Below are 72,089 nucleotides of genomic sequence, written 5' to 3'. Positions count from 1 at the left end.
CAAACGTGCGGATCCAACTCTCAAGAACTTCCGGATCCTCCTGGCCCAAGTAACACGGTGGATTGCGCCCCGTGATCTTCCTCGACACATCACCGCCATTGTTATTCCCATTGAGTACGGCAGCTCCTATGGTCTGGGTCAACTGAGGGAGCTGGCGCAGGCTCTCGGTCAAGTCTGTAGATGATGATGCTCCAGGTCCTGAGGAGCGATGAGATTTCTCTCTAACTCTTCGCGGCGGCATCGCGATGTCCTTTGAACATGACCAGAAAAGATCATTCTTATTAGCACAACTAAAGGTTAGCTGATTCTAACTTCTCTATTCTTAAGACAAAGCTTGTAATAAGCAAGGCACACAAAGCAAACAAAGGCATCTTTTCTCATCTATTTAACAACTTAACAAAGACAACTCTTCTTCTATGCTTTAACTTTCAAACTCTTGGTTTTTCTCTTTCAACTACTCACTTTACTTTCTCTACTTGGCTCACAACAGATAACAAAAGCATAACAAGCACATAGGTAAATCACATAAGCAATTAACAACAAGGCAAGGAAAACTCACGACCTCGCCGCGCCCCTATTTGGTACCTAAAGTTTTCTGATTACCGATTCTCACACTTAACCACTGAACTCGAAGCTTTCTCTTCTTAATTCATCACTTAGGGCTCTCTCCGATCCCTAATCTTATCCTTCCTAGGATTTCACTCAAGTTCATCTTCTTAACTCATCCTACTTAGGATTTCAACTTAGAGATCATTTCGTATTCGGTCTTTCCTAGGCTTTCCACTTAGAGTTCTCATACTTAATCCTAGGAGTCAAACTTAAGTCTCCCGCGGTTCGTACCGATCTGATACCAATTTGTAACACCCCACTTTTCTAACCCCTTAAACACCAATCTAAACCACAATTATCATAAACTAAGCAGCGGAATTAATAACAAAAAAGATAACTAGTGGGAATGCCACTGCCACAACCACCACTCCGTGGTGATTGCACATGCTAAGAGGTAGAACTAGAAATAAAATAAATAACTAACATCCATAATAAATACTGAAAATCATAAGGGGGAAAAAGGTCACCCCAAAAGTCTACATCATCATCGTCTAAATTCATCATAAGTCTAAAACATGAATAACAAGGTCATCAACATAATCATAAGAGTTTAGACATCTCAAACTACGAGACTAATCTAACTCGATCACTTCTCACTCCTGGGCCCACCTGAAAGGGGTTTTGCAAGCAACACATAGACAAATAGGAAAACACCCGTTAGCACGAAGCTAAGTATAACCACACTCAACCTTGTAAAGTACTATAGATATACTTTGAAAACATTTGATTACTCTTATAAACAACGAACTCATCTCATATACATCTTTAGAGCTATCATATACTTTCTAGATGCTTGCAAACTATAATATCAACAAACATGCTTCAAAACATATAAGACTTAACAACCTAGATACTTCAACATGTAAACTTCACAATAAACTTAACAAGTAACTCATGCTTACAAGTAGTAACATGCTAATAAACTACATAATAGGTATTCTCATGCTCTCAACTTCTTATCACATAACTGAACATACAAGGCTTCAAATATAACTATACGGTCATGCTTGATGAACAATCTTAAATCAACATTTTCACTATACAAACACATACGATATTCTACTCAAATGCAATCTTGTGCAATTCTATAATCACATGCAATCTCGTGCAATACTATACTCATACTCATATGCAATCTCGTTCAATACTATAAACATACTCATATGCAATCTCGTGCAATACTATAGATATATATACTCATGACCACTCGTTGTAAAAATAGAGTATGTTTTGTGAAGGTATCTTAAAGTCATAAATGACTTGCTTTCTTATCTCTTGAGTCTCTCTTGACTCACTTTCTTTTCTCTTGAGTCTCTCTTGACTCACTTTCATTTCTCTTGAGTCTCTCTTGACTCACTTTCTTTTCTCTTCGCTCGTAGACGGCTCAGGGTTTCACCATTGCGTGAATTGCCCCATCGGGAACAGCGTAAATCTGACCCAATATCTCCTACCGTCCATGGAACCAATCTCGTGGTTCACGCGTTGTGGAATCAGATATCGAACTATCAGTGTGCACACCCCCTTACCAGGATTCCAAGCCTGGCGGGCAGTTTCCAACCTCGTAACGTGGGAATACGCCGCGTTACATATACTGGGACCGCAATGTCCATAAATATCTCCCGAGAGGACATAGTCCAAAATGTATCCTCCAAAACCTCACCAATAGATAATACATAGATATATATCTCGTGCATCAAACTCACGCATGCAACAACTTCTCAACTTCTCAATGCATCATATAATGATGTACCACATGCTTATGGATTTTTGAAAGTAATACTTGGGCTCACGTTGGCCCCTTTATGCATTTTTGAAATATGACATATGGGAGATGCAAAATACTCTATAACATGCTTCTAAACCATGTATATAAACCATAAAGTACTCAAGGATATAATATCATGCTCGGTTTGCAACATAGCAAATTCTATACATTTCTATTAACAAATATGCTTCAATTCTCATTAATCAAATATCACATTTTAGTCATGCTTTCATAATAAATCATACTCTCAAAGAATCAAGCTTCTCTACTCAACACAAAAATATCAACAGATCACATTATCAAGCATTTCTTATACACAGTGAACTTAGCCAAAATATGTACTGTGTAGCAAATCCTTCACAAATCCTTCATAACTTACTCATTTTTTTTATCCAAATTCCACGAAATCAAGGCCAAAATGTGCGTCGAGACGATCCCGAGGTACGAGCCACAAGGGCCCGTAACACCTGGCCCGAAACGACACGTAGCTGAGCCACAAGGGCCCGGCCACTGCACAAATTCTCACAGATTAATACTCAGGGGCCTGGGGCGGGACTCCTCATGTGCCGCCCTATGTGCCCCGTTGCAATACCGGGACTAGGCGGCGGTACTCCTCATGGGCCGTGCCCTAGTCCCGTGTATCTCCGGCTCTAGCCGGCGGCCCTCCTGATGGGCCGCGGCTAGGGCCGCTGGTCTGGTCTGGTGCACACTGTGTGTGTACCAGATGATATTTTCATCTGCAAATTCAATCCAAACAAGTCCAAGACATTCTCAACAACTTGAAGACAAATACTAGATCACTTCCAAGCATAAACACAACAAAATCTCATAATTTTTACTCATCTCTACTCAATATCAAGGCTTCGCAGAGCCAAAGTTAAAGAAGGAATCCATGGGGTTATACCTCTTGTAGCTTCTTCTTCTTGTATGGATTCCCCCTCTTCCCAAGCTAGCTACACCCTCCTTCACCTCCTAGATACTGTGTCGTCTTGCAAAGCTGATAAATGGGAAGCAAGGAGTGGAATCAAAGAGGCAAATGGCTAATAAGGGTTCTATTTATAGAAGCACAAAACCCTCGGTTGATCCCATATGATTGGTTGATGGCAAACATGTAATTTCCATTGGCTAGAAATTGAATCAGGCAAGGGTTTTGGATATCTAGTGGTCCACCATGCTCCATGGACCAAGGCTAAAAATGCTATTTTAAATACTTTGGGGTTAAAAATGAATTTTCTCAAAAAGTTATCTAGATGAACCTTGTTTAAAGTCTTTTTGGATTCTCTCGGTTTCACCCAGATTGATTTCTTGATTTAAAATTTGGTACGCGAAGTACCCGAAAATTTAGGAAATTTCAAATAAAATAAGTTTTGGTGTCGAATTAATTTAAAATGTGACAAAAATAATTTATTCAAGCACCAATTGATCGCAAAAATTTTTAATGGAGTGAAAATGACTATTTTGGAATTTCTTAAAATTGGATTTATAAAATAAAATTTTGGGTTGTTACAAATCCGGTGAATCTCCACTGATTAGGATTGTTATGAAAGGATAATTTGACTTCAATATGATTAGTGGAATAGCTTTTGATAGAAAGTGAGATATTATCTGCCCACAGGAGAGTAAGACCACCACCTTGACCAACACACTTCACACCAAAAGAACTAGAGAAACCCAATTTGGATTTTAGGGCTTGAACTTAAAGAGTCTCCATAAGAAAAATAAAGATGGGCTTTTTGTTGTGGATTAAATCCACGAGGAATTGAACTGTCGCCGAGTTGCCAAACCCGCGACAGTTCCTAGCTAAAAGACTCATTGATTTAGGCGGGCCTGTGAAACAGGACCCGCCTCTAACAAGTTTTTTTTTTTTTTTGACCCAGTTGACGATTGGATACCTTCATGCTAAGTGGTAAAAGTAGCAACATGGACAGGCCCAAAATTAGTTTTCTTCTTCTTGAGCCCAATAGTGTTTTTGTTGGTAACTAAAAGTGACCAGAAGACAAGCCCATTGCTTATGCTCTCATTACGCGTGTCCACAACGTCACTGTCAACTTGCATTAAATTTTGCTCATGCGGTGGTAGGGATTCATACTATGCGTACTCTCAAATTCTACTCCTTACTTATACTCCATGAGGTGGCAAATTAGAATTGGTCATTTTCATTATATGAATCTACAAAAAAATGTCTGCATCAAAAACATGTGGGAGGGAATAAAAGTAGGTAGTATTAAAAGGGAGTACACCAAGTATTTTCCGATTCATAAATGCCTTGCGCGGCTCTAGGTTGTGTGACTGAAAACTGAAAACTAGCCTGATCCTTCTGCATTGTGGTTTCATCCTAGGGAATGTCTGTGTGCTTAGTACTGTCACCAGAGGCAAAAGTTGGCTTTTGTGTTTCTTCATTCGTCTTCCGGTGAGGTAACTCGGCTAGCAACCACCGTTGCCCCTACACTTGGTTGAGACCTCCATCTGATTGCCCTCAGTTCTGGGCCGTAGTTCCTCTCAAGACTTCCCAGACTGGACTCGAATAGTTTATCACATGTTTTGTCATTGTGTCCGATTAATCCACAAAGAAAACAGAAAGTTGTTAATCTCTCGTATTTGAAATCGATATAGAAATAGTCACCTTTAGGAGGTTTAACCCTCATTTTTCTTTTGAGAGACTTAGAGATATCCATTTGAACTCTAACCCTCATGAAATATTTCTAGAGACCATCTAGGCTTTCGAAATCTGCCATTATGAAGGAACCGAGGAAAGCACCGATCATTTCTATTATTTTCTTGGTTTGCATGCTCGTGGAAAAATATTGTACGCTTAAACCCAAAAGTTAGTGTGGGTAAGATTAACTTCATGAGGGGAGACATTTGAATCAATCGTTATGCGTTGGACCCGTGTCCAGCAAGCCGTTAGGCACTGTTATCTCCTTTTTTTTTTTTTTTATTAATTTCATACCGCTTCGTTATAGGAGTATATGTTCATAATTTTATTACTATATGTTAATAACTGTACATTCATAACTCCATAACTGTACATTCATAACTCTATAACTGTACATTCATAACTCCATAACTGTACATTCATAACTCCATAACTGTACATTCATAACTCCATAATTGTACATTCATAATTTTCGAAGCTCTATGTTCACAATTTTAGAGCTCTATGTTCATAATTTTATCACTATATGTTCATAATTGTAAGTTCATAATGTTAGAGCTCTTTGTTCATAATTCGATCAATAACTGTACATTCAAAATTCCATACTGTTGATTCATAATCTCATAACTGTAGATTCATAACTCTATAACTGTACATTCATAACTCCATAAGTGTACATTCATAATCTTCGAAGCTCTATATTCACAATTTTAAAGCTCCATGGTCATAATTTTATCACTATATATGTTCATAATTGTAAGTTCATAATGTTAGAGCTCTGTGTTCATAATTTCATAATTGCATAACTGTACATTCATAACGGCATAACTGTACATTCATAATCCAAAAAAAAAAAATAATAACGCCGTTAACGCCGTTAATGGCAAAACGCGCGCGATTTTTTTTTTTTTAAACTAAATGACGCGTTTTTTTTTTAAAACGACATCGTTTTGGGCCCGTGTCCACAATTCATTGTAGACACGGGTCCAGGGCATAATTTGCCCATTTGAATCAATCTATTTGAATTTTGAGGAGGAGAAGGCTCTGTTCATAGGACCAAGGACCATCATTTAGAACCATCCTAAGATCAACTTCATGGACGAAATAGAAGAGGAAAAGATTTGTCGAGACTTCTCTTGCCATCCTTCCTTTCTTGGGTCTCCAGATAGAAGCCATGGTGTCTTTCAAAAAGCTGAAACGTGTTGTTTTCTCCGTGAGAAGCTTTCCAACAAGGATGTAGGGGGTTTCAACTTGGGTGTCGTTGTTGTTGCCATCGTCAATAGGGAACTCGAATTCCTCTTCATCTCTTAACGACATAGCCGAATATACTTCCGCTAGGTCCATGGGCTGTTTGCTGCTAAATGCCATAGTGGGATGATAGTGTTTGGGGAGGGTTGTGAGGGAGTTTGTAGTGAGATAAGGGTAATGGTTTTGTGACGGGAGCATGCTTCATTTATGGTACGATATTGGTGAAAATGAATAATATTGGTGGAGACTGTAAATAGAGTGCAATTAATGTTATGATGAAAGATCATAAATAGAGAAGATTTGGAAAATCTAATAGGATGAAGGGGAATAAAGGCTCATCACTCAGAATGAGATGGAGAACTCATCACCAGGATGAGAGAAAAACTATACAATAATGGCCCTCATATTAGTTCTAACACATATATGATATATTATGTGCACAAAATACAATTTTTTTTTAATTAGATACAATTTTAATGTATAAAATTTACAAATGTATTGTGATTATACATCATGCAAAAATATAATAATGTGTATATATTTTTTTAGAAACTAGGGAGGGCCACGCCTAGTGCCTTAAGAGAGACACACCCTTTTGTAAGAACCCTGTCGCAAGAAAGTTCATCAAAATAACGTGTATGTTAAATAAAGATCAGGAGGGCTAGATATGTCATCAGCCTATGATATGAGATTTTCTTGCTGGCATCACCACCTAAGGAGAAAAAAAAAAAAAGGGTCTTCACCCTCGACATATTAAATTCCTCGTCCTCTACAATCTAAGAGTTGTCATCCTTAATAGACTAAGGGACCTTATCCTTGACCTTGTCCAATCAAGGGACTTTGTCCTCAACAAACTAGAGGTCATCTTCCTATATAGGCTAAGGGACATCATCATCAACCAACTAAGGATCTTCGTCTGCGGCATATCCTTAATGAAGGTTAATTCTCAAAGTGAACTGGTCGTTGACTACGGTGTTCATCCTTAATCTATCGAACTTCTTCGTATGTTGCTTGCATTAAATGAAAATGTTTGTAACTGCTTATTCAATCATTGATTAGCTGTTAAGGAGTAATGGTCAATGACAATTAATATATATATATATATATATATATATATATATATTATTCAATGTTGTATAAAAACTCCATAAAAATAAATAAAGTAAGTAGGAGGACACTCCCATATGAAAAATACACAAAAAATTTAGTCTAATTTAGTCACACAAGTGTGATTATTTTTAACCAAAGGTTATCATCCATCGTCATCCAAAGGTTAAAGGTTCGATCATTGGCTTTGGGTATGGAGCAGCCTTAAATCTCCAGGTCAGTTGTTCCACTTAAAAGAGGTACTACAATTCAGCAAGGGAATTAATCACAATCACTGTATCCAACAGTGAAAATCCTTTAAAAAAAGCATGATTGTTTTTACTATTATTCACTTCAATCAAAATGAAGGCCAAATATACTTATACTTTCTCAGCCTACTGAAGCCCAACGAATCAATACCACCTCTATTGAAGATCGAACCCATAACCTCCTACTTAAAAGAGTCACTTCATGCTGCTTGACCATAATGTCTTTGGTTAATTATATATTATTTAAATGAATTATCAATTCATTTAAAGCATCTCTTGACTTCTAATAGGAGTCAAGTGCATTATCTTTGTCTAAAAAAGATTTATCAAAGTTTATTTTCACATCTACATCTACAACTACAAACCCAATAAAAGTCAATAAAATTAGGCCCCTAACGGTAACTAAAAAATGTTGGTGTAATTGTTTATTGAAATGAATGGTTCATATTATTTTGATTTTAGTATGGAGTATTTTTTTTCTACTTTACCCTATATTATATCATTTAATTTTCCTAAATACCCCTGCATTCCATCAGTGTAGACTTTAGTAACGGAATATTCCGTAAACTATTTATTATTCTTAACTTACTCATTGATTTTTCATAAGGAAGGTCGTAGATTTGAACCTGATCCCAATCAAAATTGACATAATTGTTAAACATATACTATGAATATGTTAAAGTGTATTAAAAAAAATACAATATAACAGTCATTGTGATTGCTCACTCTTTGGCCAGAGCTTTCGCTTTGATGGTTGTTTTCAAAAAAAAAAAAAGTACAATATAAAATTTAACAAGATGTCGCCTGGCCTGGCGATGTCCCAATAAAGGCTCTTGAAGGCAGATGAACTTTGGTCAATTAATTATAATTACGCATTGGACATTGATGAAGCGGTACACCTAATTTACAATATATAATCAACACAAATGAGAAACTATGCCTATTATCATTGTCTTTTTTTAGGAAGGAGAGTTTGGTTATGTTTTTGAAGGTGCATTGCGCAAAGGCACTAAAATTGCAGTGAAGCACACCAGAATACTAGATCAAATCAATAATTCATTTTTGGCGGAACTGGCAACAAGAGGAAGTATGGATCATGTCAATTAATAGAGTTTTGTGTTGCAAAAACTATGCTTAGGGTACTATCCGTGAGAGTGCTTCCCTCTAAAACTGTTATTACACTAGTTAATCCAACATTTCTACCACAAGTCATAATTATGCATTCTTGCAATATTTACTTTTATGAAAAAATTGATAATCTTGCATTGATATATGACAGAATTATACCGAATGATACTTTGATAAATTTTGAAACACTAATTAAAAAAATACACATTGACATTGGACTATTCACACAATGCTCGTGTGGTAACTAGTTTAATATAATATGGTCAAAATATTATGCACTTTTTAAAAATAAATAAATAAAGATTACAAATATTTGTTTTTCTAATATCTAATAATATAATATAAATTCATCATCTCAATCACCATCATCTACTATCTACTAATCTAAAAAGAGCTAATAAAGTTAGGCCTATAACGTGAACTAAAAAAATTTCAGTCTACCTATTTGTTGAAATGAATGGTTCATATCCTTTTGATTTTAGTTTTTTTTTTATTGTTTTTCCTACTTTACCCTCTATGATATGATTTTATCATTATGTATCACTTCTTTTAATATATTTTCAGCATTCAATTTGTGCAAGTAATGCATACTCACATCCTTATGACGATATTCATGTTTGCAATTGATATAATGAAGCCATCACACACACACACACACACACACACACACACACATATATATAAAATGTTATTACCTTAAATAAATAAATTATTATACTTTCCTTTTGAATTAGTATTTTTCATCTATAAATACAAATTTATAATTCTTTTAAATCCCTAGCCTCCCCCATCATTTCCTTCTCCACATCGGTAAGGCTTCTCAGACTCATCTCTTTGCTTTCTTTTCGTATGAATTTTCTACCTTTTTCTAACTATATTTCTCGTACTTCAGTATGTTTTGCAGTTTATATCATCTGGTATGAGCTTGAAGATACTTAAGGATGCTCTGCTTCAACAAAAGGAAATTGAGGAGGAAGAGCCTTGGTAACAGAACTCTAATGGTTTAATTTTTATGGAAGATTGTAGAGATGCGATTAAGGATAATAACGATGGTAATTTTGCAGGGTTGTAAAAATCGGTCTAGGCGCCCGCCTAGGCGCTAGGCGCCACTAGACCGTGGCGATTTCCCCCCTAGGCGCCCGCCTAGGTTACTGGACGCCTAGGTGTCCGCCTAGCGCCTAACTCGGCCGATTTGGCCGCCTAGCGTCTAAGTTAGTCGAGTTAACTCGTCCATTTCGGTCGAGTTAACCCGATCGGCTCGGTCTATTTTTTTATTTTATATATATATATATATATATATATATATATATATATATATATATATATATATATATATATATATGTGTGTGTGTGTGTGTGTGTGTGTGTGTGTGTGTGTGTGTGTGTGTGTGTGTGTGCGCACGCGCGCATACATATATATAATATGACATATATACACTCGTAGACTAGTTTGATACTTTGCATCTTTGAATGATTGAAGTATTTGAGTATTTCATATTTGAGTATTTTTAATTTTTAATATTGTTTTAATGTTTTTTTTTTTTTTGAAAACCATTGTTTTGATGTTATGACTTATGAATTATCATTAATTCATTTATTTGGATGTGTTATTTGATTAAATGTTGAAAACAACTCATTAAAATTGTCAAACTGCAAGTCTACCATTGTTTTTTTTGGCGCACGCCTAGTGCCGCCTAGATTCCGCCTAGGCGCGGCCTAGACCGCCTAGGCGCTAGGCGCTGTCCGGGCGCCCGACTAGCGCCTAGCGCCTATTGCAACCATGTAATTTTGTTAATTCTGTAAGATTTTCTGAAACTTAGAGTTAGTATGTTAACTTCGAGATTTGTACATGCCATTCAAGTTTCTATATTTTTTTTAACAAGCATCATTAAGGGTTTACGTGGTTCGTTCGGCAAAACAGCAATCAAGCAAAAGCTAAATCGAACTGAGGAGATTTGTGCATGCCATTCAAGTTTTTATGTTTTTTTTTAACAAGCAGCGTTAAGGATTTACGTGGTTCGCTAGGGAAAACAGCAATCAAGCAAAAACTAAATCAAATTGAGGGGTGAGGACATTGTAGATGAAGGCCTTTTCTCATCCTACTTTGCCTTTTTTTCTAGAGAAAGTGGGAATGTGATGGTGAAGAAAGAGAAAAAGGAAATAGAGAGAATTTTTTTTTAAACCAGAAGTTTCTATGTTTTTCTTATACAAATTTATAATTGTAAATTTATATTAATAAATAATTATTAAAACAAGTATAATTTATTTTATATTGAGGACACATTATTTTTAATAAATTTGATTTAATAATATTATACATTAATTATAAAAATTCCACCTAATAATTTTAGTATTAAATATCATACAATAATTACCATAAACAATGTTTAATAATTGACAAATTTTATTAGGCAATAAAAATTACTATTATAAAATCTTTGGTAATATGTACACATTATTTTTAATTATTTCATTTTAATAATATTATATCTTATTTATAAACATTTGAAATAATACTTTTAGTACTATTAAATATTGATTGACTAAAAATTATCTTAATTATTAAGACAATTAGTATTTAGCTTTAAAAAGTTTTCAAATATATGAATTATACATAGTAGCATGGAATCAATTAGTAGAACAATTATATTAGGCAATCTAATTAATAATTTACTTTTAAATTATATCCCCTTTTTAATAATGTATATTTTCTTAAAATAAATACATAGACTATGCTTATCAAAATAGAATTAAAAAGTATATATATATATATATATATATATATATATATATATATATATATATATATATATATATATATATATATATATATATATATATATATATATACACACACTGACACACACACACACACACACACATTTAATGTATAATATTATTGTGTCAAAAAAATGTATAATATTATTAGTACAAAATCAATTATACTTGTCTTAATAATTAATTATTAATATTATTGTCTAATAATTATGTATTGTCATCTTTTTTGGTATAATTATTATGGTAATTTATATACATACATACATACATATATATATATATATATATATATATATATATATATATATATATATATATATATATTTATTTATTTATTTATTTATTTATTTATCTTTAATGTATAATATTATTGGCACAAAATAAATTATACTTACATTAATATATAATTAATTTTTAATATAATTTCCTAATTTTTATTAAAGGTAATTTTTCTTTCTTTTGTGTAATTATTATGGTAATTTTATGATAATGTATTTAAATATTGGAAGAGAACAAATATCATAAAATTAATATAATTAATGAAATAGTTATTGTAATTGCCACAATATTTGATAATTATAATTAATATAATTAATGAAATTGAGAAATATAAGATTTCTTCCGTAAAAATATTTGTGACAATTTCATCAAATTATAATTAATAAAATATGAAATATAATTAAAGAAATGAAATTATAAAATTAACAAAACATGAATATTTATAATTTGTTTAAATACACATACATACAGTTATGCACTATAATAATCATACAAAATTTAAATGCTACTTTTTAAATTTCTAAATATAATTTTTAATTATAAATCTATCAATATAAATTATAATTAATGAAATTATATTATAGAATTTTCCTATATACATATTAATAAATATTGTGTGTATATACAATGTATTATACAATCATATAAGGAAATGCGTCCGATTAGAGTTTAAATTTATTAATATAAAATTTAGAATTTACATTTTTTATGTAATGGTACCCGGGTTGGACTTCCATTTTAAAGGTTGTAAGTTCGAGCCTCAGTGGAGGCGTTATTAGCTCTTTGTGTTTCAGTAGGTTGAGAAAGTATATGAACAGATACTACAATGTAATAGAGCTAGTAACTTTCAAAAAAATAGAATTTACATTTTTTATTGATTTCTAAGTACAATTCTCTTAGCTATTATTATTATTCATATTTTAGAATTATAATATATATGAAATGCAATTTGGAATAAATCAATTTAATTATATGAATTTTTTAAATAATTCAAATATGTGAACTTATGATTTCAAAATGAAATTAATATACAGTTACAAATAAATATAGTATGATTAGATTTACTTTAATTAGTTTTATTTCCTTAATAAAATGACTTTTCTTTATCAGTTTGTTATGGGAGACTAAGGGAGTGTTTGGATTTCTAGAAAATATTTTAAAATAAAAATACATACTAATAAAAAATAATTTTAAAATATTTTTTAACCCCTCATAACATGTGTAAATCTTATATTTTAAAAAAATACAATTTGATAAATATCATAATTTCTATTTATAATAATTAAAGAAAAAATAAATTATTCAAATATGTGAACCAATGATTTCAAAATGAAATTAATATAAAGTTACAAATAAATATAGCATGATTAGATTTACTTTAATTAGTTTTAATTTTCTTAATGAAATGACTTTTCTTTATCAGTTTTTGATTAGAGACTAAGGGAGTGTTTGAGTTGCTGGAAAATATTTTAAAAATAAAAATACTTACTAATAAAAAATAATTTTAAAATATTTTTTAATCCCTAAACTTGAGAAAAATTTATATTTAAAAAAATACAATTTGATAAATATCATAAATTAATTATTGCAATATCATTTATGTTTACAATGAGAATAATTAAAGAAAAATAAATAATTCAAATATGTGAACCACTGATTTCAAAATGAAATTAATATATAGTTACAAATAAATATAGCATGATTAGATTTAATTTAATTAGTTTTAATTTCCTTAGTGAAATGACTTTTCTTATCAATTTTTTATGCGAGACGAATGGGGTGTTTGAGTTGCTGGAAAATATTTTTAAAATAAAAATAATTTTAAAATATTTGTTTAACCCCTAAACATGCGAAAATTTTATATTTTAAAAAAGATACAATTTGTTAATATAAATATCATAAATTAATTATTGCAATATCATTTATGTTTACAATGAGAATAATTAAAGAAACAATAAATAATTGAAATATGTGAACCAATGATTTCAAAATGAAATTAATCTATCTATAATCTATAATCTATAATATTAATAAAAGTAAAATCCTCCTTTACAACATTCTAGCCCAAATTAATATGAATATTAATTAATTAGTACAAAATTAATAAAGCTTAATTGGTAACAAAATTTTATATGAAAATTAACTAATATCTAATGAATTGTTACCACAGATTAAAATCAATATGTACATAAAATAGAAAATGGTTACCAAATTCTGAGAATAATTAAAGTATTATAATTGTAAAAATAATGGACACAAATTCTACGTAATAAATGAGAAAATTTGTTTGAAATTCTGCGTAATTTTATAAAGAAATAATAATTTATTAATTATTACTTACATCAATTTATACTATTAATAAAAGTAAAATCATCCTCTTTCACATTACCGCCCAAATTAATATCTATATCTAATGAATTGTTACCACAGATTAAAGTCAATATGTACTTAAAATGGAAAATGGTTATCAAATTCTGAGAATAATTAAACCATTATAATTGTGAGAATAACGGAAACAAATTCTGTGTAATAAATGGAAAAATCCAATCCATGCATATCAGAAATGAATAATATCATATGCAATGGAATTTCTCTAGGAAACGCTCTCGGAATCACTATCGGACAATCCCTCAACTACAGCGACCAATCGATCGTCGGAGGATCAAGACCTACTGGAGAGAAACACTAAGAAATCCAAAAGGGATCGAGATCAGATGGAACTCATGAATCAACCCCAGGCACAGTCATTTTTTCAAGAAACCCCTATGGGTGAAGCAGGGACTAACACCCCAAACTCGAGCCAGTGGAGGACGCCGGCGGCAACCCCTAGCCGAGCTTGGAATCCGAGGGTTCTTACCCAACCTCAGGAAGATGAAGCGGTATTTGATGATGATATGGAACAAGATGGCGTATCATACGATTATCCAGTCATTCGGGTAACAAAGGAAGAGAAGGAAAGGTTTTGTCGCCCTTGGCGTAGATCTCTAATCCTCCATCTCTTGGGTCGGACGGTAAGCTATTCTTATTTGCTCCAAAGACTTCAACGCATGTGGAACCCCGAGTCGAGCTTTCAATTGATAGCACTAGATCAAGATTATTTCTTGGCAAAATTCAACGCTCTATCCGACTATGAGACAGCGAAATTTGGGGGACCATGGATGGTCTTGGACCACTACTTGATAGCTCAAGAATGGAGACCCAATTTCAATCCAAGAAAGAATAAAACTGATTCAATTCTGGCGTGGGTAAGGTTCCCGTCGTTGCCGATAGAATATTTTGACGACGATTTCCTAAAGAAGATTGGGAAAACAATTGGCCGACCAATAAAGATCGACTATGTGACGAACCTCGTTTCAAAGGGTAAATTTGCAAGAGTCTGTATCGAACTTGATATCACCAAACCTGTGTTATCCAGATTTGTTTTGAATTTTGAGGAATGGCCAATTGAATACGAGGGCATCCATCAAATTTGTTTTAAGTGTGGAATTTATTGCCATCGAATTAAGATGTGTGGCAAGGACCAGACTGAGACGACAACCATCGAAACCACTACTGGAAGTACTGAACCCCAGCTGGGGATGGAGAGGCCTGTCCAAAAACCCAAGGAGAAATATGGGGCATGGATGCTAGTTACTAGAAAGGATAGAAGAAAACAGTAGAGGGTGCAGAGCCAGTCCGACGTGAATATGGGTAGAGGCAGGCAGAAGGATGCTCAGTCTAATGGGGAATCAGTCCAGGCGAATGTAGCAACGCATTCCCAGTTTGGAGCCTTGTATGATCTGGAAGAACCAGTAGGTGATCAGAACCAGCAAGAACATAACATTCTGTCTCCGCCTCAACAGCCTAATCTCCCGAGAATTAGGACCAACTATCGGGGTGCGAGGCAGAATATAGTGCAAAATATGGAGGTCGAACCAAGAACTGGGGGTCAACCACCACCCCCTAGGCAGCCACCGCCACCTGGTCGTGGAGCCTATAGAGGCCGTGGTGGGAGGGGCTTCCAACCCAATCGAGCGGCAGCTGCAGCAGAACACACTGTCGTCCGTGGATCCAGAAGGGGAGAGATTATTGAGAGTACCACAGTCCATCATACTAATGTGCATCCAGATTCCCCAATGCTTACTGCTTTCGAAAATACCTTTAAAGAAGTTCCACCTGATATGGCACGGGCACCCTCCAACCAACCTGTAGTGCAATCCAATTCTCCAACAGTTGTCTTTGGGAACAACTTCAAAGAAGTGCCACCCGACTTGACACGGGCACCTGAGCTGTTGGCCGATCCTCCCGATTTGGTGATGTGTGTTGACAATCGTTCTGATGACCATATTGGTCCAGCTGTGGATTCTCGCATGCGCCAATAGGCGCCTTCCTTACTCTCTTCCTGTTTTTTAATGATTTTTCTTGTTTGGAATTTCCAGGGTGCGACCTCTAAATCATTTAAGTGCACCCTAAAACATTACCTGTGTGTTCACAAACCATCTTTTGTCTGTCTCCTTGAGCCCAAAGTCTCGGGCTTTCAAGCCAACGAGATTTGCTTCAGTTTGGGCTTTGACGATTGGGTTAAGGTTGAAGCCATTGGCTTTTCTGGGGGTATTTGGATACTATGGAAGTCTTCCGTGTCCATTGATGTTTTATATACTCACCCTCAATTTATTTCTTTACAGGTACAAGAAAGCGGTTCAGAACCTTGGCTGCTATGAGTAGTTTATGGAAGCCCCAACAAAAGTCTAAGAAGGCGTCTTTTCTCAGACCTTTCAAGGCAGTTGTTTGATCCCCTGGGATCTTGGCTAGTTGTGGGTGATTTCAACGCGGTAACCTGTCACGAAGAAGTCAACAACCAAGAGATTTTCTCTCTGGCAAGATGTGCCGATTTCAACCAATGGATCTTCAGAGAAGGGCTAATCGACATAGGCTTTATAAGTTCGGAGTTTACGTGGATGAGGGGGATTGACTCCTCTTCGTTCAAAGGAGGCCGTCTAGATCGGGCCATGAGCAACACCGAGTGTAGGTGTCTTTTCCCAAATGCGGTAGTCCACCATCTTCCAATCGTCCAGTCAGACCATTCGCCCCTCCTTGTTAATACTTGCGAATCTCCACAGGTGACGGAAAATAGAAGCTTCCGGTTCAATATGGCTTGGGCGAATCATGCTACTTTCTAAGGCCTAGTCAAATATTGCTGGGCAACTGACCAGAATCTGGACTACAACAAGGCTGAAATGGCAAAGCTCTTCTCGTCATGGAACAAAAACACTTTTGGAAACATATTCCATAGGAAAAAACGCCTTCTGGCCAGACTAGGTGGCATTCAACGTAGCCTACCCCTAGGGGCCAGATCGGATCTCATCAGACTAGAACGACGCCTGCGGAAAGAGCTTGAGGAAACTTTGTACCAAGAAGAACTTGTCTGGTTTCAACGGTGTTGAGAGCAATGGATTACCTCTTGGATCTCAATACTCGTTTCTATCATACAGCTACCTCCATAAAGGGTAACAATCGAAAAGTCATGTCTTTGAGGGATGAAGATGGGAATATTTTCACGGATGAGGAGTCAATTAAATCCCTGGTTCGAAAATATTATATGAACCTCTTCGCAGCAGAGATCAACGTAGTAAAGAGCTATCTACCTCGTGGTCGGTTTCCTCTAATCGACAGTCTGGATTGGCAAATCATTAACCTACCTATCAGCTATGGGAATGTAAAAACTGCTCTGTTCGAGATTGCTCCCTGTAAATCTCCAGTTCCCGACGGGTTTACAACGAGGTTTTATCAGAAAACGTGGGAAACAACAGGTGAAAGTCTGGTGAAGTTTGCCAAGACATTCTTTGAAGAAGGTTCTCTCCCTCCCGGCAGTAACGATACCTTACTATCCCTCATCCCTAAGGTTCCAAGTCCTACCAGTGTCAATCAATTCCGACCTATTGGATTGTGTAATATGACGTACAAACTAATCACGAAGATTATGGCCTTACGTCTCAAAAATATTGTGAGAAAGATCGTAGGCCTCCACCAAATAAGCTTTGTTCCGGGGAGGCAAATATCTGATAATATACTGGCCTATCAAGAGATCCTTAGCTCGTTGAGAACCAAGAAAGGCAGAATCGGTTGGGTAGTAATGAAGGTGGACTTAGAGAAGGCCTATGATAGGCTATCTTTGGAGTTTCTCGATGACACTCTACAGGACATTGGCTTCAACAATAAATGGAGAAGAAATATCCTCGAATGTGTAACATCCTCGAGACTTGTTGTATTGTGGAATGGTCAACAGACTGACTGGTTTGAGCCCGAAAGGGGTTTGAGACAGGGAGACCCAATATCCCCCTTACTTTTTGTTTTATGTGTTGAAAGGCTTAGTCACATTATAGAAGAATCAGTTGTTAGTGGTCGTTGGAAGGGGATCAAGATTAATAAACTTGCTCCTAATATGACTCATCTTTTTTTTTTTTTTTTTTTTTTTTTTTTTTTTTTTTTTTTTTTGCAGACGATCTCATCTTCTTTGGCGAAGCAATGGTCCATCAAGCACTAGAGATGAAGGGCTGTATCGATCTATTCTGCTCAGCTTCAGGCCAGAAGATTAGCATCCAAAAGTCCTCCCTATTTTTCTCAAAAAATACGACAATGGCTCAACAGCAGTCCATCCTAGAAGCATTGGGCATTCCAAGCGTTACTAATATGGGTTGATATTTGGGTGTTCCATCAATTCATGGGAGAGTGAAAAGCGATACCTTTACTGGAATTCTAGAGAAGTGCAATCTCGACTCGCTAGCTGGAAATCAAGATCACTTTCACTGGCTGGACGTCACGCCCTTGCTCAGTCAGTCCTAACGTCGATCCCATACTTTACTATGCAAACCATGCTGATTCCAGCTGGAGTTATCTCTACCTTAGAAAAGCTAATCAGAGACTTCCTCTGGAGCAGTACAGAAGAGGCAAGAAAATGTCACCTTGTCAATTGGGAAACCATCACGCGCAGCAAATCTAATGGTGGCTTGGGGATAAGGAGCCCTAAACATATGAACTTGGCCTTTTTAGCCAAGCTCACTTGGAGGATAATCCAAGATGTTGACAGCCCATGGATTAAGCTATTCAAGGCAAAATATGGGATTATACCTTTCGACTGGTCATCGTGGCAGCTCAAAAGCAACAATTCTAATGCGTGGAGGGGAATAGTCAAGGCCCTCCGCATACTCCAATCCGGCATCAAACGGCTGGTAAGAAATGGTTCGAGTACGCTCTTTTGGGTGGACAAATGGCTAATAGATAGGCCTTTATATGAACTGACGTCTGAGATTTCTCCTTCCGAATTGAGGATGACTGTGTCTAGCTACTGGATTGCGAATGTGGGTTGGCAATGGGATCAGGTGAATCATCTTCTACCCGCCACTGTACTTAGAAAACTAGCCACTTTTATTCTCTGCGAAGATCAAGAGGCTCTGGACTTAATCGGCTGGGAATCTGAATCTAATGGGATCTTCTCTGTCAATTCAGCGTACAACATTGCACTGGGTGCAAGTGAGTCTTTGGATGCTACCAAGTGGAATAGCATTTGGAAACCTAAGATCCCCAATCGGATTTGCTTTTTCCTATGGTTGCTAAGGCATGGTAAAATCATGACTAACCTTAACAGGTCTAGGCGTGGGATATTCAGCAATGACAAGTGTTGGTTATGTGCGGATTACATCGAGGATACAAACCATGTCATGCGTTTCTGTCCTGCGACGGAAGAAGTTTGGAAAATTACTCTGCCCATGTTACATGAAATGCTTAGAAAGGCCTTTTGTCAGTTGGGTTGACGAAGGTACTGCTCCGAAAAATAATGGTAACAATCCCTGCCATAACAGCACCATCTTCGCGGTCACGGCATGGTGGATTTGGAAATGGCGCAACGATGCTATCTTTAGTGGCAAGGTTATCCCGGTTGAATCGAAAACAGCCATAATAAAGGCCCAGGTGAATGAAGTAATTGGTGCTTTTGATAAAGCTAGGGGCTTCAAACCTACAGGCAACTCTCTGGATTGGAAGAAACTCTGCTGGATAAAACCACCTGATAACCTGGTTAAGGTTAATGTTGATGGGTCGGTCATCCCATCATCCTTTTCTGCGGGTGTGGGGGTGTCATAAGAGATAGTATGGGGGATTGGAAGCATGGATTTGTGGCTACCATGGGCAACTGCACCCCACTGGAAGCTGAAGTTTGGGCGCTACTCAAAGGAATTCAACTGTCAGCAGCTTTGGGTTTCACACGGGTATTATTTGAGAGTGATTCGAAAGAAGCAGTCGAGTTTCTCAACAGTAATAATTCCCCCCCCACCCCCCCCCCCCCCCCGGCGTATTGCAGCACATAATGTCTTGATAGCATGCAGAAAAGAGCTCCGGCTATTTGAACTTTGGCAGGTATCAGATATTAACCGGGAACAAAACTTTGTGGCAGACGCATTATCTAAACTCTCTTGGCAATTTAGCGATGGATTACATAGACTTCCTCATCCTCCAGATATAATTAGAGGTTACTTAGAAGATGATTTGGCTGGGTTTCCCCTGTGGCAAAATACCCATGAATCTGTGTAATTGTTTGCTTGGGTCTCCCCCTTCCAGTTAGAAATAAAAAAATGGAAAAATCCATTTGAAATTCTATGTAATTTTATAAGGAAATAATAATATATTAATTATTATTTACACCAATTTATATCTATACTATTAATAAAAGTAAAATTTTCAATTAAAATGTCTTTCACCGTTTTGATACGAGATTGCCCTTCAAGTTCTAACGAAAACAATTCATGTTGATGCTCGCATATACCATGACTATCAACAAAAGTCAGGGTCAAACACTAACTCACGTTGAGTTATTACTGAAAAAAACAATCTTTAATCAACGGTTAATTGTATGTGGCTTTTTTCCCGAGTCACCCATCCTGATGGTCTGATAGTTTTAACTCTAGACGAGGATGAATAAAATTTTGTTACTACTACCAATGTTCTCTACAAAGAGATTTTCAATAATGTGTAATTCAAGCCAGTGATATTATGTTTATATATATATATATATATATATATATATATATATATATATATATATATATATATATATATATATATATATATATATATATATATATATATATATATATATATATATATATATATATATATACACACAAAGATGACAAATTGTTATATATCTAAATAGAAAATATATCTTTCGTATAAATAATGTATATAACTGAGTTGCTAGACAACGAGCTAATTAGTCCAATTAATACAAATCCTCACTGATATATAAAATCTCTAAAGTTGCAGCACCGAATGCATATATCTACACTTTAGTTATTAATTGGGCAATTATTTGCTCGAATTCAAGCAATGATAACATCAGAAAACATAATCGGTGCAACTCAATTCTTCAATTATATTATATAATATTCGATGTTATAATTTATGCAATTGTATATCGATCTAAATATTTTTAAAATATTATAACAAATTCATCTCGTTCAACGCACAGGCGAAAATACTAGTTCAATATAATTATGAATTGGAACAACAATCACTCAAAAATAACAATAATATTGTTGACCTATTTAGATTTAAATATGTATTTTTTGCAAATTAAAACCAGTAACCTAATTGCACATAAGACACTACCAACAAAAAGAAACGAATAAGCAATGACGACGAAGACAATGAAAAACCTATACGAAAACAAATTAACAAAACTTAGAGTAATTCCAACCAAAAGTAGTATCGACTACATAATATCATACCAACTACAATACCTATTTAGATAATTGTTTTTAGAAAAGTGCAAACATTAATTTTAACGTCAACTATAATGAACTTCTTCTATATAATCTTGTATTTATATACTTTGAATTACATATTTAAATACAAACAATGTGCATTAAATCAGACGCGCAATGCGCGTGTAAAAACTAGTCGTATTTTTTATTATTTTCCTACTTTACCCTCTAGTATATCATTTATAAATACCCTTGAATTTTATTAGTGTAAACTTTAGTAACGTAATATTCCGTTAACTATTTATTATTCTTTAACTTACTCATTGATTTTCATAAGGAATGTCTTAAGTTCGAACTCCATCCCAATCAAAGTTTGCGTAATTATTGAACATATATTATAAATATGTTAGAGTGCATTAAAAAATACAATATAAAATTTAAAATAAACTTTGGTCAATTAATTGGTCAAACTATATACATAACATTCAAAGTTGAGCATCAAAGATTACAAATAAAAAATCTTGAAAATTATTTTTGTTAGTTTCACGGCTTAGGGCAGCCGTACGGTGGGCAGCCGTACCGTAAAATACTAGGTCAATGAAAATAAAGTGATTGATGCCAAAAAAGAAGCAAAGTAACGGTGTTCTTTATTTAAGAATTCGGACCTTTTACATGGTGACCCCGAGTTGATATTTATACAAGAGAATAGATCCTTTAGTGGTCCGGGCATATCGACTCCCCACTTGACAAACGGGATTGCAGTGGTGACCGGGGTATAGAAAGTGGCCGGCCGGGTGTTCTTTTTGGCAAATGACTGGCAAGTCGGGCATTTCATCACCTCTTCTACGCAATCTTTTACCATGGTCGGTCAGTAATATCCTTGAATGATGAGCTTTCGGGCCAAGGTATTTGCCCCTTGGTGGGCTGTGCAAATTCCTCGTTGGGCCTCCATTACAACGATCTTGGCCTCATTGGGGAGTAGGCAACCCAACAACGGTCATTCGAAAGATCGCTTATACCAGCTGTCCATCCACTATCTCAAATGAGAGAACTCTTCTTCGTACGCGGTCGGCGTCCTCCTTTTTATCGCGTAATTCCGACTCACTCTTGCACCTTATGATGTCCGCGTTCCAAAACCACTCGGGCTGGGTTTTAGGATCCGGATGTGGGGTAAGCATCCGAGTGACTGTGCAAACCGAGAGCATTTCAGTGCTCAGTCGTTCCACGATCTCGGTGCGACAAGCCATGGGTAGGTGCTTGGGTACTCCCCCTAAGGCTAGCTTAGAAAGGATGTCCGCCTCCACATTCTCTGCCCGCAAAACATGGACGATCTCATGAGCGACCAGCTTCTCCAACAGTCCCTCAGTCACATCCTTGTAAAGCTTCAATCTTTCTTCCTTGGTTTCGCACTCGGCTTTGAGCTGACTGACTACCAAACGGGAATCGGTCTTCACCCGAACCTGGGCAGCCTTAAGCGCCAAGACAAGACTGAGTCCCCCAATGACGGCCTCATATTCTGCCTCGTTGTTTGAGGTCCGGAACTGGTATTGTAACGCGTAGTATAAGGGAAATTCCTCAGGAGTCGTTATCACCACACCGCCTCCGTAGTGCCGAGTACTAGCCGCCCCATCGGTGTATATCTATAACACCCTACTTTTCTTAATCTAAATTCCCAAATACTTATCTTAATAAGACAAGCTAACAGAAAATAAAAGTAAGATTAATAACTTAATTCAATCAAAACCATCCAATGGGTGTTACCGTCACAATCACCACCCACTAAGACTGCACAGGCTAAAAAGGAAATAACTAACTCAAGTCAAACTTCATTAAAAACCTTTAAGCTTGGGGTACAACCCCGGTGTTCAACACCAACAAAAGATCAACTAAGATTCCAAAAGTCAAACATCTAACATCAAACATCAGTATCTAGTCAAAAACATCCCACATAAACTATCTAGAATCTAACAACTCATCTACGCACTACAACTACTCGTGCGCGCTCAACAACTGGGTCCACCTGAAAGGGGTTACAAAAACAGTTTGAAAATAAACCCGTTAGCAAATTAATGGTCTCGAGGAAGCCTACGCTAAGGCGGCCGAGCTCCAGCGAGTACAACATAACCCTCCGGGAACAACCGAGGCACACAAGAGGAAAATCGCAGGAAGCCCTATAATCGCACCACAGAAATTAAAAGTCGCCGAAGAATTCCTACAACTCATTTGATAATTGTTTCATCATAAATAATGTTTTTCAGTTGGATCTAATTGAGTAAAACTTTAGCCCACAGGCAAGTTTTATGTCACTAGATTCTTCTAGCTATTTAGTAATTGTGAAAAATATTATCATAAGTATAAAACCACTCAACCCTGTAAAGTACTATAGAATATACATTTTGAAAATCATTTGGCAAGCACACATAATCTCAAGTATTTTCCACACATAATCAACAACTCAGTCATGCTTAAAATCAATTCTATATGCTTGCAACCTATACATCATATAATCATGCTTTCTCAAGTACTCGACTTAATCACATAACTCATGCTTCAACAATAGATAAAGAGATACTAAATAACATAACAAACAATTTCATACTTTCATGTTAAACAACAATCAACTCAAAGCTATCATGCCAACTCAACAACAACTACAAGCTATACAACTCAACACACTCTAAATGCAACACATGCAATCAAGTGTAAAGAAAAGCAATGATGCTATAAGTATATATATAAACTCTCGCTCTCAAAAAGGTATACTTTTTTCTGTGGACGCCTCTGTTGAGTCACACATACTCGCTTTTCTCTTCTTTCTTTATTTCTTTCTTACTTGCTTTCACAAACTTTCACAACTTTCACAACTTTCACAAACTTTCTCAAACTTTCACAACTTTTACAACTTTCACATGATTCTCATTTCTCATCTTGGGAAAGGCATGTACTTCACTGCAGCGAAGCCCTAGCGAACGGTGCAATCTCGTGCAGCCGCCACATCCGTATCAACGGGACCTCTATCACATGGGGAGGTAGGTCTTCACGAATCGTGAATGGACCTAACCGGCTCGGCAGTCTAGCCGGCCACATAACCATCTCGCCCACCAGAACCACGCCATGGGTTCTTAAACTCAAACTCTGTGGAATGAGGAATCAGGTATCGTACTTTAGTGTGCACACCCCCTTATTAGGATTCCATGCCTAGCGAGCAGTATCCAACCTAGTAACGCGAGAATATCGACCTTGTTACTTCTAAAATATCTGTTGGTCCTCTGTGACCGTTTCTTACTCAGGAATATTGACCAAGTCACTTTCAAAATATCTGTCGATCATCTGTGATCGTTTCTTTCTTTTCTCAAACTTCTTTCTTTTTTCTTTTCTTCCGAAGGGACATAGTCCTAACGGTCATCCAAAATACTATTTTCCTCACAATAGGTAGCATATAGATATATCTCAAGCCACAAGCTCTGCTTATGCAAACTCATGCACAAATATTCTCAATCAACTTCTCTTTTTCCCAACTTTGGAAATCATCAAATATCATGCAACTTCTCAATGCAAATAGATAATGAGTTTCCAAAATAGATATATGTTTTTGAAATAGAACTTAGGCTTACTTAGAGCCAAATGATGCACTTTAAATAAATGAAATGCACAAAATCAAACTCTTCACTGTAAATCAACCTCGATTTCTCATTCACTGTGATTCTAAAAAAACAAATACTTCTTATGCAACAATTCTCAAAGTCTAGCAAATCTCCTCAATAAAGGCTAACAAGTATTTAGCATGCTTCTCAACTCATAAAATATAATCAGATGCTCAAAACACTTCACTGGAATGTTTCTCAGGCAAAAATCAACAACACAGCTGATGTGAGCCTAATTGTGCATATTTTTAGTATTAATTTGATTATATTTATTAGGCTTGAGTTCATGATTGTGGTAATTTAATTGCATAATCCTTTATTTTATTATTTAGTTATGGTTCACACTTATTTGGAATGTTTTACGGTGTTTGCTAGTGTTTTGGAACCGTTGTAGGTCAATTCTATGAGCAAAGGAAATTCTAGGGCGAGTTTGGAGCCAAATGGACAAGTTGGAGCCCAAAAGACTCGATGCGTCGAGTCTTGGACTCAACGCGTCGAAAATTTCCCGAAAGTAATTTGTGCGAGCACAGCAGCGCTCGACGCGTCTAGCCATTACTCGACGCGTCGAGAAAGACGCACGACAATATGAATGACAAAGGAATAAAAGGGCCCTGAATGCATCAAATTCATAATGATTAAGGCGCTGATTTTCATGCTCCACTTTCCAAATTGTAATGGTAATTTAAAGGGGGAGGCAAACTTTCAAATCTACAAAAGGCATTCTAATTTCCAATTTAGAGTATAAAGGGCACATTTTCCAAATTCAAACAAAACAATCAAATTTCGGAAATTTCCAAAATAAATCAAGAGAGAAATTCCAATCTCGCCCTAGCTTTGTACCGACTATAAAATTCCCCCTTCCTCAACCCTAAGGATATGAAGAATTCAGAGACATTCAGAGATCTTTGGAGACAAGACGGGGAGAAATCAAGAGCCACAAGTTGTCATGGGAAGCAAGAAGAAGATTAGAGAGATTCGAGAGAATCGTCTGGTTCATTCTTGTACTCTTTTGATAATTTGTATTTTCTTTATTAATATTTGCTATGTATAATTTAGCCATGCTTGGCTAAATTCTTTAGAGATTCTTGGGTAAAAGTGTTTATGAACCTATGTGCCTGAGCTCTTAGATTCTTTAATATATTATTATTTGGGTTTAATGCTTGTGTTGCAATTGTGATTTTATTGTTTGATGCTTGTAATTAGTGGCCACAGTTACTTGTTTCGTTTGCTATCTTTGTGTCACAACGAGAGTTGAGCATAATTTAGGGCACACACAATTGCACCTAAATGTTGCACCTTGAGAAAGGGTAATTTTGTTAGGGAGTTTAATTCTTGATTATTGCGCATCGAGAGATGATAGTAGTTATGAATTTATGATGCTTGATTTTGTTTTATTGGGTGTTTAAGCCACGAGAGTGGAATTTCACTAGTGTTAGTGACTACGAGAGTAGCTCTATACCACCTTGCATCCTCACACTTGTTAAACCCAGATTTTAATATTGTCCTTAAGATTTGGCACTAGGTGATTAAATACTTGAATCCCATGAATCTCATCTTCTCTCTAATTGTTTTCAAAATCCTGAATCTCTGCTTTATTTTATGCAAATTAATCATCTAAACAATTGTTAGGATTAGCTCTAATGAATAAATTAGTAACTAGTGCTTGATACAACCACTTCCCTGTGGATCGATAACTCGTACTCTGAGTATTATTTGTTTGCAAATATACTACGCATCAAATTGGCGCCACTGCCGGGGAAGTGGCGTTAAGTATTGACATTAGTGAAAATTTTATTCTAGAAGTCTAATCCATTTTTTATTTTTATTTTTATTTTTATTAACAATTTTTTTAGTTTATGGATGGATATGAATTTCAAGGAACCATGCCACCGTTCTACCCTCCTTCTTAGGGTTATGAGATGAGTTGGAATACGAATCAGGAATATGGAGGAATGGAACAACAATTCCCTTTCTCAAATTTTACCAACTCAAGACAAGGATATTTTCAAGAAAGTTCATATCAAACATCACAACTTCAATGGTGCTCATTTTGTGGTGGGAATCACTTTGCAAAAAATTGTTACATGCTCAACCCCACCAACCATATTCCTCAACAACCTACTCAAGGATTTTGTGCCAACATGAGTCAAGCCACTTATCAAAGATACACACCACCTACTCCACAACCCTTATGGTGCATGATATGTGGTGGACCTCATGAGGTAGAAAATTGTTTTATCTTGGATCCCAATTACCAATATCCAGGGCGAGTTCAAGGGCCTCAATACCAAGAGTTTCAACAAGAATGCCAACCACTTGACCCAACAATTGAGGTGAAGTCCATACAGACTAACAAGTTAATGGAATTGTACTCTCAAATTCTGGAGATACAAGCTCAAATTGATCACAAGATGTCTCAATGGCAAGATTTGACAATTCAAGAGCCACTTCAAGATTCATTTAATGGAGAGGTTCTAGAAGAGTTGGTTTTGCCAAATGAAGGTCATGAGGTTGAGAGGAATAAGAAGGATGGTGAGGACCTTGAAAATGATGATGATGAGGTTATGGATGAATGCATTGAGATGGAGACACCAAGTTGGGAGGAAAGTGTAGAGTTGCAAGGTAATGGTGGCAAGGAACACATGGATAGTTGTCCATTAGATGATGAAGTTGTTGATGGGGCACATGATTTTAATGATGATGTCTTACCAATGGAGAACACTTCCCTTGGAGAGGACTTTAGAGAAATTTTGAATTCAGGAAGCATTGGAGTTCTTAAGAATGATGACACACATTTGCCTATTTATATATCCAATGACTCCCAATTCTTGCTGGTTCATGTGGATGATCCGAGATTCTCATTACTTGTTGAACAAGAGAGTGTTGAAAAAGAAGGAAAAGAGAATGGAGGCATAATTCTTAATTCGGGAGAATGGGGTGCCTTACATAATGATATGATGGGTTCGAGCTCAAGAGAGTTTATAAATGGATATCATTTGAAGAAATATTTGGAAGAGAAAATTGATGGAAAGAAGGGGATTCTCTTCCTCCAATCCCTTGATGGCTAGAGACGTAACGTCGAGCTAACGACGCTAAACTTAGCGCTTCATGGGAGGGCACCCCATGTTATCTTTTATTGCTTTCCTATTTATTGCTTTCTAGTTTAGTTTTATTGCTTTTTAGTTTCATATTTTATTGTTTTTTAGTTCATCTTATTTTTGCTTTTTCTTTTCTCTTGTTCTCCTATCTTTTGTTTTGCATCAGGGACGATGCAAATTTTTAAGTGTGGGGGAGGAGTAATTAATTTGGGGATAATTTTAAATTTTAAAATTTTTACTTTTGCTTGGATGACTCATATGCCATTTTTGGTGAATAAGTTACTTGTCATAGCATGCAATTGCAATTACTCTCTCTTGTAGGTTAGTGGTTTGTTTTAGTGGTGTTTGCTGCATCTCAATTTGTGATTGATATTTGAGGTGTAACACATAATTGATATATTCCCTTGCCAATAGCTTTGTTAACCACTTAATAATCGGATTGATTCTTGATCTTGTGTGTTATGCATTGCCAGTGAATGCTTATGTGAGATTCCGGTCATGGGTGTTTTGCTAAAACTTGCCTCATTACCCTAAGCGATGTCTAAGATTTGCATGTTTTGAAGTGATTTAGGCCATTTTTGTCTTATTCTCCACACAAACATCTATAAAACATGCTTTACAACTCCAAATTCAACGAAACGAACTCCCACGAGTGCGTTGTAACGAGCCTCAAGGGCCCACGAGTCCCGGTCCGAACAACGCGTAGCTGAGCCTCAAAGGGCCCCGCCAGTACTGAGAATAACCTGGCGGAGCTTGGTGGGCTTGAGAAGCCCCGCCACTTGGCTCCGCCAAGTAGCGATGCCTAGCAACGGACCATGCCATGGTCCGTTGCCAAGAGCCGTCCCTCAACGGGGCTGGCCAACGGACCATGGTGTGGTCCGTTTCCTGGCTCCGTTGAGTTTACTAGTGCACCATCTGTGTGCACCAGTTGGCTCCTTCTTCCCTGTAACAGCAAAATCAGTGCAAAAACACTCATCCAAACAATAACAAATCATCCATGAGTCAACTACAACACACAAATAGCTCAATCAAAACAAGTGTTTAGCATTTCTACACATTAACACACAAGAAAGGCAGTTAACAGAGATGAAAATAGGTTTGGGAGTCCATGGTTTATACCTTTGCTTGTTCTTCTTCTTGTGTGGATCTCCACCTCCTCTTTACTCAAACACCACTTCCTTCACCACCTAGACACCTCAAACAACCCATACAAACAACACACAGTGGAGGACCTCATAGATTGAAGCAAAGAAGATGAAAACCTAAAGGAAAGATGAAGGAATGGATGGCTGAGAAAGAAAGCTAGAAACTTACTGGTTTTGCTTCTTCCTTCTACAGAGCTCAAGAGTGGAGAGGCAAGAATGAAATCAGGAGAAACAAATGAAATAATGAAGTTTATAAAAGGGTGCAAAACCCTAGGAGGATCAACAATGATTGGAGGAGGGCAAAATGGTAAAATGGGTTGTTTATACAAGGGATCAGACAAAAGCTTGTAGATGGTACATGGTCCACCTTGCATCATGGATCAAAGTCTAAAAAGAGAAATTTGGACAACTTGGGCTCAAAAAGAGATTTTCTAAAAATATTTTCTAGTTAAAACACTTGATTCAGGTTTCACAGGTTCCTTTCCAATTTAACTCAGATTAGCTTTTTAGGTCAAAACTTGGTAAACAAATGTACCCGAAATTTAGGATTTTCGAAATATAATAAATCTCGGTGTTGAATTTATTTAAAAACTCGGTTTAAAATATTTAATTCAAACACCGTTTTTCGAAATAAAATTTCATAAAAGTGAAAATGACTATTTTGGAATTTATAAAATGGAATTTAGAAAAATAAATTTTGGGTTGTCACATTTCACCCTCCTTAAAAGAAGTTTCGTCCTCGAAACTTAGGATAAACGGACAGATTTTCTCAAAACGGGAGTTTTCTAGATGACAACAAGAGGTACAAGAATTGGCTTAGAAACTTTCTTGGAATACTTGGAAGAAAGAAATCTCGGAGTATCAAACAAGCGACCTTTCCAAGGGGGAATAATTGATCTCTGGGCCCTTCAACGTTCGCCTCACGTAATATAGGGTAACTGGACCTTGTCTTCTTCTCGCACCAAGGCCAATCCGATTGCCTTCTGAGAGGCGGCCAAATACAGTAACAATACTTAACCCTCCTTAGGTTTGGAGTTAGTAGATATCTTCTCAATTCCTCAAAGGCAGCCTGACATTCCCCACTCCACTAGAAGCCTTCCTGCTTCTTTATGACTTCGAAAAAGGGCAAGGTGCGATCGGCAGACTTAGACAGGAAGCGGCTGAGAGCGGCCATCCGACTAGTCAGGCGCTGCATTTCTTTGAGGTTGTTGGGGGGTTGCATTTCCAGAATAGCTTGCACCTTTTCGGGATTGGGCTCGATTCCCGCCTGGTCACCATATAACCCAAAAACTTTTCTCCTTTGACCACAAACGCGCACTTCTTCGGGTTTAGCCGTAGGTTGTACTTCCTCATGATCTCCAAGCAGTCAGACAAATCCTTGGCATGATGACCTTCTTCCTTGCTCTTTACCAACATATCATCGACATAAGCCGCTATAGACTTGCCGACAAATCTTTGAACAGTCGAGCAACCATTCGAGTGTATGTGGCCCCACCACTCTTAAGACCGAACGACATTACCTTATAACAGTACACCCTGTCGGGAGTGATGAAGGCAGTTTTCTCCTCATCCGATTCGTGCATGAATATCTGATGGTACCCCCGCAAGACATCCATGAAACTAAGTAATGCCCACCCAACTGTATCATCGACCAGCTGATCAATCTGGGGCAACGGGAAAGGATGCTTAGGGCATGCCTTATTAAGGTTAGTGTAATCCACACACATCTCCACGCTAGCGGCTTGGGCACCAATACCACGTTGGCCAGCCAGCCGGGATATTTCACCTCCCGGATGTGCCCGGCAGCCAATAAGGTGTCCACTTCTTGCTTTACAAAATTCCTTCAGTCGTTCGACATGTACTTCTCTTTTGAGCAACGGGCTTGTGGCATGGGTTGATTTCCAACCGATATTGAACGATCAACCCCAGGCATATCCTTGGGGGCCCAGTCGAATATTTCCTTGTAGCCCCTTAGAACATTAACGACTGCCTGCTTCACGGATTCGGGCAACCCGGTCCCAAGCCGGGCCTTCCTCTCCGGGCGGTCGGGATCCAACATGACTTCCTCCAACTCAACAACTACTCCACCGGGCGCTCGGTCAGCTGATGGGCAATCATGTTAACTCGCAGACCGCCATGTCCCACCTTTCATAAGCTTGCAGCTAGCAACTCCAGGCCACTTTCTGATCGCAGCGCACTACCCCGACTCCGATCGGTGTGCGGAACTTCAAACATAGATGCCCGACGGAGATTAGAGCACCTAGGTCCTCCAAACATGGTCGGCCAAGTATCACATTATGTGCACATTCTAAGGCCACAACCACGAAATAATTTCCAACTTTCTCACATGGCGCCACATGCCTATCTTAACTAATAGTGATGTGCTTCCTTCAGCATCAACTGCATCACTGGTAAACCCGGCCAGGGGAGTCCTAACCGGTCGCAATCGCTCTAGAGGCAGCCCTAGCTTTTTGTATGCTTCCAGTTATAACACGTTCACGCTGCTCCCCGTGTCCAACAGGACTCGGCGAATGACTACCCCTGGATGTCCATGGCAATGACTAGGGCTTCTCGGTGAGGAGTCGGGCCCCTGGGCAAGTCATCATCAGTGAAGGTAATCGGCTCTCGACAAGCTTTCTTCCGATCCGACTCCTGGAAGGCAATTGCTTCCACATACAACTGCCTAGCCCAAGCTCTCCAAGCGCTTGCGGTGTCACCGCCTTCGGGTCCACCGACTATCATGTTGATGACCGGCTTATGCTTCCAATTCTTATCCGGGTCCTCCTCTTAGCCGGGCTGTTTGCCCTTATCTATTGCCTTCCCAGCCGGTCGGGCGGGGGCATCCTTATGCCAAGGCAAGCCTGGTCGGCGCCATTGATTGAGGGGCAATGACCGATCACGTTGTATGAGCGCCTCGATCTCGTTTTTGAGGCCCTCGCACTCTTCTGTGGTGTGGGTGTTCGTGCGATGATACCTGTAATGGTCTGTATTCGCATCGACCACCTGCGGGTTATCTCCGGGCCTAATGGGGGGAAGTGGTGGTAACCGAGTGCGGACTTCATGAACGGGCTGTGCCACTGCTCGATATGCGGGAGCTCCTAGTCGACAGCACCCGACGAGCTCTCACTCGCATGCCACTTGCTTCGTCTGCCCGGCTGTCCCGAGCGTTATCTGACCGGGGTCTCTTATTGGCGTTGACCTCTTGCTTGCGCTTTTGTCTGACTGCCTCCTCCGTATCTGCTAACTGATTAGCCATTTGGATAGCTTGAGCGTATGTGGTAGGATTCTCATCCCTTAGCTTACTATAATGACCATCTGCTCGGAGAGATTCAATGAAGAACAGTAGGGCAGTTTGGTCATCCAAGCCTTCGACTTCCTGGGATTCCTTCTACCAGCGTGCTATGTATTTACGCAAGCTCTCTCCCTCGTCCTGGTGTATCCGAGACAAATCTGAAGTATTTCTTGGGTTTCATACTTCCCGCGAAGTGTGTGAGGAACCGGTCAGCCAACTCCTCGAAGTTGGTATTAGATCCTGCGGAAAGCCTTAAGAACCATCCTTGGGCTAGCCCGCTAGTAATGCTAAGCAGGAGCGAAACGACATGAGCTCAAACTTTTCTTTTTCCCTATCCCATCTTTCTCTCTCTATAATCTATATATGCATGTATGTATATAAATATAAAATTATATTTAATATTATTATAAATATTTTTATATACTAAATAAAATAATTAAAATATTTAATTATAAAATTTTATTTATTTTCAAAAAATAACTAAACACACTAAAATAATTTTATAGATGCAATCAAAAACAACAAAAAATAACTCACTTTCTAAAAGTCATTTTCTTGCTTTTCAACAAGACCCTTAATCAATCTCCTTCATTTAACTATTTGCTAGGGTTTGCTTCTTCGGTTCTTCCTCAAATTAATTTTTGTCTCCAGGGAATCGCAGGCCGCACCCATAGCCTCCCGTCCTCCACCTTCTTTGCTACTTCCATAGCCATAACCTCCGTAGCCACCACCTCGCAGCCGCCGCCGCCGTAGCATCCACCTTCGTAGCTTCTTCCTCGCAGCCACCACCTCCATAGCCATAACCTCCGTAGCCGCTGCCTCCGTAGCCTCCAGAACGGCCACCACCGCCTCTGCCTACTACAGTCACTGTACGGCGACCGCCTCGTCGGACGAGGTGACCTGCTAGTCTGCTACGTGCCTCTCTCTCTCTCTCTCGCGCGCGATTTTTATTGAAACCTCAAAATTTTTGTTTGGATTAGTTGTACTAGTACTAACTAGCCTAGTGGATTCTCCTTGGACCTTACTTCTCTTTGAGGGAAGATTGGGTAGCTCTCGGTTCTCCTTAGTGATCCTGGGTTTTCTTGATTTTGTCTATTCAGGTGACTTTTCTTATGCTCACTGTTTTCTCCGATTAGATGTAGCTTTGGGTTATTTTTTCCGCCCTTTGCAGGTTCCTTCAAATTTTCCTTTTAAATTCAAGTTTGATCGCATATTTAGAGGGATTTGTCTTCTGGCTTCTGTGATTTCTGGATTGCTTGATTATTTGTGTTTTCATAGAGATTCTGTGGTTAATTTCATATCATTTCTGTTAGTTCTGATGTTGTGTTGTGGAGCTATTATTGTGAGAAGCAATAGTTATGTGAGGGGTCCTGGATTCACATTCACTCCTAGCAGTTTGTGTTACGATTGTGTTTCTTGAATGGGACCGATTCCTACTTTTGTATTCATTCTTTGTAGTTTGTGTTATTATTTTCTGTTCTCTTTAACAGTTGATGTTTACCAATTTTGCCTTTGCCAACGTGCTCGTTAGCGTTCCCGATAGAACGTTAACAAACACTTAACAAACGAACATGAATAGGGTTTTTAAAAACCTTAACAAATGAACACAAACACTTCAAAAATCTTAACAAACGAACATGAACAACCTCCGTTCATTTATGTTCGGTTGTTAACAGCCCTAAACAGATTATCCGGATGAAGGCCCATGGTTCATATGAAATTGTTTCATGACACAATAATCTGGATATATTATTTTTAAATTATTATTGAACTTCATTGTATATATTTAATTGAATGAGGCACTTAAGTCAGACTATGGGGGTTTGTTAAAAAATGTCTCTAGCAATCCACCTTTTGCATGGTGCCAATAAAGAACTACTAATCACGATTGGAGGAAACTGTTTTTTCCTGCCCTTTTCCTTCAAATTTGCATTAGCTAATCTGTTTACTTCACTATATATATGTGTGTGTGTGTGTGTGTGTATATATATATATATAATCTACTCCTATTTTGTTTCTGTCTTGCTGGATGTGATGATGCTGCAGTGATGAGGTTCTAACATGTAAGAAGATCATACTTTGTGTTTGGATCTTCAATGAAATTTACTTGTTACGCTTGGCTTCTGAGCACATTTTTCACCTCTTTGCCCAATGAAGTGCAAAATCTGGTTTCTCCCTGAATTAATTTGTTCATTGTATTCAAATGCCCAGTGGTTAATAGAAATTCTATTGATCACTTTTGCGTTGTAGGATAAAGTTTGCATTGAAGAGATTGCTCGAGGAACAAGCACAGAGTGAGAGAGTTCAGCAAGATTCAAGGCGTTATTCACCTGAGTTTTGCTCTGGAAATGAAGCAAAAGAACCAATCAAAGAATGCAAAACCACTTGAGCAGAACCCTGTGGCAGCAAACGTGAAGAAGCCCCTGCCTATCATATCTTCTGCCACACCTAAGAAGCTAAAGCGTGGCAGTGAAATCGATGAAATCTTTGCAGGGAAAAAGAGAAAGAAACCAGAGAAGGTTGAGGATGTGGTTGGAGAGCCTAAAAAAAAGGCTATGCAGAACAAAAGGAAGGATAGCAAAGTTTGTAAAGAAAATGGTTCGACGTCTGGTTTAAGGTCTAGGAAAAGGACGGGAGATGGGCTTGCAATTTATACTGAGAATGAATTGGGTATCGGCAGGGCGGATGCCGGAGGTACTCCCCTCTGTCCGTTTGACTGCGATTGTTGTTTTTGATATACAATGTGTTGTCTATTTGTCTTGGCTCTACATTTTGAAATTCATCTTCAATATCATCCCTCCACTTTCCCATCTTTATTTGGTGAGTTAATTACAGCAATGGTCCTCCGACTATATTGATTTCTTCTTTCCAATTGAGGTCCTTTTGTTAGATTACGGTAAAGTGAACTTTAAATGAAAGGATAAAGTAGTCATTCCATTTGCCTAATGTATAATTTTTCGTATTTCTTCCTTGTATACGCGACTTCGGACATCAAATTCACTTAATTGCTTAATCCCTAATGGAATTTTGTTCTTTGAGTGAATTTTGGGATTAAACAATTAAGTGAATCTGATGTCTGAAGTTGCGCATACAAGGGAGAAATACGAAGAATAATTTGACGAAAGGACTTCAATTGGAAAGAAATTGAAAGTCAAGGGACGTAAAGTATTCAAATTAAAAATCGAGGACTAATTTTGAAAAATCAATGTAGTCGGAGGGCCATTATTGGAATTAACTCTTTATTTGGTTCTGAACCAGCTCTTTGGCTTTCACTTCATCCTTGTTGGAATCAAATTATTGAATATTCATCATCATCTTTAAATTTAAGTGTTTATTGAGTTAAATAAATTAATTATACATTTACACTAAGCTATATATATGGTTGAGTTCACATGAGGACCACAATATATAGAGGACTGTACGAACTAATTACGGGCACACAACTAATTAGTATCATGTACACATTTTAACATAATGACACACAAGAATACATGTAAACATTAGGTTTCGAATTCAGGTTCTATTAATTAAAAAACCTATACAAACGACTACATTCTTAAGTATTAAAATCTAGATCAACTGCTCAAATCAATGAAAATTTAAACAAAAAAAATGCGTGTTTGGAAGAAAGAAGCATATGCTAAAAATGACGCACCTTAAGTGTTAGAACAACGCACCTTAAGTGTTAAAATGACGCACCTAAGTATTAACATTGCGTACCTTCAATTTTTAACAAGAGTAAATACCTAAAATGGTTTCTCGACTATAGCTAAATTCACAAATTGGTCATTGATTTTTAATTTTAACCAATTAAGTCCTCAACTTTACAATGTTAACACGATTTTGTCCTCCGTCTATTTGACCATTTGTTGACCGTGATTTTTGAGAATATATATGTAATTTCATGGTCCATTGTTGGTTTTTTAAGGTTCCGGTTGCATTTCCAGACTGCACTGTTACATTTGAACCCACTGCCGAGAGCAATCTGCCAAATCCTGTCGCCTTTCTTCATCCCCTCTTTGGATTCAATGTAGTTGAGTTCGTATCAGAGCGAAGAGTTAAGAAAAGTGGGGTGTTACATGGGCGATAGACTGTGTCACGGCAGCGGATGAGGGCGGGGGGCAGTGAAATTACATATATATCCTGAGAGATCACGGTCAACAAATGGTCAAATAAACGGAGGACCAAATCGTGTTAAAATTGCAAAGTTAAGGACTTAATTGGTTAAAATTGAAAGACGAGAACCAATTTGTGAATTTAGCTATAGTTGAGGGACCATTTTGGGTATTTACTCTTTTAACAATGACACATCTTAAGTAATGCAAAGACGCACTTTTAAGTGTTAAATGATGCACCTTAAGTTTTATTCAAAAGTTTTAATCTTGAGGGTTTGAGCAAGGGGTCTAGTCTGGCAAACCCCTAAGTTTAAAAGTTTTGTTCTTGAGGGTCTGAGTTACCCATGCCTCAGACCCCTTAGTTCAGAAGGGAGAAGGGTGCGTCATGCGCGGGCAAGGAATGTTCGTTACCCTCTGCTGCATTCTGTTTTGTTTCAGATTTGAAGAAGAAACACGATGCACCTTAAGTACAAAAATCACGCACCTTAAGAAGGTAATCCACACACCTTAAATTTCAACAAATACTAACACTAAGCACATAATCCACACACCTTAAGTACAAAACTCACGCACCTTAAATACAAAATTCACGCACTTTAAAATATAAAAACCACGCACCTTAAATTTGGCCAAGATGCAAAAATTATCAAATTGTCAACATTTTTTTTTATTTAAATTTTGGTAGTCCTGTACATTGATTTTAGCAAGATCTATAACTCAGATTTAACCGCACAACCGCATAATCGCTCATATATATGGGGTATGCCTCGGCATAGGTTTAATTGTGAAGAAGAAATGATGTGAAAAATAGAATAGTAATTTGTGAAAAAGAAATGATGTGAAAAATAGATTAGTAGTTTGAGAAATGACTATCCAATGACATGTAGTACATGTCATTAATAAATTTTGGATTAGTTAGAAAATAATACAAAGTAGAATAGTGTTTTGAATTTACTAGTTCGGAGATAAATTTGGATGAAGAGTTGGGTATGTGTAGAAGTTGAAATGACTAACCAATGACATGTAGTACATATCATTAATAAATTTTGGATTAGTTAAAAAATAATAAAAAGTAGAATAGTTGTTTGAATTTATTAGTTCGGAAATAATTTTGGATGAAGAGTTTGAATGTGTGTAGGAGTTGAAAATTAAATTTAAGGTGTAGGGATTAAAAATGATAGTTGAAAACATTTCAAATTTGCTAAAATTATTCAGTTTCAGCTCCACTGTAGTAATTTTTATAATTATCAGAGTCGTAATTTATGGGATAAACAGGAGTTGAATGTCTGTAAGATTCTCTTATTTCATAATTTATGTTTGCATGCTGTTGATGAAATTCTGCTTCAAAATTTTTAACGTGTTTTGATTGAGAAACTAATTCGATTATTTCTTCAACCAAATTTTCTAATTTTTCTTCTTCAAAATCTATTTCCAATTGTTCTTTAAATTTGTTTAATACAAATTTTTCTTGGAATGTGAAAATTTTTCAATACTTGATAATTTGTTTTACCAAGTCTGAGTAGAGAAATTTTTTGAGTAGATAATAAATTTTTTCGTTAAAATTTGGTATATTTATTGTATATTCAAGAAATTCTTTGTCTTTAGATTTTTCATCTAAATAATATGTAGTAAATATGTTTCCAAAATTTCTTTCAACTTGAAAATTTTAATTGTTTCCAAAATAGTCTTTAATAAACTTTTTATCCATGTTTTCAATTTTTTCTACAAATTGTTTTTTCCGCAGGCGTTGTTTTGAGAATTTATATTTCAAAATTTTACTTTTTCAAACAGTTTTTAAAGCTTTGCTCATTCTTCTTCTCTTTACTACTGCCAGGTATGATATTTCTTCATCTTATCAGTTCATGTCAGTTTTTATGCTTACTATTTAATCATATTTTATCTAAAACACTCACCTTTTCACCCCTAATCTAATACCAGATTTATCCGTCTACAATCCTAACAAGTAACAACATCTATGAACCTTATTTGGGTACTCTTTTCCCTTTCTGGTACTTCTTCCCCAAAGATTTTCTAGACTACATGGATTGCTTCGGCTCAAACAAGATTTACGTCTATTGGATAAAGATATACATATGATTAAAAATAAGAATAAAAACTAACACAAAGTAAGAAGATTAAGTTGGGATCATATATCTTAGTAGCAATTTGAAAAAGTTGGAGCAAAGGCATTTAGTGTGAGAATTTAGAGCATATGAACAAAGGGGTTTTCATTAGGATGCACAAGGTAGATGATTGTTGTGTGTTTCTACGGAGAGATCATCACACCTATTTATACAACAGATTGAAGGTTCTAGGATGTACAACTAACTACTATCTACAGGATGAAGACAAAAACGAATCTTATCTCATCAGCTACTTTGTACATATATTACATTTTTCACATGTTGTAATAAAGATGAAGATCAGAACGAATCTTATCTTATCTTTTTACAACTCAGAGATAAATTGGATTTATCTCTTGGAAGGGACAGGCCCCCATTCCTTAGCCATGAAGTCTTTAATTTTGTCTGAAGGTTGGGACCCATGTACAATATGGGTACCAATTTTCAAAAGTAGCTGTCTTTTCAAATAGCCTTTTTTCAAAATTACTGGTGTAGGAAAACTTCGTTGGTGGGTCTTTAATTTGTTTTCTTCATCATTTTTAGAGTGACAAATCTGATAAAGAATTTCTTGAATGGCGGCTTGCACTGAAATTTCTAAGTACTTCTTTGTGCTTCCTGTATGTTTGAACCAACTTTGGTCTTGGATACTCAACTTGAAATGGGAAGAAGAACTTGGATGCTATTGAAGATTCACAATAGATTTTTCCTTGTTCATCTTCTCTTAAAATGTTCATTGTAGCAAATTTTGTCCTGGTTCATCTAAAATCATTTGCCAGAATTTTTGCCCGGACAATTTCCAATTGTCTTTCCATAGGGTCTTCAATTTTAATTATTTTTATTTCAAAATTTTCTTTACAAAATTCTTGATATTCATCATCAATGTCTTGGAAGAAGATTTTCAGTAAATGATATGCTGTAATTTTTCTTTCAAAATCTGGATAGAGGGAATTGAATTTTATCAAGAAATTTTTTCTCACTTCTGGAATTATGGTTTCAAATGTATCAGATAAAAGTGAGACAAAAAATGGTGAATAATCTGAAAGTGGTGGAGAATTTATAGAGTTTATCAGACCATGCTTGATAAGTGATGGAATTGTGATTGGATAATCTCTAAATTTGAAAGGTTTAAAATTTGGAATTAACAGATTTGCCTTTCTAATGTCAGAATCTAATTTACAAAAACATTCATTTTCTTGGTTTTCAGGACAATTTGAGTATTGGCTTTGGCAAATTTTGAAAATATCATAAGAAAATTCCCAAGATGGAAATTCCGATAGAACTTGATTATTGGTAATTTGGGCTACGCAGTCTTGAAGAAGGATGAATGTCTTTAAATTTACTTCATCAGCAGAAAGAAAAGGCTGCTTTGGTGGAGAAATTGGTTGAATTTTTTATTTTTCCAAAATAAGTAATTTTTTTTGTTTTGAAGGAGAAGTTAATTGTTCTCTAAGGGTGTCTGCAAAAGTAGGTGTAGAGAACAGTAGGAATTTTCCTGTCTCAGGAGGAGTCTGTAATTTTTCATTCTTCTGAACAGAAGATGATGTGTCAATTTCTGGGTCTGAAATTTCTTTGAGGAAATCAGGATCCTCAAAATTCTCCAAATGTTTCAAATACTTCTGATATTTAAGAACTTTTGGAGAAACATAAGAATCTTCTCCGTTGTTCTCAATAACAGAGTTAATTGCTTCTTGAATATCGAAAAATCCATTAAAAAGGGGGTATTCTGAATTTAGGAAATAATTTAATTTCTTCAATTAAGGGTACCGTTTCTTCCCATTTTAAATATACTCCAGCCTTAGGGCCGTTGTATAAAACATAACAGGTATATGATCTTTTCTTAAATTGTTTTTCAGAATGGAAATAGTATGCTAAGGCATTGAGAATAGCAACCTTTTTAGGGTTAGCTTGCCTTTCAGTGGCCAAGTTTCAAATATTGTCCAGAAGACATGTTTCCTTGTCATGAAGCCTGCTTTTGAGAGGTGTCTTAAATTGGTTTTTCTCTGAAAATATCTTTAATTCTGTCTTGTCAAATTTGAAAGTTTTCTCCATGTTCAAAGTCTGGAATTTACTGCTGAGAGTCTCAAATTTTGTGGTAAGTGTCTCAAATTTTCTGCACAAGACAAAGACTGATTAGTCACACAATAATTTTCTTGATAATAAATCTGAAATCTTATTATCTTTTCATTTAATATGTTCCCATTTAATTTTAAATCCTCTATTAAGGACAAATTCTCTAAATTTTAGCCATCTGTTAGAAGTTAATTTTCTTTCATTTTCAGTATCTACAAATTTATCAATTGATTCGCAATCTGTTCTGATAGTAATTTGCTTTTTTGATAAAATAAACAGTACGAATTTCTCAAGTACATAAATTATTGCAAGTAATTCAAAGTCCAAGGATGTTAAATATCATTTTTCTTTGAATACTCCAGAGGTATATCTACAAATTCTCTCTGTAGATTTTAAAGCAAATTTATTTGATTTTTTAATCAAAATTCCTCCCCAACCCATTTCGCTACCATCAATTTCTATTATCAAATAGTCTGATTCAAGAGGTAATGCAAGGGGTTCAAGCAATTTAATCTTTTCCGTAATTTGTTGGATAATTTTATTGTCTTGGTCATTAAACTTTTTTACTCCTTTACTTTGAGCTTTATTGTATAATGGAGTAGTTAATTTTGCTAAATTTTAGAAGTAAGGTCTTACATAATTTCAAAAACCAATCTGCCGATTGTATTAATTGATGAAAGCTGAAATAGCATCAGGATGGATAGAATCCCAATACATAAAATGTTCCTGAGTAAAAGCTAACAAAGCTAAAGTATGAGCATGTAAAATAAACTGTCTAGGCACATAGCTTAACGAAACAAAATTAAATAAAGACATCATCGTTCTGCACTGGTCGATTATTAAACCAACATACGAGTGAATAGGTGTAGTTTGGTGGTGGATGGTAGTACGCAAGACCAAACAATCTGTGAGAAGGTAGGCCGAGTAGATATTCCTCTCAACTAACCAGGATAGTGCCTCTTTAACTGCCATTGCCTCCGCCATGAATGGTGAAAAACAGGCGGATGATCTACCCTTCTTTGCTGCCACAAACGAGCCTCCGAGCGCCAACAGCACAATTCCATACGTAGTCTCCCCGGTTTCCTGCCGATATCCCGCATCTATATAACATCGCATGTGATCGTCGGGCAATACCGGTTTGGATTGTGGCTGTATTTCTTCTCTCACGGGCCGGCTGTGCACCGCACTATATGCCCTGAGCACCGCTTCCGTCCCCTTCATAACTGATCTTGGGCGAGACATGGCCCCTTTCCACACAGTTGCATTGTGGCATCTCCATATATTGTAAAGAACTCACACCATAAGGTGTGTTTGTTCCTCTGTTAAGATCGCCATAGCCCCAGTGAGCCATGCTGCAAACGAATCTGTAACAATGTTTGTGATAGGTAATTGTGTTATATTCCAAACTAATGCAGAATATTCACAATATACTAATGCATGCAACACATCTTCATTATCAATCATACACATAGGGCATGTCGGGTCAATCTCCACCCTCTTATTAATTAAGTTCATGGTAGTGGGTAAAATATCACATACTGCTCTCCACAAAAAAGTCTTCCACTTTGGTGGTACTTTCAACTTCCACATCTTAACCCATTTATCAAATTCACCTGGGTTGTTCTCATAATCACCCACAATACGCCTGAAAGCATTCTTTACTGAATAAATTCATTTTGGGTCACCCATCCAGTACCATGAGTCATCATAATCTGGGCTAACAGGAATCATAACTATTCTGCCCACATCCCCAGGGATAAATAAATCAGACAAAATATGTGGATCCCATGTTTTTGTTTGTGGGTCAATCAAACCTGCTACTCGTGCCTCTCTTAACTCTTCAGGCATAATTGTTTGTATTAAGGGGCTAGGATTATCTTGTAGCCACGGGTGTCCCCAAATCAGAGTTGTCTCACTATTTCCAATCCTGCGCCTTATCCCAGCTACCACTATTGGATGAGCTGCCATTATACTTCTCCAACAAAAACTTGGGTTATTTCCAATAGTGGCATCAACAAAACTAGTCGTGGGGTAATACCTAGCTTTATATATTCTTGCCACCAGGGACTGTGGATTTGTCAGAAAAAACCAGGCCTGCTTACCCAGCATAGCCAGATAAAAGGCTCTCAATTCCTTGAAACCCAAACCACCAAACTTCTTGGGGATACATAATTTATCCCATGCCTTCCAATGTATCCCCTTTCCCTGCCACTTCCCCACCAATATCTATTCATGGCTCTCTCAATGGATTGACAAACTGTCTCAGGCAACAAAAAAACATTCATTGAAAAAGTTGGCATAGATTGAGCCACACTTTTCAATAAGACCTCCTTACCAGCTTGAGATAATAACTTTGTGCTCCACGATCCAATCCTCTGTCTGATTTTTTCCTCCACATAAGAAAAGACTGCCTTTTTATTTCTGCCCACAAACGATGGGAGGCCCAGATATTTTCCAAAATTATTCGCCTGCATTACCTCAAGGCAGCCCGCCACCTGCGTTCTGGCCATGTGCTGGGTATTTCTACTAAAACAAATATTTGACTTGTTATAATTGACCACTTGTCCAGACAGCTTCTCATACCTTACCAAACACTGCTTAACAACAATAGCCTCATGGATATTTGCTTTAAAGAAAAGCAGGCTGTCATCTGCAAAGAATAAATGAGACACCGGAGGAGCACCCCTGGCCACTCTACATCCATGTATAGATCCTGCCATCTGTTCCTTCTTCAACAACATCGATAGTGCCTTAGCACAGATAATGAATAAATAAGGGGAAAGAGGATCTCCCTGTCTGAGTCCACGAGTCGGTTTCATCCGTCCCCCCATCTCCCCATTCACCATTACAGTATAGATCACCGTTGTCACACACAGTTTCCAGAAAACCCCATTCCATTCTATCGTATGCTTTTGACATGTCCAATTTCAGTGCACTCCAGCCTACTACACCACACTGCTTCCTGTTCAAGTAGTGACCCACCTCAGCTGCCACCAAGATATTATCTGTAATTAATCTGTCAGGAATAAAAGCACTTTGGGATTCCGAGATAATATCCCCCATCAAAACTTTCATTCTGTTTGCCAACATTTTTGCCATTATCCTATATATGACATTGCTTAACGCAATCGGTCTCAAATCTGCAACAGTCTCCGGGACCTCCTTTTTAGGAATCAATACTATATTCGTATCGTTCAGCCCTTCTGGAAATACCCCTGAGTCCAAAGCATGCAATATGAAACCAGACACATCATCCCCCACAATAGACCAAAAATGTTGATAGAAACCCGGATTCATTCCATCCGGGCCTGGTGTTTTATCCGGGAACATAGAAAAAAGTGCTGTTTTTACCTCTTCTATCGAAAAAGGCTGATTCAACATCTCATTATTCTCATTCGACACACGGGGGGCAAAGTCATTAAAGAGGGGATCATCACAGCTCAAATTATCAGAAGCAAATATGTTCTTAAAATAATCCAGAATCACCGTATGCATATCTGTATCCTCCACCCAATCCCCACCCTCATTCTTAATACTAGCAATAAAATTCTTCTTTCTACGGCAGAAGCATACTTGTGATAGAACCTGGTGTTAGCATCTGCACCCCGCAGCCAGTGTTGTTTCGCCCGCTGCCTCCAAAATACATCCTCCTGGGCCTCCAATTGCTTCAACTGATTCTCATTCTGCTGGAACTCGGCCAATGCGGCCGGATTCGTTACATCACAGAACTTCTCTTGCTGCTTCCGCAACTGCCCTATTCGGTGACCAAATCTATGGAACTGGTCTCCCCCCCCCCCCCCCCCCCATCGCATCAACTTTATACCACAAAACTGCTGACAGTGCAACAAGCCCTCCGGCCTCCCCTCCTGCCAGGCTGTCTCCACCACCTCCTTGCACCCCTCATCCAACAACCATGCATTTTCAAATCTAAACCTCCTCGGTCCTCTTACTCTACGTGTACTGAGAGCATTTATATTGAGGAATAGAGCCGAGTGATCTGATTCTCTAGTCTGCAGATTCTCCACCCATGCATTCTCATTCATACCACCCCACTCCTCCGTAATAAGCACCTTATCAAGCCTCTCCTGTATCCAATTCTCCGTGCCTTTACTCTTATCCCATGTGAACTGGCGGTCCCGCATCGGCATCTGAATCAAACCACACGCATCAACGGTTTCACCAAACCCTCGTAAGAGGCTATTCGGGTATGGATTCCCCCCCCCCCCCCCCCTCTTTTCATGTTGATAAAGAAGATTATTAAAATCCCCTATCACCACCCAGGGTAATCCAGATCTACTCCTCAACATACACAGTAGTTCCCAGGTTTCCTCCCTTCTACTTCGATCCGAACATCCATATAAACATGTCATACGCCATAACTTGCCATTCATACTAACCTCAATATCAATGTGGTTGAGCGAGTAACTCAACAACCTAGCCGTGTTGTTCCTCTTCCAAAGGAGCGCCATACCCCGACTCAAGCCATCATTATCCACATAAAACAAACCCTCATAACCAAGCCTGACACGGACTCTCTCCGCATGACTCCATGCCACCTTGGTTTCTATCAAAAACACAAACTCTGGCTTCTTACGGGACACCATGTCCACTACTTCTCGAACTGTGCGTGGATTGCCCAAGCCACGACAGTTCCAGCTTGTCGTACTCATGATGCTGGGCGGGGCTGGACACCAACTCCCGCCATGGACAAGTTTTTTGAACCATCAGTGATTGTTATCTCATCATTCCCACCATCCTCTCCAATCTCCGTCCCATGCCTACGACGCTTTGCCGTAGCCACCACCACCTCATCCTCCGACATACTCGTGGGTGTGACTCCCCCACCTCCCCGACCACCGTCTACTGCCCCAATCAACCTTTGCTTTACTACCAATGGACGTGGTTTCCCGCCTACCGGCACGAGCCAGCTATCCCGAACCGCTCTAGGAGCGCTCCGGGACCCACCAGCCCGCATATCCGGACCGTACAAGTACTTATCCACCGGTATCCCCGCTTCCCTTGCTTGCAGACAAAACGTATGCAGGTGACCCATATACCCACAGAAAAAAACAAAACTTGTGTAACCACTCATACCTGAAATTAACCCATGTTGTAGTCCCGTCCCTCTTCATTAATCTCATCCTCCTCCTAAGAGGCCTATCAATCGAAATTGACACCCGAATACGATGAAAAGCTAGCCATGGTGCCCCTTCAAATCGCTCATCATGCTTAATAACCGAGCCCAGAAAATTCCCTGCCTGTTCCAGAATTGCGTGAGATGTGTACCCCTTAGGCATATCATGCAACTGTACCCACATATCAATCATGTCCAGCTCCACATCCACAGGATTCACCCCATCCAACACCTCTCGACACACAAGAGCATTGTTCTCAAAAGCCCAGAGACCCCCATTCAGCACATAGTCCATATCTGTTTTGTGGAAAAAAACAAACAAAAACAAACCCCTCTGGATCTCCGTCACCTGTACCCCGCGCACTGGCTGCCAAACTGACGCTAACACCTGCCGCATAAAATCAAGTTTTATCAATTTTTGCGTCAAAAACCGCCCTACCACCCTCCATGGCTCCTCCTCACCTTCCCCGCCTCCCTCAACCCCGTCATCCTCCCCTTCCGGCAAAAACACCGCACCCTCCTCCTCTAGCAGTGCCCAGTCCGCCCATCTATCCGTCAACTCTGACACACCCCCCCACTACCCCTTGCTACCGTGTAGTCTCCCCATCCCCCCTCCCACGCTGACCCGTACCTCTATTCCCCCCACCATCCAAACTGCTCACATCACCCCCATGCATACCGCCCACTCCGCCTGCCAACGCAACTCCCCCACGCTGCAAATCACAGCCACGTTCCCCCCTTCCTCCACCTTCCCGAAGCGTTTCTGTCGGCTGGAACCCATCACCCGTTCCGAACTCCCTCCCTACCGGACTCTGACCAGCAGTTCGCCGTGCCTCCTGCCTTCCCTCCATCATCTGGCGCAAATCTGCCCCTTCCGACAATCCCCTATCGCGCCGCTCTTCCTCATCGTTCGGCCCCTCGTCACGTCCGTTCACCTTAACATTCATAACAACATCATCGGCCATCTTCCAGGGAGAATGAAAACAAAATTTGTCGGAAAACCTAGGAAAACCCTAGTAGGTCTGCAAAAACCCTAGAGAGAATCTAGAGAGAGATACGTTATATTGTCTTTATTTTTCTAAAAAAAAAAATGTCTTACATAATTTACTAATCCTAAAAAGGATTGTAATTGTTTTAATTCTTCCAATTTGTCAGGAAATTTCAAAATTTTTTAGAGATGTGAGGTTGTAATTTAATACTTCCCTCTCCAATTTCAGCTTCTAAGAAGAAATATAATTTTTTCCTATTTCCATTTTCTTTTTGGATATTATTAATCCATGTTTTTCAAAAATTGTGAAAATAGTGTATAAGTGTGCTTTGTGCTCACTTTCTGTTTTTGAAAAGACTAAAATGTCATCAATGTAAATACAAGTAAAATTGTAACAATCTTTAAAAATTTCATCCATCATTCTTTGAAAAATTTGTGGTGCATTTTTCAACCCAAATGGCATTACTAGCCATTCAAATTGTCCTAATGTGCATGAAAATGCAGTCCATTCTATACTATTTGGATGTATTTTGACTTGCCAAAAACCAGATTTTAAATCAAATTTTTTCCTTGAATTTTGTTAATTAGAGTGTCTTTATTCGGAATACAATACCCATCTCCATAAGTATTGTCATTATGTGCATGAAAATGCAGTCCATTCTATACTATCTGGATGCATTTTGACTTGCCAAAAACCAAATTTTAAATCAAATTTTTTCCTTGAATTTTGTTAATTAGAGTGTCTTTATTTGGAATACAATACCCATCTTCATAAGTATTGTCATTAAGTGCATGATAATATGGATTAATTTTTCAGTATTACAAATTAAAGGTATGGGAGCAGTACAAGTTTCTGCTTCCTTTGTGTTGATAATATTTAGTTCTTCTTGGAATATTTGGGTGAATTTGAAATTTCTTTCTTCTGAAATTTGTTTCCCTTTTTCTACCAAATTATTAGTTTATGTAGTTTTTCTTCCACCATATCTAGTCTTTTTTCTATATTGGTTACTCTAGTTTCTAATTGATCAATTTTATTTTCAGGATTTTTTATTGTGTTAATTTGTTCTGAATTTGAAATTTCAATCTCAAAATGCTTTTTAATGCAATTTGAGCAAATTTGTTTCATACATGTCTGACACTTCCACCTTTTATTAAAAGCTGGATACCAGTTACATTTGTGACACGTAATATTGTCACTTCCTGATTTAAATTTTCAATTATGTATGCAATTTTCCATTTAGAAAAGATTAAAATTATTTAATTTTTCTAAAAGGATTCCATTGTTTAGAAAATTATCTTCTTGAATTTCAACTTCTTCAGTTTCTATTCCTTCTAAGGAACAAATACTCCAAATTTCAGATTCACTAGAAATATCAGATGTTATTTCTACCAAATCTTCGGAAACTAAATTTAATTCCCTGGTGAATAAATTTTGTCTGTTTGGACAGACAGAAGATAAATGTCCAGGTTTGTTACAAGCAAAACAAGTAATTGTTTTCTTGTATGTTTTATTAGGATTGTATTTCCTAACATGTCTTGTCTTGTTTAGGTAGGGTTTTCTTGCATTTGATTTCTCAAATAATTTCTCTTAACATAATTTTTCTTTTGTTTAATTTGTTTTCTTTGGCACCCATCATCAGGATGTTTTCCATACTATTGAGGAGTGTAAATTTGTTTGCAAAAACCTACCTTCTTTTGTTTTAATTCTTTTTTAATTTGAATGTAAGTGCATTTTTTCTTTAATTCACTAATAATGTGTTGAATTCTTATTCCTATATTATCAAAAATATCATTGGCTTGTACCAATTTCCATGATTCATGAATTTCTTTACCCAATTGTCCGGGTAACTTGATAAAAAGTCTTTCTCCTAATTCTGGAGAAAAATAATTTTCTGAAATACTTGCTAGAGCATAAAAGTCTTGGAGGAATTCTATTACATGATTCCAATCAAATAATTGAATTTGTTCCAAGTCTCTCATAGCTTCTGCTTGTCTAATTTTTAGTCCAGTGTTGGCATCTCTGCCTGTGATAATTCTGTGTATCAAATAAGCAAAATTATGTATATTGCTCCCTTGAGAAATTAATTATGCTAATTTGTCTAGAAAATTTGTTTTAAAGGCTTCCCACGCAGCCCTAACAATATCTCCTAGATAATTTTCAGCAATTTTGATCATTTCATCACCTTATGTGATATTGAAATGTCTACTTTCAAAGTCTCTAATCATCATGGCAGTCCATTGCTTTAAATAATTATCCAATAATTGTGGATGAATATTAGCTATGTTTAAAATTATAGAATCTTTTCCCAATATTTGAATTTCATGAGGAGTTCTTTTTCCTAAAGTTCTCCTATTAGGATTATTTTGGTTGTAAATCGTGAAGTCTAGGAGGATGTCCTACTGGGTAAGCCATCTGTTCAGGAGTAGCAGATGGATAATATGAAGATGTGGCAGTGTTTTGATTTGTACTAGTTTCTGCTATATTAATAAAAAAAATTTATTGAATTTTCTTCTAGACTCATGTCTTCTTCTTCTTCAATTGTTTCAAAGTTTTGTTTTAATTTGTGGATATCATTAGATATTTTTCCAGTAAATTATATTTTTCTGAATTTCTCATTTCCAATTCTTGGTTTAATTTTTCCAAAATTAATTCATCATTTTTAATTTTTTGAAATTCTTCTAATGTGAGTGCTCCTGCAATTTTTGAATCTTAATAATAAAGATCCATTTTCATTGGTATAAGTTACTATCTCTGTTGGTTTTAGAGTCTCAATTTCAGTGGTTAAGTTTTCAATTTTCCATTCTTCTCCTGCCAAAAGAGAAGAATAAACTGATTCTGGTCCAAAAAATTTTGATTCCTTTAGACTCAATTGTCTTAATTATGTTATTAATTTTAATTTTAAATCATGGGCAAACTTGTGTGGATAATCTTCCCATCAAGATTATGTCTTAACACAATATTTGATCCTTTAAAATTTCCAAATCCTTTTGTTTGGACTTAAATTTTTATATACTTAATGTCCTTTAAGGCAATAGTATAATTTGGACATAAAGAATGAATTCCAATATTATTATTCATGTCTACTTCTATTACCCCAATAATTTGTTTATTTAGTGAGGATTGATTTCTAGTATCTAAAACAACAACTAAGACTTTTGTCCCGCTTTGTTTCATTACTAGTCCTCTGACTCCAATTGTAATTAATCCTAAATGTATATAATTTAAATTTTTGGAAGAAATTTGGTTTATACTTTCATTTGTTAATAATCCGAATGTTTCAGTCCTACCTTCTTGTAGTTCTAACATTTCGGATCTGTGTTCTAATTAAACTGGAATTATTTTCTAAAACTCCAGTTCTGTATAACATGTTTGGTCTTAATGTATTAATGTAATCATTTGACATAATTTCTAAGTCTCTTTTTGTGCCAACAATTTGTTCCAATTTATAAGAATTTTTGTTTGAGTTTAATTTTAAAAGTCTGTTTAAATAAGAGGGACTGTTAGTTTGGTTAAATGTGCTAATTATAGAAGAACTAGGTTCTTCTGAAGTTAATGTTCTTGACCTTCCCGTAAAAGGATTCATTATTTATTTAAATTTTTCTTGACTTCTTCTAAATTGCATGTCAAAAAATTTTTTGTTTTGGATTTAATTTGTGAAGAAATCTGAATATTAGAAAAATTTTTGGATAACAAATCTATGCAATTATTTATCTCAATTAATTTTGGATTTTCAATTATTTATTTTTCTATTATTAGTTATTACTAAGTCAAATTTTGTGTTATAATTTTCAATTAATTTTAATAAATTTGAAATTTTCTTTTCTTGCTGTTCCATCATAGTTTTTAAATAATCAATTTGTTTTAAAATTATTTCATTAGACTGATTCATATTAACAGATTAGTTTTGCTATTCAATTTTCAATTTCTTCTAAAATTTCTTTGTGAGATTCAAAAGTATTCTTCATTGTTTTATAAAAAGGGGAATTTGGGTCATAATTTTTCCCTTCAGTGTCTAACTATTTTTTTTATTCTAATGCTCTAGTTTTATAAAAAATTTTGTAATATTTTAAATGTGAATTTTTTTCAAAAAAATTCATGACGAAATTTCTGTAATATAACTTTTCATTTCAAGAATTTTCTTAAGTGTAAATTCATAATTATTATAAGAGTGTTCATATTGTTCCCAATTTTGTAAATGACAATATTCTTGCATGTCTGCTAGAAAAGTTTGAAGATTATATTCACATATTCTAAGTTTCCATGGATGTTAAATATCCTTTTTCTGATAGTAATTTGCTTTTTTTTTTGATAAAATAAACAGTGCGAATTTCTCAAGTACATAAATTATTGCAAGTAATTCAAAGTCCAAGGATGTTAAATATCCTTTTTCTTTAAATTTTTCAGAAAAATTCATGCCGAAATTTCTGTAATATAACTTTTCATTTCAAGAATTTTCTTAAGTGTAAATTCGTAATTATTATAAGAGTGTTCATATTGTTCCCAATTTTGTAAGTGACAATATTCTTGCATGTCTGCTAGAAAAATTTGAAGATTATATTCATATATTCTATGTTTTCAAATGCAAAATTCTAAACATGAGTGAATCATTTTAATTTCTCAGAATCGTAATAAGCTCTGATACCAAATATAGAGGGGGTATGCCTCCGCAGAGGTTTAATTGTGAAGAAGAAATGATGTGAAAAATAGAATAGTAATTTGTGAAAAAGAAATGATGTGAAAAATAGAGTAGTAGTTTGAGAAATGACTATCCAATGACATGTAGTACATGTCATTATTATTTTTTAAATAATCCAAAATTTATTAATGATATGTACTACATGTCATTGGTTAGTCATTTCAACTCCTACACATACCCAAACTCTTCATCTAAATACATAAACTATAAGCCCACCCATGTTTGATTGACAAATTTTTATGTAGATTATGAATAAAAGATACATTATTTATATTATAAATGTATTTTATTTGATAATATACAAAATAATATATGTTTACTACTCAAATAATGTATATTTGGTATAGAAATATTGTATATTTAGTATATGAAAAAGGTATATTTTATCTATGATTCACATAGTTGTGTGGACCATGGTTCAAGGAATAATGATTTTGTTTGATTCATCAAATAGATTTTTGTCCATTCAAAACGTGAATGGTTGTAAGGATAAGATGTTTACGAAATTAGCCTTTTTAATTATATTTTGATTGGGTGCCTTGAATTGTATGCCAAAATTAATACTCTTTCTTTTGGAAACAAACATTTCATTAATAAAAATTCAACGATAAGATGTTAGTATGTTATAGATAAAGTTAGGAAGGTCAGAAAATTACTCCAAGCAATCAGACATAGAAACGGACGACCTAACGATAATGTGAGCAGTCCGATTCGTGGATCGCTTAGCAAATGATACAAAAACTTGAGAAAAGACACTTAGCAAGCTTTTGATATCCCTAAGAACAAGATGGAATGATGAGTCCCCATTTGGTGTTTTGATGCCTTGAACCACTTGTAGGGAGTTGGTTTCTACCTGTACATTGTTAAAACCATGATCCTTTAGCCAACTTAGAGCTTCCCCAATATCAACCGCTTCGACTTCTCTTGAGGAGAACAAGCCTTTCCAAGGGACACCTCTTGCTACAATGAAACTACCATTCTCATCTCTTAAAACCCATCCAAATCCCATAGTGTGTGTATCCTTATGAATAGCTGCATCAACATTTAACTTCAACATCCTGTGCACCGGTTTTGTCCAGTTAGTTTGGAAGGCTTGAGAAGCATTGTGGGTATCAGTAGAATTTCATTAGCACCTCTCTAGACTCTAGTCTTGTAGGAAGCTACGAGCCTTGCGAACCATGGTATGATGCAGTTGAACAGAATTATTACTCCATAAGACTTCATTCCTTTGATTCCATATTTCCCAGCAAGTCATAATAAACATACTTCATTCCTTTGATTCCATATTTCCCAGCAAGTCATAATAAACATAGACACCAATTCTTTACTGCTACTGGACAGAAAAAGGCTTAGCCATTCTTCATTTAATTCACCTCCACGACCCTGCATTTAGATGTCATGTTCTTGCCAAATTGCCTTTGCATATGCACAATCAAGGAAGAGATGAGATAAATATTCAATTCCACCGGAACGAAGACATCATTGAACGTCGCAATCCACATGCTTTGCACGAAGTTTGTCCTTTGTAGGGAGGCAGTTAGAACACAATTGCCAGAAGAAGATCTTTACTTTTGGAGGGATCCACAATTTCCAAAAGGCAGTCCAGGCATGGGTTGTATCCTCTTGTCTTTCTCTACTTGTTATGGCCTTATCCGCACAACACACAGCAACAGTAAGAGAAGAAGAGAGATAGGGTTTAGAAGAAAAAGAAGAGATGAAGAAAAAGGAATATTGGATTAAACTTTGCGTAAAAAGCCCATTCATCAGTTCTACCATATATATATATAATCCATAAGCCATGATCTACTACAGCTAGTCCATGAATTTCTAACTGAATTCACAGCTGGAATTGATAACTGAAAGGGAAGAAAAGGAATAATCTAACAGAATCAATAATTGGCCTTTGAGTCAAACAACGTCGCTTGAATTAATTCATAACCGCCTGGCTTCCGAAACGACAACGCCGGATGTCTTCAACCAACTTCAACTTCCTCCCGTCCAACGACGTCATTTGGTGTCTGCTCCTGATTTCCAACCTCAGTCCCCTTCTTCCTAGCTTCCCTTGGTTTATTTCTCCCAGTAAGGGCTGTTACAGTACCCCCTTCTTCCCGAGATCCTTGACCCCAAGGATCAAACAAGGGAAACTGCTTAATTACATGGTAATAGTCCTCCCATGTGGCTTGTTCCTTTGGCAAGTTTGACCATTGAACCAATATCTGTGTCACAGCTTGATTATTTCGTTTTACCAACCTTTTGCCAATGGCTGCAATGGGTTTAGCCTGGACTTCTCCATCCTTACCTATAGTTGGGGGCTCTATCTGTGGCACCACCCTTTCACCCACCTTCCTCTTCAATTGTGAGATGTGAAAGACAGGATGCAATAAGGCCCCTTGAGGAAGCTGAAGCCTATATGCAACTTTACCAACTTTTTCCAGCACCTAGTAAGGCCCAAAGTACCTGGAGGACAACTTCATATTAGTTCTTACTGCTAGAGACACTTGCCTGTAGGGTTGGAGCTTGAGGTACACCCAGTCTCCTACCTCCAAGTTTCTTTCACTCCTTCCCCTATCTGCCTGCTGCTTCATCCTATGCTGAGCCTGTCTCAGATTCTCTTTCAGTCCTGCTAAGATGCTATCTCTTTCTGTTAGCCAATTGTGCCCCTCAGCCCCAGAGGCCAGTCTAGCGGCCAGTGTAGGTGGGGAGTAACCATACAAGGCCTGAAATGGTGTACATTTGAGAGCTGTGTGATAGTTTGTGTTGTACCAAAACTCTGGCAAATAGAGCCATTTAACCCAAGACTTGGGTTTTTGGAAGACCATACACCTTAGGTAATTTTCCAGGCACTTGTTAACTCTTTCAGTTTGGCCATCCGTTTGGGGGTGGTAAGCTATGGAAAGATTCAATTTGACCCCCATCTTCTTGAATAAAAACTGCCAAAATGCACTGGTAAACACTTTGTCCCTATCTGAGACAATGTCTTTTGGGAGCCCATGTAACTTGTATATGCCTTCCATGAACACTTCAGCAATACTCTCAGCAGAATAAGGATGTGAAACAGCAATAAAATGGCTATATTTAGTCAGTCTATCAACCACCACCAAGATTACTTCCTTGTTGCTGGATTTGGGTAACCCCTCTACGAAATCCATGGAGCCCAAGCTTCCTCTGGAATAGCCAGAGGTTGCAAGAGACCAGGGTTGCTATGTTTTCATGCTTACACCTTTGGCATACATCACAAACCTTTACCAACTCAACCACATCCCTCTTCATACTCTTCCAAAAGAAGAATTGTTTCATCCTTTGGTAGGTGCCTTGCTGACCAGAATGTCCACCTAAGGCAGACTCATGCAACTGCAACATCAACCTCTTTCTCAAATCACCTGTTGACCCCACATAGATCCTGTTTTTATACCTCAAAATGCCTCCCACTACAGTCACATCAGGCAAGGCAGTGGTGTCAATAAAACAGCTTGCCAAGGTTTCAACTGCCCAAGGATCATTGCTATAGCTTTTCTCTACCTCCTCCATCCATTGAGGTTGAACTGATGAAATGGAATTAAACTCAGTTTCACCCTCCCCAAATTGTCTTGAGAGGGCATCTGCCACACAATTCTCAGTCCCTTTCTTGTATTTGATAGTATAATCTAACCCCAGCAGTTTGGCCAACCCTCTTTGCTGTACTGCAGTGGTAATTTTTTGCTCCAACAAGAACTTAAGGCTGTGATGATCAGTGGTAATGGTGAAGTGTCTTCCCATTAAGTAAGGTCTCCATCTCTCAATGGCATTCACAATAGACCAATATTCTTTTTCATAGATAGACATTCCCATCTGTTTCTCTCCAAAGGCCTTACTAAAGAAGGCAATGGGTTTCCCTTCTTGCAACAACACAGCCCTCATACCTCTTGAACTAGCATCTGCCTCTACCACAAATTCTTTTTGGAAATTAGGGAGGGCCAACACTGGTGCACTGCATAATGCCTATTTCAGTAACTCAAAAGCCACATCAGCCTCCTTATTCCATTCAAAATCATTCTTCTTGAGTAGATTAGTCAGTGGTTTGCTAATAATCCCATAAGATTTTATAAACCTTCTGTAATATCCTGCCAAACCCAAAAATTCCCTTAGGGCTTTCACAGAAGAAGGCTTAGGCTAGGCAGCCACAGCCTCTAGTTTTGCAGGATCAGTCTTTAACCCTCCTTTGGAAATTATGTGGCCTAAGCATTCCACTTGGTCCTTTGCAAAGAAACATTTACTCATTTTTGCCAATAGCTGATTATCTTTCATGATCTGCAACACTTCTCCCAAATGGACCCAATGATCCTCCCAAGTTGCACTATAGATCAGTATATCATCAAAAAATACTAACACTGACTTTCTGAGTAAGGATTTGAAAACTTGATTCATTAGGGCTTGGAATGTTGCAGGTGCATTGGTTAATCCAAAGGGCATAACCTTAAACTCATAGAGCCCTTGATGAGTTCTAAAGGTTGTCTTATGCTCCTCTCCTGCCCTCATCCTAACCTGATGATAACCTGATCTCAAATCCAATTTTGAGAAACATCCAGCTCCAGCCAACTCTGAAAACAAGTCCTCCACTAAAGGAATGGGAAACTTATTTTTAATAGTGAGGTTGTTAAGGGCTCTGTAATCCACACAAAATCTCCAAGTATTATCTTTTTTTGGGAACTAACAACACAGGAGAAGCAAAACATGATGAACTGGGCACTATAACCCCAACAGACAACATCTCCTCCATCTTTTCTATGGCATTCTTCTGGTCATAAGAGTATCTGTATGGGCCAATGTTCACAGGTTTGGACCCTGGAATCATAGGGATGGAATGGTCAAGGGTTCTTTGGGGTGGTAAGGAAGTAGGCTCTGAGAATACTTCCTTGAACTCATCCAGTATGTAAGTGAGTTCAGGGAAGGCTAAGGCATTTTGGCTATTCAGTGTGGGCTAAGGCAGGGGTTTAGGTAGGTTGTGTGGTGTTGGTGTTGGCATGCACTGTATTAGGAACCCTTTAACTCCTCTTTTGTGCCACTTCTTAATCTGTTTTTCAGAGCCCCCCTTAAGTAAAATCTTCCTGGTCAGGCCTTTTAGTGTTATCCTCTTGCCATCCTTGTGGAATGAAAGACTAGGTGGCCTAGTATGCAGTTGTATAGGTGCATACTGGTCTACCCAATCCATCCCTAATACCATATCACACCCTCCTAATTCAAGAAATCTGAAATCTTTTGTAAACTCCTCCCCTTGCACTTCCCAACTCAACCCCAAACAGGCAGTGTCACATCTAATCTTTTCCCCATTAGCAACAGTTATTTCTAATGGTTTCACTTTCACAGGCTCCCTTCTCAATTGAAAGAGCACCCTTGGATCCAAGAAGCTGTGAGTGCTCCCACTATCTACTAAAATCACCACTTTCTGTTTCTGAACCATCCCAAGGAGTTTGATGGTATTCATGCCCTCTCCCCCAACTATTGCACAGAGGGTAACTTCTGCTTCCTCACTCCCCCTTTATCCCTCAATTGGCTCAGCAATTTCAGATGTCTCATATCCCTCATCCTCTTCTATCAGGTTAAAAGATGGACCCTTACACTTGTGCCCTGGTTGCCAGGCCTCAAAACACTTGAAACATCTTCTTTGGTCTCTCAGTTGGGATTTAAATCTGTTCAGGTCAGGTATGGGTGAGTTGGATACTGGTTTGAGGCAATAGGTTTAGGGTTTTGGTGTGAGGGGGTGGGTTCAGATGGTTGGCCATTATAGGATCTGGGTTGAGGGGGTGGCTTAGGATTCCAGGAGCCTGATTTGTTAGCATCAGTAGTTCTTAATCCCTTCTCAAATTTCCTGGCATACCAGATAGCTTCTCCTGGGGTGTTTGGTTGTGAAGTCCTAACAAAACACCTCAGGGATTGTTTCAGTCTTGCTATGTAATTATCCTTAAAATAACTCTCTGTCAGACAAGGGTAGCCCTGTAACAACTGACTTCTGAAATCTTCATACTTATCAGTGAAGTCATCCACTGATCCCCACTGCTTCAAACTTGCAAATTCCTCCATCAAGGAGGCGTCACTACTGCCAAACCTCTTGCACACTGCCTCGGCAAAGGGTTGCCATTGAAACCCTTACCTAAGCTCACTCACATAGCCTTCATACCACACAGCTACCCTCCCAGAAAGATTGACAAACAACAGATTCATGATCTCATTCCTAGGAATATGTGAGACCATAAAGAACCTCTCACATCTCACAATCCAGCTCCTGGGGTAATCATAATCAAAGGGGGGAAAATCAGCCTTATACCTGGGGTAGAAATCCATATTGGCCTGTCTCCTGGGTTCCCATTCCCTCTCAGGAACTTCGATTGGATCCTCCTCCTCTACAGGTGCTTTATCAGCTCTCCTTCCCGGATCTTCACCGGCTTCTCCCGGAATCAGAGGCTGTGGTGAGCCCATAGGGAGGTTACCCTACACAGAAGACTGTCCTGGAGATCTGTTCATCAATGGAGGTTGTGGTCGGTTCAGCCTCAAAAGGGCTAAGACCTCCTCTCTGAAATTTCCCAACTGGATATGGAGTTGCTCCGAGTTAGTAGTGTTGGACTGAGCCTGAGCTTCCACTATTCCCTTGAGCTCAGCTATCTGTCCTTCCACCTTCTTCATGTAGTCTTCCATGATCGTGAGCTCTGATACCAACTGTTATGGCCTTATCCGCACAACACACAGCAACAGTAAGAGAAGAAGAGAGATAGGGTTTAGAAGAAGAAGAAGAGATGAAGAAAAAGGAATATTGGATTAAACTTTGCGTAAAAAGCCCATTCATCAGTTCTACCATATATATAAGCCAAAAGCCATGATCTAGTACAGCTAGTCCATGAATTCTTAACTGAATTCACAGCTGGAATTGATAACTGAAAGGGAAGAAAAGGAATAATCTAACAGAATCAATAATTGGCCTTTAAGTCAAACGACGTCGCTTGAATTAATTCATAACCGCCTGGCTTCCGAAACGACGACGCCAGATGTCTTCAACCAACTTCAACTTCCTCCCGTCCAACGACGTCGTTTGGTGTCTGCTCCTGATTTCCAACCTCATTCCCCTTCTTCCTAGCTTCCCTTGGTTTATTTCTCCCAGTATGGGCTGTTACACTACTCAACACTCTGTAGCAGCTCTTCACGGTGAATCGACCATCATCTTCTGGATTCCAGATAATCTTGTCATCAGCTTGCAGACTAGAAATTGGAATTTGCATGATTAAGTCCGCGCCCCTTTTGTAAAAATGGTCCTTATCGTCTCTTCATCCCACCTCAAGTTAGTAGAGTCTCTTAGGGATGCCACCGTAGCATTCTCAAGCTAAGGGAATGGGAAAGAAACCACATTTAGATTTGACTTGTCTGGAAGCCAATTATCGTTCCAGATATTGATTTTCTGCCCGCTTCCAACTCTCCATCTACTATGTTTTCTGATTATATCCTTCGTTTCATGCAAGCTGCTCCAAATATAAGAGGGATTTGTACCTTTGGCAGCATCCAAGAAGGCGAAATTTGGGAAGTGATGGGCTTTATAAATCTGTGCCACAATTGAACGAGGATTCTAGATGATCCTCCATATCTGCTTACTTAACATAGCTAAATTGAACTCTTGAAACTTACGAAAACTTAATCCTACGATACGTACCCTCTCTCATCCCCTTTCCCCCAAAATGCATTCAGAGCCACTTCTATTTCACTAATCGATCTCTATGGTAAAAGGAAGACTCCCATAGCATAAGAAGGGATTCAGGAACACTTCCCTCCCCGCCCTAGATAAGAACCTATGACTCCATCCATTAATACGTTTCAGAATTTTGTCTTTTAAAAACGCAAACACCTCTCCTCGATTTTTGCCCAGAATCATTGGAAGACCTAGATAATAACCAGAACCCCCCTCACTCCTCACACCCAGAATATTCCCCATTGTTTTCCTAAGATCAAGATTTACATTCTTACTAAAACAGATGGACGACTTCTCAAAATTAATGGTCTGACCTGATGCCGATGCATATTGGTTTAGGAGAGATTTGAGTTCCTGAGCCCCTTCTAGATTGACCTTAAAAAAGACATAGCTGTCATTTGCAAATAGGAGGTGTGAAACTGGAGGTGTTCCTCTCGCTACTACAATGCCATGTAGCATGTTCTGCACTTCCCTTCCCCTTAACATAACACTAAGGCCTTCTGTCACCAGAATGAATAAATATGGGGATAAAGGTGAAGACCTCTGGAAGGGGTTATAGGTCCAACCTCAATTCCTTGGTTTAGGACAAAGTAACTCACTGTCGACACACACTCTACAATAAGTTTGATCCATTTCTACGTGAAACCAAATTTCAGTAATAATGCTTCCAGTAGGTGTCATTCTACTCTATCATACGCCTTACTCATGTCGAGTTTGAGCGTTGTGTATCCATCACGGCATTGAGTCTCTCTCTTCGTGAAATGTTGCATCTCATATGCAACCATTATGTTATATGTGATTAGTATTCCGGGGATAAACGCACTTTGGTTCACCGATATCAAAGTGTCAAGAAAAGGCTTTAATCTGTTCGCCATAGCTTTAGATAGGATTTTGTATGCCACCTTGCAGAGAGCTATCGGCATGAGGTCTGCCATTGTGATCAGGGCTGCTTTCTTTGGAATGAGCACAATCCAGGTAATGTTGAGACCATCCGGCAGTTTTCTAGTTTGGAGGAAATCGTTACATAGTAGAACCATGGAGTCACCAATTATTTCCCAGTAGCTTTGAAAAAAACCAGGATTAAAACCATCACAACCGGATGCATATCAAGAGCCTCTTTCTTCACCTCTTCCCTTGAAAATTTACGCAGTAGCACCTGGTTCTGCAAATAAGAAATCATTGGTTGAATGTAGTCTAAGACAAGATTTAAATCACCTCCTCTGTTCTCAAACAATTCCAAAAAGTAATCCTTGATTAACTTGTTGAGATCCTCTCCCTGCTCGACCCAATAATCTTTGTGATTCCTCAATCGTTGCAGTGCGTTAGGGGTGAGAAATTGTCAATTTCGGTCAGTTTTCGGGTAATAACCGAAATAACCGAACGTTCATAACCCACCGAAAATCGACCGACTAACCTTCATAATTGATATAACCAAAATCGACGATTTTTGATCGATTAAATATAACCGAATTTTTTAAGTACTGCAAATATTATCTAATATTCAAAAATCTAATCTATTAAGAATACTAAATATTTTGTAGATATATGTGCAATCTAATCTGTTAATAATACAAAATATCTTGTATGTATATGTGTAATGTAATTTCTGCCAATATAATATAATTGACAAACTAACCTTGATTCTGGCTTCCTGCATCAAATTTAAAACACAAAAAAAAGGTGATTGGTACGTGCATCAGTGCATGGTAATTCAATAGAAAATCCTAAATTAATATATATGTATGCCCTATAGAACTAGAGCTGCACTGGATATGATGCAAGTGTTTGCAGGTCTTCAATTACAGCATAATAATCTGGAAAAATTATGGACTTGTAAAATGTAAATGGGACGGAGTTAGATTTTTTTCTTCTTTTAAACTAATCTTCTGTTTTCTCTTAAAAAAACAATAACCGACCAAAAAATCAGAATCACCGAAGTTTTTTTTTTTTTTTTTTTTTTTTTTGTTTTTTTTTTTTACCTTAATAACCGTAACCGAAACCAAACCGAAAATCAAAATATTCAGGCGGTTGGGTTATCGATCATCGGGTTTTGGTCGGTCCGATTTTTTTGCTCACCCCTACAGTGCGTTGTTCCTCCTCCGTTGGCGGATTGTGTTGCGAAAGAACTTTGTGTTACAATCCCCACCTTTGTACCAGAAGTGTTTTGCCCATTGTCTCCAAAACCTATCTTGTTTATCAATCAACTAGAGAAAAAGGTTCAGCGTCGTAATGAAATCATGGATTTCCTGCTCATATGTTCTGCCTCTCAAACTCTCCAATTGGTGTCTAAGATGATTGATTTTGGGCTCAAGATTTTTGTTGAATGTACAGAAGAGAAAAGAGCCATATATACAAGCTAAGGAAAGAACTAAGCCACTTATTTCAAATTTCAAACCCAATGGTTGAGAGTAATTCTCTCAACCAGAACCTAACTTCTCTAACACACCCAATCAAGCTGGATTATAAATATCAAACATGCCCAGTTTGGTACATATATACGAGATTCGACTCCCACTCAGCCCTTTCGTGAATATGTCAGCTAGTTGATCAACATTATGAACATGCACATAAGATATCAGCCCTTGTTGCACTTTCTCTCGTACAAAATGACAATCTACCTCATGGAAATTCGTAATGTGTATAGTCGCACGATTGTCACACTACAACCTTATAGGCAGTTTCACTTCCACACCTATCTCTTTTAGAATATTATGCACCTAGACTATTTCACTGGTCACATGAGCCATAGCTCTATACTCGGACTTCGCACTTGACTGTGCCACAAAACTTTGCTTCTTACTCTTCCACGAAACTAAATTGCCTCCCAAAAACACACAATACCCCGTCATTGACCTCCTGTCGCTAGGCGAGCCAGCCCAATCTGCATCGGAGAATGCCTCAACACATGTATATCCATAATCAACATAAAGGACCCCCTTCCCAGGTGCACCCTTAAGATATTTCACAATACGAACAACTGCTTCCCAATGAGTTTGTGTAGGTGAGTTCATGAATTGACTCACCACACTCAAGGAAACACAATATCTGGACGAGCAATCGTGAGGTAGTTTAGCTTTCCTATCAATTTCCTATACCTTTCTGGATCTTCAAACACCTCACCCTCATCTGCTACAAGCTTGACACCTTGTTCTATCGGCGTATCACACCACTTTGACCCAAGCAATCCCATATCACCAAGAAGGTCCATCACATATCTCATCTGTGAAAGAAATATGCCCTTCTTTGAGCGAGCAACTTCTTTACCCAGAAAATATCTCAGTATTCCCAAATCTTTAGTATGAAACTCAGCATCAAGGAATGACTTAAGAACGCCAATTCCGTTTGCATCACTACCTGTGATTACAATGTCATCCACATACACTATCAACAAAACACTCCCATAGTTAGTATGTTTATAAAAGACAGTATGATCACAAGCACTCATTTGCATTCCAAATCTCATAATTGCACTTGTAATGTAACACCCCGTGTTACGAACCCCTAAACCAAATTAATTAATTAATTACTCACCCTAAAAAGGAAATTAAAATCCATTAATTAGCTAAAAGGGGGTCCACCATAGTCCATGGGCCCTTATCCCTAAAGCCAATCCCTTAGTCCTATAGGAAATAGAATTAGCAAATCCATACCACTTAGACCCTAATTGGGACTCTTAGATATATAAATAGGGACATAGGAGGCACCTAGAACTCACACCACAATAACTTTCACCACACAAGAATTCCCAAGAATTCCCATAGGAGAAATCAAGAAAGAAGAAATCTTAAAGAAAGACCCTTCATAGCCAAGGAAATTAATTAAGGCTAAGAGGTAACCCATGTCTCAACAAAACCTATTTTCCTTGCTATAATCTCCTTCTTTGGCTCCCTATTCTATACTTGTGTCTTGGTGAAATCTTCTATTATAATTGTGATATGATCTTGATAATTGTTGTGATGATTTTATGTGTGATCTTGATGATCTTGATGATGATAAGACGATCTTGATAATTATGTGGTATTCTTGATAAATCTTGACGTTCTTGATTTTTAAAGATAAAGCATGATTTTGTGATTTAAGTATGATTAGAGCCCTAGGTTGAATCATGAATTTCATATTGGGATTTTCTTGGTATATTTGGGTGAGAATTCACACGTTCGGGTGTTGATTATGTTTAGGAGTCATGATAGGTCATGTTCTATGTGATTGTTGCTTTTGATTCGTTAATTGTCTATGTGGTGTCGTTATTTGCGTTTAAAAATGTCTAAGCATGGTTTCGGGTTCCACAAAGGATCCCGGGACATTTAATTTGATAAAGAGTTAGTGGGGGGTAGGGGGACCCGCCACCTACCCGCTGCCCAAGGAGACACCGCCAGGCAGCGGGCAGTCGGCGGGCAGGCGTCTGCCCGCCGGGCACCCGCTGCCCAGAAATTCGTCGCCGGCGGGTGGCCCTCCACCCACCGGCTACCCGCTGGTTTGTTACCCACCTCGGATCTTTGGCTTCCCCGTTTGATGTTCCCCATTCCCCGTGGTGTCCCAACAGACCCCGTTTGTCGTGCTTGAGTCTAGTTTGATGTTTCGGGTGCCATTCATAGGATAGAAGAATCTTAGGAATTGCATGCTAGTTGAATCGGTAACTCGTTGGCCTAGGTGGAAAATGCATGAACCCCTTAGGACTACTCTTAGTATGTGAATGATCACACGTAAGTTTATTTATACGTCTCCCCCCTTCCCAATGTGCTATTACGTGCTACAATGTGTTATATGATGCATGATTCCCCAATTTGGTTGCGATCAAATTGGGTGTTCCTGAGCTGCGGTTCAGAAGTTGGCTGCGGTCAAATTGGTTACTTATGAGATGCGGTTCATTTTCCTGACTGTGGTCTGTGATTCACTTCTTGGGCTGCGGTCCACATGGGCCTCGTGTGCTATGGTCCACTGACTGGACGCGCCAGACGGTGTGTAGGGCCATTAGCCCGAGGAAGGCCATAGCCCACCGAATGAGTGATCAGGCGGTGTGTAGGGCTACGGTCGGCTGCGATCCACCGAGTGTATGGGCCAGCGGTGTGTAGGGTCGTAGTCTCCGAAGATCATCGCCCACCGAATGAGTCCCTCAGGCGGTGTGTAGGGCTTGATCTACTACGACCCACCGACTGAGTTCGTCAAGCGGTGTGTAGGGTCGCAGGCCCCCTTAAAGAGGATCACAGTCCACTGACTGAGCGCGTCAGCGGTGTGTAGGGATGTGATCCGCTGTTGAGTTCGTCGACGGTCTATACGGTTGGTTGCGATCAACCCCTTCATGCTGCGGTATGAGGTAGGGTGCTGCGGGGCCGTGTTAGTACTATATGTACTAACCCTCATGTTCGGGGCATACGATTGGTCCCGTGGCGCCACCAAAGTATGCTTGTGTGACTTGAATGATGATTGAATGATAATGTGAATGATTTGAAAGTAAACGGTGACCTTAGATACATGTTCTCTATAATATTGTCTCTATATAACTGTCTATCATTGCTTAATGTGCTTATCCTTATCTGTCGAGTCTATCCCTGGTTTTAAAGCTAGATTCTCATAAGTATATATCTTCCTGCTTCAAAATGGTTTCCATATAATCTATATATATCTATCTATATGTATTTCAACGCGTTGGAGTGGGTTACCAGCATCATTCGCTGAACAAATATATTTGGCTTTCAGGCACAGATGAGTAGACCCCGGAGTGCGCTAGAGATCCGGAGCGTAGATTAGTTAGTTTCCCTTTCAGCCTGCGTGTCATGATTATGTATTGACATTGCTTTGAGGATATTTAGTTAGTTTAGCCTGTGCATCTGAGTTCTCCCGCTCAGATGTGGCATAGCACCCCGCACTCTTATGTTTGATTTTGGGATTTAGGGTCTGTTTGGAAACCCGGAAAATGACTTCTGGAAAATGAGTCATTTTCCAGAAGTCATTTTCCTTTCCTGTGTTTGGCTGCACAATGGAAAACTGTCTTTCGGTGTTTGGTTCATTTTCCAGAAAATGATGGAAAACTGTCTTTTGGTGTTTGGTTCATTTTCCAGAAAATGAACAGAATGGCATACTTATTTTTATTAAAATAAACATTTTAATTATTATATACCGAATAATATATTTTTATTTTTGTTTGGAGAATATAACAATTTTTATTACAAATTATATGCAACATAAATTTTGATTGTATTTAATTCTAATGTCATTGCTCTCTATCTTTCTAGTACTAAAACTATTGTCACAATATGACAATTTGAAATCACAATTACATGTTAGAAACAGCATAAACGCATAAATAATCAAGTCTTGAAAATTAAAGTCCACAAAGTGTTAGGATCCAATATAACAAGTACTAAGATCCAACATAACCAACCAACTACAAAACATACATAAAAATAAGTCTTAAAGATTACAATCCAAGTCTTAACATGCATGTTAACCAACAAAAAAGACATACATAATTTAATCCGTAGAAGAAATAAATTTCTCAATCCATTTCCTCTTCAAACTTGCTGCACCCATAACAGTTGCACGCACATGATTTCTATCCATCTATACAATCAAAATAATATGACAACAAATAACAACAATTAAAATTAACACATAACCACAAATTAAGCAAAGCATGTTATTATATAATCAGTAAAAAAAAATATCAGCAACAAGTTCACTGGTTTGGCATAAAAAAAATAAAAACAAAAAAAATTGCAACTGGTTTCCGCATCGAAAACCAGATCTGGTTTCTGATGCGGAAAACCATTCACTGGTTTCCAATCGGAAACCAGTGAACACTGGTTTACGATTGGAAACCAGTGACGCACTGGTTTCCCCAGCCATAATAATTGAAAATAATAATAAAAAAATAAAAATAATATACCTTGTAGCTTTTCTAGTGTTGGTGAAGCTTTTGTGGATTGTTGGAGGAGATGTTTTGGTAGTTCTCTGTTGAATATTGAAGAAACAGTGAAGGGAGAAGAAGCAGTGAAGGGAGAAAAAACAGTGAAGGGAGAAGAAGCGTGTCTACGGATGTTGATTGAAAGATGGAGGGGAAGTCATTTTCCGGATTTTAGCCCTCATTTTCCATTGACTAGCTAGCATTTTCCTTTGACTATTTCATTTTCAGCCTTCCCAAACACCAAAAACCTGGAAAATGACTTCCAGAAGTCATTTTCCGGGGAAGTCATTTTCCGGGTTTCCAAACAGACCCTTAATGAGAATTCACTTTTATTATATAAGTTTTAAAAGTTTCAAAATTTCGGGGTGTTACATGTAACACCCCTAAAATTTAAAACTTTCGAAGCTTATGAAATAAAGGTAGTATTATCATTAAATCCCAAAGCAGAACATACTAAACATAAGAGTTTGGGGTGTTATGCCACATCTGAGCTGGAGAACTCTGATGCACAGGCTATACTAACTAAATATCCTCAAAGTAATGTCAATACATCATAATGGCACGCAGGCCGAAAGGAAAACTATCTATCTAAGCTTCCGTCCTCTAGCGCGCTCCGGAGTCTACTCATCTGTGCCTGAAAGCCAAATATATCTGTTCAGCGAGTAATGCTGGTAACCCACTCCAACGCGTTGAAATACAATATATATGTATATATATATATATATATATATATATATATATATATATATATATATATATATATATATATATATATATATATGAAAACCATTTTGAAGCCGGAAGATATATACTTAGGAGACTCTAGTTTTAAAAATCAAGAATAGACTCAACAAGTAAGGACAAGCACATTCAACAGTTATAATCACGCATATAAAGATATTAGCATGTATCCTAAGGTCACAAGATTATTTCACGTCATTCATATCATTATTCAATCATTATCTCAATCACATAAACACACTTTAGTGGTGCCGCAGGACCCTTCACGCGCCCATACACGAAGCGCCAGTGCATATAGCCCTGGCATGACCCCGAAGCACCTTGCCTCGTATCGCAACACGAAGGGGTCGATCGCAACCGACCGATGAACCGCAGCTCATCGTAATGTTTGATCGCAACCAAACAGTGGACCGCAGCTCATCATAATGTTTGATCGCAACCAAACAGTGGACCGCAGCCCAAGAGTGTATTTCTGATCGCAACCAGATTATGAACCGCAGTTCATGTAAAACGTTTGATCGCAACCAAACGGTGGACTGCAGCCCTATATAATATTTATATACCTGACCGATCGCAACCGGCCTGGTTAACAGTTTGTATGGTTCTCAACCCATCCAACTGCCCGTATAGCCAATTTGATCGCAACCAAATTGGGGTATCATGCACACATAACACATAGCAAGCACATGCAACCCACAGTAGCACAGGGAAAGGGGAGAGAAAACGTATAATAAACTTATGCGTGGTCATCCACATACTAGGAATAATCCTAAGCGGTTCATACATCTTTCGCCTAGGTCAAAGGGATGCCAATTCAACTAGCATGCAATACATAAGACTCTTTTATCCTACGAATGGTACCCGAAACATCAAACTAGACTCAGGCACGATAAACAAAGTCCGTTGGGACACCACGAGGGTCGGGGAAAACCACCTTCCCATTGGGAGTTTCCAGCGAGTGGCCGGCGGCGGCGAGATGCTGGGCAGGGGGTGCCTGGCGGGCAGTCGCCTGCCCGCCGGCTACCCGCTGCCGGCGACGCCCTTTAGGGGCAGCGGGTAGGTGGCGGGTTCCCCTACCCCCACCAACCCCCCACTGACTCTTTTTCAATACTTGGGTCCCGGGATCTTTTGTGGAACCCGAAACCATGTTTAGACACTTTTAAACGCAAACAACGACACCACGTAGTCAAATAACGGATCAAAACCAAGAATCACATTGAACACATCCTAACATGACTTCTAAACACAATCAACACCCGAACATGCGAATTCCCACCCAAATATACCAAGAATAGCACAATACGAAATTCACGATTCAACCTAGGGCTCTAATCATATTTAAATCACAAAATCATACTTTATCTTTAAAATCAAGAACATCAAGATCTATCAAGAATCAACACACAATTATCATGATCCTCTTATAATCATCAAGATTATCAAGATCAACACATATGATCATCTCATCAACATCATGATCATATCATAATCATCGTAAAAGATTTATCAAGACACAAGCATAGAATAAGGAGCCAAAGAAGAAGATTATAGCAAGGAAAATAGGTTTTGTTGAGACATGGGTTACCTCTTAGCCTTAATTAGAATCCTTGGCTATAAATGGTCTTTCTCTAAGATCTCCTCTTCTTGATTTCTCCTATGGGAATTCCAGGGAATTCTTGTGTGGTGTGGATTCTAGGTGCCTCCTATGTCCTTATATATATCTAAGAGTCCTAATTAGGGTCTGAATGGTATGGGTTTACTAATTCTATTTCTTGTAGGACTAAGTGTTTGGTTTAGGGATAAGGGTCCATGGTCTTTGGTGGACCCTTCCTAATTAATTAAGGGAATTTAATTCTCTTTTTAAGGGTAAGTAATTAAATAATTAGTTTGGGTTAGGGCCCGTAACACGGGATGCTACAACACTACTAAGCCTCCCAAACCACGCATGCAGGGACTGTCTCAAACCATACAAAGACTAATTCAATTTACACACTTTCCAGACTCCCCCTGAGCAACAAACCCTAGTGGTTACTCCATATAAACTTGTTAAAGTAAATCGCCATGTAAAAGGGCATTTTTGACATCTAACTGATACAAAGTCCAGTGATTAGTAGCTGCCAAAGATATAAAAATGCGTACCGAAGTCAATTTAGCCACCGGGGAAAACGTCTCGGTATAATCTATACCATATGTCTGTGCATACCCCTTAGTCACCAAGCGTGCTTTGAGTCTGGCAACAGAGCCGTCGGGGTTCATCTTCACCACATGAACACATTTGCACCCAATAGCTGTCTTATCAAATGGAAGATCCACCAAATCCCATGTTTGGTTCTCTTCAAGAGCAGTCATCTCTTCCCCCATAGCACACCTCCATCCATCATGACACATAGTTTGTTTCAAATATTTTGGAACTGAAACTAACTACAACTGAGATATAAAGGCACGTGAAGAGGAAGATAAATGGTCATACGACACAAAGGACGAAATGGGATGAGCACAACGACGTTTACCTTTACGAAGGGCAATCAGAAGATCGAGATCTGTTGACGACGATTATTGCAAGGAAGGATTGGCTAGTGGAACTGGTGGGTCTATCAACGTTTAAACTTTTCTTGGCCGCCGGTGATAAACTTGTGTAACAGGTGGCCTAATCTCACCACAATCCACGGAAGGAATGGTAACAGTATATATAAGAAAATCATTTGATACTGAACTAGAACCAGATGAGGTGAGAGCTTCTTCAAACACAACGTCCTCAAAGAATGACATATCAGCAGACACTGAGTACCTCCAAAAGTCAGGAGAATACCATCGATATCCTTTCCGAGTGCTAGAATACCCCAAGAATATGCACTTTAGATACTTAGATCAAGTTTCCCCTGTGAGGATGGATATCCTGAACAAAACAAGTGCATCCAAACACCCTAGGAGAAAGGGAAAACAACGGAGTGGATGGATTGACAAGGTGATGCAGAATCTGGCCTTGGAGTACTCTCGAGGGTAACCGATTAATCAAGAAAAAAGTTGTATGGACAGCATCCGGCCAGAACACTTTGGGAAATTTCGTTTGAAACAACAGGGCTCGAGCAACCTCCAATAGATGACGATTTTTACGCTTTGCCACACCATTCTGTTGGGGAGTGCCAACGCAAGACGACTGGTGTATCATTCCATTTTGACTCATATAAGTGGAAAAAGTATCGGAAAATATTCAGCCCCATTATCACTCCGCAAAACTTGAATCATTTTATTGAATTGTGTTTTAACCATAGAACAAAAATTACAGAAGATCTCAAATAATTCATCTCTAGATTTCATGAGATATAACCAAGTGTGTCTCGATAAATCGTCTATAAAGGTTACAAAGTACTTGAACCCAGACTTAGACGGTACTGGACATGCCCCCCATACATTTGAATGAACAAAGTAAAATAAAGACTCTACCCTTTTATTGACCCTAGGAGGATATGGTACCCGACAATGCTTAGCAAACTTGCAAGATTCACATTGCAAGACAGACAAAGATTCTAAATTCAAACAAAACTTCTTCAAAATAGATAAAGGTGGGTGACCATACCAACAATGTAATTGGAAAGGAAGACGTACTACCCAATAAACTAACCGGAGCACCTTCAGGATTAGGAGAGAATTGGTCCAACACATATAACCCACCAACTTCCTTTCCTCTACCAATAATTGCCTTCGTCAAAAGATCCTGAAACAAGCAATAACCAGGAAAGAACATAACACAACAGTTTAGATTTCGAGTAATTTGACTTATCGACAGTAAGTTGAACGGAAACTTTGGGAGTTATAACACACGAGAGAGAGACAGTGATGGAGTTACATTGGCACTACCTCTACCCAAAACTGAAGCGGATGAACCATCCGCCAGGGTAACTTTAGTACCAGACGGAAAGGAATAATACTTAGAAAAGACATTTAGATTACCTGACACATGATCACTGGCACCAAAATCAATAACCCACTGTCGGGACGAAAAGGAGACACAAGCAATAGGATTACCTGTATGGACAAATGTGACTAAGGAAGATGGTAATGTTTCCTGAGTGTTTAGAGGTTATGAGGCAGACACTTTCAATTGCTTGAACATAGCTAACTCTTCATCTGTCATCACAACAATATTACCTTTTGGTTTGGAGACAGAGTTAGCAAACCTCTGTGGTCGGAGAGGTTTTGGACATTGGTTACGTAGATGACTGAGTTCTCCACAATTATAGCAAACCCTCTGACCTCCTCAACCTCCACGTCCTCTACCAAAGCCACTACGTCCTGGGAATTGACCCCCACGATTACCGGAACCTGCACCTCCACTATCTCCTTGCCTCATGAAAACATGTCTCTCCGAGACTCCACTACATGTACTTGACGCATTCTGGACCATAGTGAAAACTTGGTCTATTGATTCTAACTCTTTATTCCCGAGCAACTGAGATTTCATGACATCATACTCCTTATCCAACCCCGAAATCCAGCTAAACACATACAACTGATCTCATAGCTTTTTCTTTTTTTCTACATCATTTGTGGTCAGCTTAGCAGTACACAATGCCTCACTCACACTCTTGAAATCATAGAAATAATCTCGGATGTCCCCTACATTTTGGGAGGGACGATCAACATCTTGAGACAATTGATACAATTTCCTCTGGTTGTTTGTTCCACTAAACCATTTATTCACCAAGTCTCAAACCTCCTCCACAGTTTTACAGTGTTACATAGATAGAATTATTTTTCTATCAATACAATTTATTATGCGGGATAATAAAGCTTTATCATACCTGTTCCACTCTTGAGCCTCAGCTTACTCGGTTGGACATGTTCCAGACAAATGTTTATCTTTACCCATACCCC

At 37.9% G+C, this 72,089-nt stretch overlaps 2 protein-coding genes and 3 long non-coding RNA genes across 7 annotated transcripts; 3 read left to right on the top strand and 2 right to left on the bottom strand.

Moving 5' to 3' along the window:
- Positions 1-14,532: 14,532 nt before the first annotated feature.
- LOC109179151 lies at positions 14,533-15,477 on the top strand. The gene has a single exon (XM_019328717.1). It carries the CDS (start codon positions 14,533-14,535, stop codon positions 15,475-15,477), a length of 945 nt encoding a protein of 314 aa, XP_019184262.1.
- Positions 15,478-33,324: 17,847 nt separating this feature from the next.
- Positions 33,325-36,560, top strand: LOC109178825 (uncharacterized protein C6G9.01c-like). Of its 3 annotated transcripts, XR_002053768.1 has the most exons (3): positions 33,325-33,834; positions 34,985-35,611; positions 36,550-36,560. XR_002053768.1 is itself a non-coding variant. In XM_019328381.1 (2 exons), exon 2 carries the CDS (start codon positions 35,083-35,085, stop codon positions 35,467-35,469), a length of 387 nt encoding a protein of 128 aa, XP_019183926.1. In that variant the 5' UTR covers positions 33,328-33,834; positions 34,985-35,082; the 3' UTR covers positions 35,470-35,698. The 3 variants fall into 3 exon arrangements, 2 of the variants coding, with proteins under 2 accessions (XP_019183926.1, XP_019183929.1); XM_019328381.1 differs by lacking the exon at positions 36,550-36,560 and having other exon boundaries at positions 33,328-33,834; positions 34,985-35,698; XM_019328384.1 differs by lacking the exon at positions 36,550-36,560 and having other exon boundaries at positions 33,328-33,629; positions 34,985-35,550.
- LOC109178837 lies at positions 34,773-43,726 on the bottom strand. The gene is made up of 3 exons (XR_002053769.1): positions 43,715-43,726; positions 43,263-43,268; positions 34,773-34,854 (listed from the first exon to the last, which is right to left on the bottom strand). It is a non-coding gene; the product is annotated as an uncharacterized LOC109178837 (long non-coding RNA).
- On the top strand, positions 34,838-50,628 carry LOC109178845. Its single transcript, XR_002053771.1, has 3 exons — positions 34,838-34,922; positions 48,826-48,829; positions 50,616-50,628. It is a non-coding gene; the product is annotated as an uncharacterized LOC109178845 (long non-coding RNA).
- Positions 44,634-69,885, bottom strand: LOC109178842. Its single transcript, XR_002053770.1, has 4 exons — positions 69,875-69,885; positions 55,120-55,123; positions 52,816-52,821; positions 44,634-44,713 (listed from the first exon to the last, which is right to left on the bottom strand). It is a non-coding gene; the product is annotated as an uncharacterized LOC109178842 (long non-coding RNA).
- Between the last annotated feature and the right edge of the window lie 2,204 nt (positions 69,886-72,089).

The sequence above is a fragment of the Ipomoea nil genome, unplaced genomic scaffold (genome assembly GCF_001879475.1).
Source record: "Ipomoea nil cultivar Tokyo-kokei standard unplaced genomic scaffold, Asagao_1.1 scaffold0179, whole genome shotgun sequence".
Classification (NCBI taxonomy): domain Eukaryota; kingdom Viridiplantae; phylum Streptophyta; class Magnoliopsida; order Solanales; family Convolvulaceae; genus Ipomoea; species Ipomoea nil.
Note: the sequence above shows the minus strand (reverse complement) of the source record. Positions and strands in the feature narration are given on the sequence as shown.

Coding starts and splice junctions, on each gene's coding strand:
- LOC109179151 (XM_019328717.1), top strand. CDS start 14,533: ATGGAACTCATGAATCAACCCCAGGCACAGTCATTTTTTCAAGAAACC.
- LOC109178825 (XM_019328381.1), top strand. CDS start 35,083: ATGAAGCAAAAGAACCAATCAAAGAATGCAAAACCACTTGAGCAGAAC.